The sequence below is a fragment of the Cetorhinus maximus genome, chromosome 15 (assembly GCF_964194155.1).
Source record: "Cetorhinus maximus chromosome 15, sCetMax3.hap1.1, whole genome shotgun sequence".
In the NCBI taxonomy this organism is placed as follows: Eukaryota; Metazoa; Chordata; class Chondrichthyes; order Lamniformes; family Cetorhinidae; genus Cetorhinus; species Cetorhinus maximus.
Window position 1 is genome coordinate 69,571,378 of NC_135893.1, and position 72,089 is coordinate 69,643,466.

The 72,089-nt window shown below is 44.1% G+C and overlaps 1 protein-coding gene across 2 annotated transcripts; it reads right to left on the reverse strand.

Moving 5' to 3' along the window:
• Positions 1 to 1,236: 1,236 nt before the first annotated feature.
• On the reverse strand, positions 1,237 to 58,348 carry LOC144690779 (cytochrome P450 3A30-like). 2 transcript variants are annotated; one of them, XM_078558593.1, is made up of 13 exons: positions 58,156 to 58,348; positions 49,809 to 49,902; positions 43,716 to 43,768; positions 41,621 to 41,720; positions 27,279 to 27,392; positions 19,074 to 19,162; positions 9,669 to 9,817; positions 8,641 to 8,747; positions 6,310 to 6,403; positions 5,400 to 5,560; positions 3,554 to 3,780; positions 2,298 to 2,460; positions 1,237 to 2,165 (listed from the first exon to the last, which is right to left on the reverse strand). In XM_078558593.1, the coding sequence occupies exons 1-13, from the start codon at positions 58,251 to 58,253 to the stop codon at positions 2,070 to 2,072; spliced, it is 1,545 nt and encodes a 514-aa protein (XP_078414719.1). In that variant the 5' UTR covers positions 58,254 to 58,348; the 3' UTR covers positions 1,237 to 2,069. The 2 variants fall into 2 exon arrangements, with proteins under 2 accessions (XP_078414719.1, XP_078414718.1); XM_078558592.1 differs by having other exon boundaries at positions 8,641 to 8,771.
• Between the last annotated feature and the right edge of the window lie 13,741 nt (positions 58,349 to 72,089).

Below are 72,089 nucleotides of genomic sequence, written 5' to 3' on the forward strand. Positions count from 1 at the left end.
TGGTCACCCAGTCTGCATTTGGTCTCTCCAATGTAGAGGAAACCGCATTGGGAGCAACGAATGCAGTAGACTAAGTTGAGGGAAGTGCAAGTGAAATGCTGCTTCACTTGAAATGAGTGTTTGGGCCCTTGGACGGTGAGGAGAGGGGAAGTAAAGGGGCAGGTGTTGCATCTTCTGCGGTTGCATGGGAAGGTGCCATGGGAGGGTGTTGAGGTGTAGGGGGTGATGGAGGAGTGGACCAGGGTGTCACGGAGGGAACGATCCCTACGGAATGCCGCCAGGGGGGGTGAAGGGAAGATGTGTTTGGTGGTGGCATCATGCTGGAGTTGGCGGAAATGGCGGAGGATGATCCTTTGAATGCGGAGGTTGGTGGGGTGATAAGTGAGGACAAGGGGGACCCTATCATGTTTCTGGGAGGGAGGTGTGAGAGCGGATGCGCGGGAGATGGGCCTGACACGGTTGAGGGCCCTGTCAAGCACCATGGGTGGAAAACCTCGGTTAAGGAAGATGTATTTCCATCCATTGTTTTATCTCTACCTTTTAGCCTTTTTCGATTCCTTCACCCCACCCCATCTGTACCTTGCTCATCCTGCTTTCTACCCTTAATTAGCACATTCCTTTAGATAATATCACCACCTTCAACACCTCTTTGTCCTTTTGTCTGTGACATCTTTTGGTTATCTCCACCTATCACTAGCCCTCTATCCAGCTCTACTTGTCTCCCCCCACCATCCCCCCCCACCTTAAACCAGCTTATATTTCACCTCTTTTCTATTTTTACTTAGTTCTGTTGAAGAGTCATTTGGACTCGAAATGTTAACTGCGCTCCTCTCCACAGATGCTGCCAGACCTGCTGAGTTTTTCCAGGTATTTTTGTTTAGGTTCAGCAACTTGCCAGTTGAACACCTTTCCCCTCCGATTAGTTTGATTTTTCATCCCTTTTGTTTCAGTATTGAAGAAGGACAAAAGCCTGACTGTCCATTCTCTCCAATGAGGCTGGTTGACCTACTGCGCGTTTCAGACTCTCATCTGCTTCAAGTTTCCAACATTGGTGGAATTTTGTTTTGTTTTTGGTCATCTCATTCTATTTGGATTCCAGAAAGTTGACACAAATTCAACAACAGTCTCTTTATTTTAAGTGTGTTTTCCCGGTGAGCCGCAGGACCATTTCATAATGATATTCCAAGAAAAGCTCTGCAATGTCTTTTCAGTGCAATGTAGTCGAAACATGATATTGAGCTCAATGATTTTAAATTTATTTGAAGTTTGTTAGATATGTAATGTTGCTTAATAAGTTGTAAAAATACATGTCATTGGTTTACAAAATCTTTTACAGATACATTTTCTATGGAAAGCATTTGGTATATTGGAATGATAGGTCATGAATAGTCAAATAGTTATATAATCACAAATGATTAATTTAAATACCTACGGTTAAAAAATACATTTTTGCAACATTCTATTGATCAGATGGTAATATTCAGTTGGCAGATGTTTTCCTATTGAATAATCACTATTATAGCATCTCTGGACACACTCAACATTCAGAGGTTCAAAAGCTGGAGGCAGATCATGGATTCTTATTAGTGCATCCTTACTGATTTCTCTGATCCTATATATTTTTCTTGAATTGTGTTGGGGCAGAATCTTGTGCCTCCCCCATGGAGAGTTTGGTAGCGGAGACCTTTAATCAGGTGGAAAGGTAACAGGACCTGCCACCACTTCCTGGTGACGCTGCTGTGTACAAAAGAGCTCCTGGGCTCTGAATGGCAAGCAGCTCTAGGTGGACAGGAGTTCTGTCCGCAGGGTCTTTGTTCCCAGGGGAAGGCCAGCCACAGGCCTGTTAAGTGCCTATGTGGCACAAGATGCAGTGGGCCTTCCAGAAGAGAGGCAATGTGGGAGCCTCACAGGTTCTCTAACTGGCGGCTGGGATCCCAGTTGTATCCACAAGATTCTGCCCTACGTTTCCATGTATTTTCATTTGATGAGTAGTGTAAGATCCTAATTATGTTTAGTTTGACACATACACACTCCTACATATTTTCATAGCTCCACATGGACCAAGTGCTTTATTCCTCTAAATCAGCATTGACTCGTGGCACAAATTTCAGGATTATGGGTTTCTTAGGCTGCATGAATTCAGTCACATCCAAATCCAATGGAATCTGAAACAGGAAGAGCAATGCTAATACGAAGCCAACAGGAAGGTTTGATTGCAACAATAAATGGTTCTACTCCATCCCATTATTCCCTCCCCTCTATATTCACTTCAACAAACAAAACAATTAAATTCTTACTGGTGTCTCCTTGCATGGCACGAAAGTCAAGTGTTGCAAGAATGAAGCGAGTGCCACTTTCATCACAAGTTGGGCAAATCGCATCCCGATGCAGTTCCGAGGGCCCACACCAAATGGCAGGAAGATATAAGGATCCCGAGACTCCCTATTCTCTTTACTGAACCTAGTTATATTTACAAAAGACAAAAGAAGTGAAATAGATCATTGTCAAATTTGCTTGGATATAGTTTAAATTTATCAGAGTGGATGGAGAATGCAACAGTTTAAAACTGTAACTCTGGTTTTGTCCCAGCAATTCCATCACTTACTGATATTTCTTGAGCTGTTGTTACACAGGCACTGGGCGCAAGACTTGATATGTGAGCCCCGACTGTGGAGTGTTACCAGAGTAATCAACTGTGAAGAACAGCAGCACAGTCAAGGTTGATCCTGTCCTCACCCGACATCCAGCTGTGTACAGATCTATTCAAGATGGTATTTGGGTTGTTATGCACATCAGTGAACTCCAAATTTAAAATGAGCCTAAACAGCGTTGGGTCCCTCCGAAAATGATAACAACTTGATTTTTGTCACAAACAGGGCACAAAGGAGTTGGAATAATGGCTGACTGATTTGTGACCATTTTATGGTTCTATGAAATAAAAGTGACTTAATTTGAATTGCTAATGCATTTAGTTGAACCACAGCCTCTTGTGTGGAACTTTGTCAGATTCCTATCTGAGCTTCAAGACATTGAGGAGGTTGGTCTGTTTTAGCAATTGTTTGTATTAATACTGTCATTACAAAATAGTGGCTTCTCAGGCTATCCAAAGCTGTCACAAATGGCTCTTCCTTGGTGGTAACTCAGTTCTGTGCTGTTAGGCAGCCCTTCCAAAACTGGAGAAATAGACATTTTCCAACATCCCCAAAGTACTTTTGAGCTTTTGTAAATAAGAAAGAAAAGAGAAGACAGATGCTCAGTTCAAAAAAACCCAGAAGGTTCTCAGTGCTTTAGCTGGTTAATGCACTGGACAGCAAAGGCCAGAATTTGTTGTCTCTTCAGTGCTGAGTGGTTGGCCTCAGAGTGGTGATAGCACTGTTATGTTGAGCCTCAGCAACTCTAAGTCAGCGGAATACAATTACAAAAAACATTGTTAGTGTCTGCTCCTGACTACCAGGCTTGCTGCGAAGTAGGCGGGTATGTTGGTATCCAGAGAGGACATTGTTTTGTCCAGTGATGATGAGCCTTTGACACAAGCACAATCACTCCTACGTACCGTTCAGGTCTGAACTCCTCGGGCTCTGGCCAGTATGCTGGATCACGGTGCAGGACGTAGGCAGGAACCATGACTACAGTCCCCTTCGGAACAGTTACCCCATTGAGCTGGACATCTTTCTTGCACACTCTGTCAATACGGGGTGCAGGAGGGAACAGTCGCAGGGTTTCCGATATCACCATTTCCATATACTCCAACTGCATCACCCCATCATATGTGGGAGGAGCCTTCACACAGGAAAAAACACTTTCAGTAACTGAATAGGACAATAGTGAAAAGTGGGGTGGGGTAGGGAATGGGGAGGTGCAATCCAGAAAATTAAAATATTTTGTCACGGGCAAGAGAAATATTTTCTATTGTTTTGTAATGGATAGAAGATGTTTCTATTTGTGAGGTAGACCAGAACTATGAGGTCATAAATATAGATAGTCATTAATAAATCTAATAGGGAATTCAGGAGAAACTTCTTTACCCAAAGAATGGCTTGAATGTGGAACTCTATATTACAAGGAGTGGCTGAGTAACTTAGATAAATATGATGGAGTTAGATAAAGTAGGGGGGAGGAGCTCAGGTGGAACATAAACACCAGCATGGACCAGTTAGGCTCAATGGCCTGTTTCTGTGCTGCAAAAACTTTGTAATATGCCATGAGCAACAAGAGAACAAAGCAAATGCCATTAAGTGCATCAGGCAGTGCTTGTCATTGTGAGTACTGTCCAGATTGAAAACCTCAGAACATCAACAAATGGACTCCAGCTGCACCTATTTGGATTAGAAATGTTGATGGCAGTGAATTGCTCAAGCACATTCAATTTATTTTAGCCAAAACACCAAGAATAGAGACAAGCTGATTAATATTCAATTTGCATGCTAATACAATTCAGCCTTCTCCAAATTTGCTTCCATCAGTGAAGTAATGTTACCCAAAGAGGTGGATACTAAAGAATCATGGATCAGGAACCTGATTAAGATTGAAACAGGATTAGGACAAAAATTGGAAAGGGTGATAGAAGTTTACAGTCTGGGGCATAGGGAGTGAAATATGTGGAAGAAACTATTAGCCTTCCAATAGGAAGGAAGGAATAGGCCATTCTCTCATTGCTCCTAACAGCCTATTTCAGAGCAATGCAGAACGCCAGAGAACAGATTATCCCTAACAGACAACACTTAGACAAAGAATGATGAAAGAAGATCTAAATAGGCGTGGGAAGATGTGGAGAAAATGACAAGATCACTCAATAAAATGTGGTGAAGGGGAATGTGATGGAATTATCACATGGGAGATAAAGCAGAATGAACTGAAGAAGATCCAATGATATTGGGCCCCTTGATCCAGCATGGAATGCAATGTCAATAAGGTCATTCAATTCATGTTAGCTCATCATCATCATTGTTAGGAGAGGAAAAGCTCTCCTCACTGTTCTCTGGAACTCCACAAACATTTGGCTGAACAGTTGTTCATTGAAAACCTGTAAAAGGACTTGACTTAAAAGTCAACTAAACTCAGCACATTGTGGATATTTGAAGACGACTGAAAAGTACAGGAGTGGCTGGTGACTGATCACTATTCACTGCCTGAACACTAAGGCCCTCGGGGGTAATTCTCTGAAACATTAAATGGAGGATCCTCTCAGTTGGATGTAAAACATCATATGGGAGGATTTTGAACAGTAAGGCAGTTCTCAGGGCAATATTTATCTGCTCATTGTCACTTTGCTGCCATGTTTTACATGACAGCAGTGACTACAATTCAGAAACTAGCTGAAAAGAGCTTTAGGATGTTCTGAGATCATGAAAGGCGCTATAGAAATGCAAGTTCCTTCTTGTCCTTTCTCAAGGACTCACTTTGTTTGGAAAAGCCTCATCTATTTCCTGCTGCAGCTTCTTCTGTACGTCCGGGTGCATCGCCAGATTGTGTGCGGCAAATGACAATGTATTGCTGGTGGTCCGGTACCCGGCAACGATAAAGGTCAAGGACTGCGCCAGAATCTCCATGTCAGTCAGAGCTGCAGAGAATCAGAAGAATCAGAATATGGATCACAATCCTCACCTTACAATGCAGAAGGTAAAAATGTTGGGTTTTCAGTGCAAATATTGCCAAAAACTTTTATTATTACCAACTACTTAAAAGCGCAATGCCGCAGATAATTCAATATTTCTGTGATAACTGTGCTAGGAGCATAAATTAAGCCCTTGTACTAAAATCATTAAATAGATTCCCAGCACTGTGGTTGGATCAGGTTACAAGCTAGACTTTAGTAAGAGGACACTACAAATAAAATCAGTTCAAATCTACTTTCTAAAGCTTGGGTAAATAGACACTTTTATCCTTCTGTAAGATAGTCTGGATTGACAGGGTTAAAACTGACTGGGACTCCAGTGCCCAGACACACAGGGTGTAAGGATGATTAATGTGTGTCTCGATTTCCCTGCATTACCCAGTTCCCAACGTCAGGCCCATGATTGTTTGGAATCACCGGCCAAACGCCAGGCAATTCCCAATGGGGTAAGACAGACAACAAATCCCAGCAGGAGTTAGACCTCCCCAGAATGTTCTCACACACCCCTCACTGGGGTTTAAGGGGCTGGGAGTAGATCCCATGTCTGAACTGTCAGCCAGGTGGGGTAGAGGGAAAACTGGAAGACAAGAGAGTATAAAACAAAAGAAGTAAAAATAAACTGAACAGCAAGCAATAATTTAAGGAACAGAAAGAAATAAGGATGAAGGGAGTGAGAAGCTTTCCATTGATGGCACCTTTGTCTGTCGACTTGCTGACATCATTCTGCTTCTGGGAGTTGGTATTAGTTATTTGAGAATCAACCATCAGCTGCAGAAAATCCACCCGAACCTGAGAATTAAACAAGAATTGTGTGAGGACTCAGCTATGACGGCACAGGAACAGGCTCCTTAGGAGTAAAGTCCTAGACACTGAAATTCCAGAGGGCTGTAAAGGAGGAAGTAGAACGTATTTCCTCCAGAGAGGCCGGAATCAGAACCCACCCAGGACTCCAGCCAGGGAAGAGCTGTCAAGACTTTCACCCGTCCATATGTGCTCAAAAACTGCTCCAGGGGATGTTGGGGGGAGTTCCTGATCTACACTGGGTAGTCTGCCCATTACATTTTCCCTAAACCCAATGGAACTAACATTATTGGCCTAGTGAAGATCCCCGAGACTCCCTCTGAGAAATGTAATCAATCCCAGAGGGATCATCATTCGATTCCTGTAGGGGGAAGGCACAAATCTGCAATTTAAAAACTTTGGCCTTCAAAGTTTGCCTGTTCCCCTGACAGGAGCAGCAGAGGTCAGTTCCAGTTTTACACTCACAGTGTCTCTGTAAATTACTCCATTCTGTACAATTGGAACAGGATCAATACTGAGGGCGAAAGGGGCTCAGTGGGAGTCCCACTACTCCACTCTGCTGGTGACAGAACAGGAGTGCTGCAACTCCAGATTTCTAGCCTTTCATGAAACAGAGGAACACTCAGCTCATCACAGCCACGTTGGCTCTCAGTTGTTCACTTAGTTCCATCCTCAATTTCCTTTAAAAATTCTCTTTATCCACTTCCCATTCCTATTTAGAAGCAGTTATAGATTCTGTTTCTGGTTGGGCATTCTGTATCCCAACAATCCTCTGAATAAAAATAATTTTTGCCTGGTCTCTCCCTTTGACAGATTTAAATTTATGATCTCTCACTACATCCTCATCAAACAATGTGAAGATTTTTTTTTGCTTACCTTAACCAAATTTTGAACCTGATTTCCTTTGAATTGTCTCTATTCCAGTGAGAAGCCCCCACTTTCTTTTGTCCTTCCTCATGGCTAAAACCACTCATTCTGATTTATGTCAGTGAAGCTCTCCAAACCCTTGTCAGTGACTGTTAAACAAATCAAGGAGACATTTGCCTGTATTTGGCAGGTTGGGATCAATTTAACTCTTGACCTTCAATTTAACCAACTTTTCTTCAAATACAAAATGCACCACTTGAGAAAGAAACTCCTGCTTCTCTCCTGCATAATCACTAACAGACACTGAACTAAACCTTTAATTAGCTATAATTCTGTTCTAAACGCGGCCTGAGTGTTGGACAACATCCCCTCATCCAATTTACCTGCTAAGACATCTTTGCCCCATAACAGTCAATACTGTCAATTAACTAAATAAATTCCATTTTCTTCTGGACATTTAAATGGAGCAAAGTCCTAACAGGTAGTGAACCAGGGCACCAAGTGTCAAAGAGATTACACACTACAGCATACATCTTAAAACAAACTTGGAAAGGAGATGGAATAGTGGAGATCTTCACTTAAGTACAATATAACAAGAAAATTTCTAATCAAAACAGATCTACAGAAAATATCAGATTGCTTTCACTCACACCAATGTTACTGATATAGTCATCCCTCGTCTTCCCTCTCCAACCCCCTCTTTAATGGAATCTATTCACAGGCCATCCAAAAATATTTTTACTACCGGATTCCAAGTTGTGAAGAAAATGCACAGCCTAAAACACAATGGGGTAGAATTTCTTCTCTCTGGCTATAGCCTTGGCAGAAGCCTGAGAGAAATGGCAAAAAGCAGCCATTGTCCCCCACCATTTCCACTTGCTGAAAAAAGAGACTCTGACTCTGAGTCCAGTTGCTAACCAATCAGCAATATCTTCACATACAGCATAAATTGGTGTTGTTTCCCCTTTATATTAGTATTCTTGAGAAGTGTCTTGATGAGTGCAAGACAAAAAGCTTCGACGTGTCTCTTTTTTTCAGCAATACTCAACTTCTGTTCTACCAAAAATCTATTTCCACTTTATAGCTGGAGAGGAGAACCCCAGCAGCAATCCCTGGTCTGTGACGGTAGAGCTGTCTGCAACCAGATTAAACACAAACTACACACCTGGCTACTAAACTTCCACAACTGAAAAAGAACAGAATATTCCCAAGCTACCCATCTCTTCTAATTTTGCAATATTGTAATAGTCACTTCCTTTCTAGTTATGAGAATAAGGCAGAGACAGATGGTCAGTGTGGAGGGAGGGAGAGAGGCAGAACTAGTGTAGGAACCATTTCACAGTTAGTTTAACACTCACAGTGTGCACTCCTTTTTGTCGCTTTGCCTTCAAATTTGTCAAAATGTTCATGAAGAATTCCTTCATATCTCTAGAGAAGAAGAGGCTGAAATCAAGTTTTTCCAGGGCTGGAATAAGGGCAGGAAAAATAACTGGAATAAAAGAATAAAAATCATACAGATGACCAATAGCCGTACCCCTACAATCATAGGTTTACAAAAGGAGGATAAGAATGAGAGAGAGGAAAAGACAGGGAAAGATAAAGAGAGCGGGAGAGAAAGAGAGATTTGTAAAGTCAACTTTCACAACCCTAGGATGCCCCAAATAGCTTGACAGATAAATGAAATGTTTTTGAGATGTCAAGTAATCATTGTTGTAATGTCCAAAACACAAATCAATGTACACACAAGGCCCCATAAAAAAATGTGATAATCAATATCAGGTGATGCTGTTTGAGGAATAAATATTGGCAAGAAACTCGGAGAACACCACTGTTCTTTATAATAGTCACATGGGACCTTTTACAACCACCTGACAGGGAAGATGCTTTAACATTTCATCTGAAAGGCAGTACCTTGAGAGTGCAGTGCTCTCTGAGCCTACCCTGAATTATCAGCCTGAATTATGTACTCATGTCTCTGCTGTGCGGCTTGAACCCACAATCCTCTGACTCAGAGACGAACGCGCTACACACTAAGATGGACTCTGAACGTCTATGGGCCCAAAACATTCCCAGTAATCAGTCTGAACAAACTGTAGAGAAAAGCCTCCTGGCAGCTAAATTGTGGAATTATAGAGTGATGGGTTCACATAGGCAAAAAACTCATTAGGCCAAGTTTAGATGTAGCTGGGAACCTAATGGTTGCTGCTAGACTTGCCTCTCCACTGTTACCTCAAAAGGATTTTCCCACAAATTTCCTGAAGCGTTGCAGCAAGGGAAATGGGACCAGAGTGAATGGAACAACAAACATGATATCTCCTTAGCCAATGAGAAAAAAAATTATTACCTTGTCTCAACTAAAACTAAACAAATATTTTGAATCACTTACAAGAAAGGATAAGTGTAGGATTGAAGATGCTGAAATTTAATAGTTTCTTGAGGTTTCTGACAAGCGAGTCATCGGGGTTGTTGATGGAGTCGAAGTCCACACTGAATGCAGTGCTGGAGATCACATCCAAGCTGTACGCTGCAAAGATACTGACAGAAGGGAAGAGAAATGTATTTGTTGCAACTGCTTATAACTGAAATAAAGAAAGGCTTTTTTATTTTGCTAGTTGCCTGCTGAGGCAGAATAAACCATTCCATCGAAAGTAGAGCTCAGAAACAGGCCATTCGGCCAAACTGGTCTACACCGGCATTTTTGCTCCACATGAACCTCCTCCCATCCATCTTCATCTAAACCTATCAACATATTCTTCAATCCTTTCTCCTTCATGTGTTTATCAAGCTTTCCCTTAAATGTATCTATACCAGTCGTCTCTAATATTCTTTGTGATAACAAAATCCATATTTTTAACACTCTGACAATCTCTCAAGTTTCCCGTTGGAGTTATTGGTGACTATTCTGCCTATACTCTTGTTCTCCCCTGCAAGTTTAAACATCTCCAAGTTAAAGACCCTGTTAGGTTACTTTCTGATTTCTGGAGTAAAAAAAGCCCCAGCCTTTTCCGGATGAATAGAAATCTCACTTCTACACCATATCATTTCTGTGATTCTGTGATCCTTGTAAAGCTGTTATTTTTGGACCTTCTCCTGTTGGCTAAAACTTTGTTCACACCCATTTTGGGCACAGTGGTCGTGATTCCTGATCTGCTAAGCCAGTCCCCATTGAGGCAGGGAGCATTGCAACTTTGTGCTGCCTCATTTGAATGATTTCAGCTTGCAGCCCAGCACAACCCATGCTACTGGTTGGTTGGATCCTCTGCAGGGGCCCTATCAGTGTGAGGCAAGTATATGTTCCCACTAGCATCCAGCTCTTACAGGTAGTCTTCCCATCTTAAAGGGAAACTGCACTGACTAAAAGAAGCCAGGCTGGTGCCTCTGCTGCAATTGGAGAGAAGGGAAATTGAGAACTAGAGCAGAGAGAGGGTTCCACAGTTCAGGATATTGCACTGGAGACCATAGAGATGGAGATCAACAGGAAGGAGACGCCATGGGGGAAGGAGCACCTTCCAAACTGAATGGGGACAGGTGGCCTGGGAGGGGCACTCCTGGAGTCTGGCAGTAGTGCTACGAGATGTCTAATGATCTCAAAGTGAATGATCAAGGTAAAAGAATGCATCCACCCATAATACCTCCAGCCACTCTTGCTGTTCACTGCACCACACCCCCAACACTCTCCCATCAGCAGTCCCTGGACTCAGTACACACACCTATTAGCCAGGTGCTCCATCTCACCTTCACATACCTTCCTAAATTGTCAGTCTCACGACCTACTCTCATATTCTTCCACAAACCTCTAGCTACTCAACTGTGGCAGGCATGCCATTCAAACCTAGTGCACCACAATCACTGACGTTCTGCCCTCTCTTTCAGGATAAGGTTGCCTACAACAGAAGTTAGCAAAGCTGAACCTTGGTGGGACATGCATGGCTTCATCCCTTGAACATCCCCTGGAGATGGTCCTGTACATCCTGGGGCCAGATGTGATAAACCCGTAGCATCCAGCATCACTATGAACATTCAGGGTGACAGTATGTTCCTGCCTTATGCCCCTTCTCAACTCCCACCTCACCCTCATCCTGCTTTATGACATGATGCGTGAGTGTAGATAGTGTGACCGTGGAGTTCTTGCTTTACACTCCGCTGAGGTCGCCCCAAACTCCCCTTCTGATTTTCTGCTTTCAGATCCCCATGGAATGGCATCTGCCCAACCCCAACAGTCCCAGGAGGAGAGAGAAACACATCACAAATGAAGCACTGTCATTGGATCTGACAATCGCAGCCACCAGCTCAGATTGACAGTGCTCAAACTTTAGACACTAGTTTAGAGTGGTGAGTCATCAGGTCTAAGTGAACTGCAGTCAGGCCTGAGGGTAAAAGACAACTCATATGCCAGCTCACTCTAGGGCAGTGATTCCCACTGTGGGTCATGACCCCTCCACCCCCGCATAGGGCCACAGAAATAGCATTTGGAGTCACGAGCTCCCACTCCCCCGAGGCAGAAATGGCAACTGAGAGAAGGTTCTGGCAGCACAGCAGGGGACCCACTGGATCGATGCCACCAAATAGCAAAGGGAAGGACAGTGGATCCAAAGCACCTTAAGGAGCACCTCTGGTGGTGAGTCTGGGATGTCTGTGCACTGACTTGGAGCAGGCACAGGTCAACAAGCACTGAGTCACTGAGTGTGGGAAAAACCAGGAGGTCAGGCGGCTTCAACCTTTACTGTGTTTCTGCTCCTGTTGTACAGGTTCCTTATCCTGGACTGGCAAATCTGCTTCGGAGGCACTGGCAACTAGGGTGTCGGGATTGGGAAAGAGACTGGTTACTGTGTGTGCGGATGGTGCTGATTACCGTGTGCGGGGTGGGGGAAGGGGAGAGGAGTTTCACCGAGTCTTTTGTCATCGGGGAATATAGGGAGCTTGGGTGAAATCTGCGAGTACATACAATAACATTTTTACCAAGTATTTATTCATGTATTAACTATATCACTGTTCCTTCACTGTTGCTGGATCAAAATCCTGGAACTCCGTTCCTAGCAGCACTGTGAGTGTACCTAGACCACATGGACTCCTGCAGTTCAAGAAGGCAGCTCACCACCACTTCAATGATTATATACTGAATGTTACTTTGCCACTTTATTGCTGTTCTGCTTTTGTTGGCATCTTTGGTCATATTAATTTTCAAAGGTTAAAATGGAGTTGCGTTGGAAAACAGTTTGGGAAACACTCCTATAGGGTGAAGTCACAGGCAAGTTCTGCTACAGGGCATTTAGATGAGTACCCTGATGTGGGGCATAAAGGAGAACATTGATGAACATGTACAGTGAAATGCTCGGTACATTGATGGTCACTGTCAAGGAGTATTGAGGTGTCTGCTTCCAAAGTGGCAGGTGGTTTTGGAACAGCTTGGAGCCCTTCCTTTGCAAGGGTTACTGTTGGTGGCTTTTATTGTTGAATCTTGACCCAAGAAGATGCTGTGATGCAGCCTCTCAGATGGATGCCGAGGTTGGGGTTGGTGGTGCAATGCTGGTAAAGGGAAGTAGAGTCTAAATGGGTGCTCTTGGACAGCCTTTCTAAAGAAAACGTGTCCCAGATGCCCCCTTCCTAATCCTTCTTCTACTCTTCCTGCTCCTACTGAGGTGGCCTCTGGATTCCTGCTGACATTGGCTGCACAATGGGGATATTGCAGGACATCATAGACTTGGAGACACGCTCCTGTGTGCACTGGAGAGTTTTCCTGAGCAGTCCAGGCGTCGAAAGCATTGTTTCAGCACACCGATGTTTACAGCTCCACTATGTTCTTGGTGGCCCCACGGCTCTCGTTACATGCCCACTGTTCTCGTATGATCAGGTAGCAGTGGTTGTTTATGAGCCACATGTACAGGGGGCCCTTTGTTCCCCAAGCAGCCATCCTCTGGTTTTTCTTGGAGGCACAAGACAATGGGAATGGCAGACTGCCTCAGAATGAAGGCATCATGGCTGCTGCCAGGATAGTGGGTATTCACCAAATTGATTCTCATAGACATTTACAGCACAGGAGGCCATTCGGCCCATCGTGTCTGCGCTGGTCAACAAAGATCTGACTACACTAATCCCATTTTCCAGTGCTTGGCCCATAGTCTTGGAGGCTATGGCAACGCAAGTGAATATCTAAATACTTCTTAAATGTTACGAGAGTTTCTGACTCAACCACCCTTTCAGGCAGTGAGTTCCAGACTCCCACCATGCTCCGGGTGAAAAAATTTCTCCTCAACTCCACTCTTAGCCTTCTACCTCTTACCTTAAATCTATGCCCCCTGGTTATTGACCCCTCGACTAATGGAAAAAGTGCCTTCTTAACCACCCTATCTATGCCCCTCATAATCTTATACACCTCTATCAGGCCCCCTTGCATTCATCGCTGCTCCAAGGAAAACAATCCCAGCCTATCCAGTCTTTCCTCATAGCTCAGACCCTCCAGCCCAGGCAGTATCACGGTAAATCACTTCTGCCTGGGGAAGCGATGGCATAGTGGTATTGTTGGTGGACTAGTAATCCAGGTCTCAGGGTAATGCTTTGAGGACCTGCGTTTGAATCCCACCACGGCAGATGGTGGAATTTGAATCCAATAAATATCTGGAATTAAAAGTCTAATGACGACCATGAAACCATTGTTGATTGTTATACTTTAGGGAAGGAAATCTGCTGTTCTTACCTGGTCTGGCCTAGATGTGACTCTAGACCCACAGCAATGTGGTTGACTCTTAAATGCCCCCTGAATAAGGGTAATTAGGGATAGGCAATAAATGCTGGCCCAACCAGCGATGCCCACATCCCATGAATATTTTTTTAAAAACCCTCTCCGGTGCAATAACATCCTTCCTATAATGTGGTGACCAGAACTGCACACAGCACTCCAGTTGTGGCCTAACCAGCAACTTATACAGTTCCAGCATAACCTCCCTGCTCAGCTAATAAAGATAAGTATCCCATATGCCTTCTTAACCACCTTATCTACCTGCCCTGCTACTTTCAGGGATCTGTGGATATGCACACCAAGGACCCTCTGATCTTCAGTACTTTCCAGGGTCCTACCATTCATAGTGTAATCCCTTGCCTTGTTAGCCCACCCCAAGTGCATTGCCTCACACTTTTCTGGGTTGAATTCCATTTGCCACTGCTCTGCCCACTTGACCAGCCCATTGATATTCTCCTGTAGTTTACGGCTATCCTCCTCACTATTTATCACCTTACCAATTTTTGAGTCATCCACAAACTTCTTGATCAAAACCCCAACCATTTATTTACACCACAAACAGGAACGGCCCCAGCACCAAGCCCTGCGGAACCCCACTGGAAACAAACTTCCAGTCACAGAAACATCCCTCTACCATCACCCTCTGCTTCCTAGCTCTCAGTCAATTTTGGATCCAATGTGCCACTTTGCCTTGGATCCCATGGGCTCTTACTTTCTTGACCAATCTGCCATGAGGGACCTTATCAAAAGCCTTGCTAAAGTGCATGTACACCACATCAAATGCATTACCCTCATCAACGCTCCTGGTTACCTCCTCAAAAAATTCGATCAAATTTGTCAAACATGACCTTTCCTTAACAAATCCATGCTGATTATCCCTGATTAATCTGTGTCTGTCCAAGTGCAGATATATTCTGTCCCTCAGAATTCTTTCTAGTAACTTCCCCACCACCAAGGTTAGACTGACTTGCCTGTAATTTCCTGGTCTATCCCTTCCTCCCTTTTTAATAATGGGACAACTTTAGCAGTCCTCCAGTTCTCTGGCAGCTCACCTGTGGCTAGGGAGGATTTGAAAATTACTGCCAGGGCCCCTGATATCTCTTCCCCTGCCTCCCTCAACAGCCTGGCATACATCTCATCCAGACCTGCAGATTTATCCACTTTAAGGCTGCTAAACCCGCTAGTATCCTCTCTCTCTCTCTATGTTAATTTCCTCTAATATTTCACAGTCCTCCACTCTGATGTCTATATCTGTGCCGTCCTTTTCCATTGTGAAGACTGACACAAAGTATTAATTGAGAATTGTACCCACACCTTCCAGATCCACGCACACAGGTTACCTCTATGGTCCCTAATTGGCCCTACTCTTTCCCTAGTTACTCTCTTGCTCTTTATATATTTTAAAAAACCCTTTGGGTTTTCCTTTATTCTACCCACCAATGCTTTCTCATGCACTCTCTTAGCTTTCCTAATTCCCTTTTTAAGTTCCCCTCTGCACTTTTTATACTCCTCTAGGGACTCTGCCATATTGAGCTCTCAGTGTCCGCAATGAGCTTCTCTTCTTTACTTAATCCTAACCTTTATGTCCCTTGATACCCAGGATTCTCTGGACTTGGTCTCCCCCTCTATCTTTATGGGAACATATTTGCCCTGTACTCTTGCTATTTCCTCCTTGAATGCCTCCCACTGCTCTGACAGTTTTATCTGCAAGTAGCTGCTCCCAGTCCAGCAGTATAGCATGCATGACAACACATGAACTGCACAGTGATGGAATGGTATCCCTTGTGGTTCCCATATCTCTCCCTGTTGACAGGGAGGGCCAGCAGAGCCACATGATTGCTGTCAATGACTCTCTACCATCAGGAATCCCGGTATCCTGGCAAATCCATGTGCCTGCCCATCCTGTTTCTCCCTCCTTAGAGGGAGAATCGCCTTTCTCGACATATAGGGTCTCTGTCACCACCCAGATGAATCAATGGATGGGGTAATAGGAGGTATTGGGTATGTCTCCAGGCAGGAACAAGCCAGATCCAGTCAGATAGAAGTTTAATGCCACTAATGTTGCCATTGTCACCCTGGTGTGGGTTCCAGATAATGCTGAAGGAGGTAGCGCAGTTCTGTAACCATCTCCTTGGTGAAGCTGAGTCGCCTCAGGCGTCGGTACATCCTTCTGTAGAGAGCCCTCTCAGCCTTCGCAGAGCTTCCCCTCTCTGAATCTGCAACACAATCCCCAAACGGAGCAGAGGCTGCTCAACATCAGCCCCCCTATCTCTTACAGATGACAAGATGCTCTCCCTGAATGGACATCCAAGCATAAGGCCCAGCACTTCCACAAACTCAAGCTAAGGAGAAGATGTCAAAAACACCTCGCCTGCAAGTTAGAGGGCTTGCCCTCTAAATAGCACTAGTGAGCATTCCTTACCTAGGTGTAGCACAGGCATTCAATGGACCTGCATGGTCCAAGTTTCAGCCACAATAGCTAATTGATGCCACTATTAGAGCTCTCCTCACAATACCGGTGCACGTACGGCATGTCCAGCATTGGGCAGCGCACTGGAAGTGACCAGCAAGATACCCCACATTTTTTTATGCCTTTGGGCGCTATGGAACGCAGTTGCACAGTTTATGTACTTTTTAATATGTTGATGTTATTCAGATTCGAAATCGGTATATACAGAGTGAGATAGTCACCCACTGCAAAGGGGTTTCTGCATAAAAGGCCCAAAAAGTGGAACTCAACAAATGAATCTTGAAGGAGGGGAGCTAATCTAACACCCTGTCCTCTGGCTCGTGTGTTTAAACAGGTGAAAGTGGAACCAGAAAAAAGTCAGCTCCTCTTTTAGTCCAAATTACTTTTCAAAATAGATGCTGGCACAACGTGTTCGAACATGGAGTAGAATTGGAAAAAATGAATCAGAGGAGCTGTCACAACAATTCATTCTCACAGAACAGCTTGAGGTGACATTGGGAAAATGTAGAGAGCAATTCATCCACCAGATAGGTAGATGAAGAGAAACTGTTCCCATTGGTGGAAGTGTCAAGAACCAGAAGACACTGATTTAAGATGAATAGCAAAAGAACAAACAGCGACATGTGGAAAACCTTTTGTTATGCAGTGAGTGGATAGAATCTGGAATGCACTGGCTGAGAATGTGGTGGAGGCAGATTCAATCCTGGCTTTCAAATAAGGGAATTGGATGAGCACCTGAGAAAAAAAGTTGCAGGGCAACAGGGCAAGGGCAGGGAACTGGGGCTAGCTGAGTTGCTGTTGCAGAGAACCAGCATAGACACGGTGGGCCAAATGACCTCCTTCTGTTCTGTAACTATTCTATGATTTTTAATAATTCTTGGCCATCACTGTTACCCAAGGGGGGCAAAATAAATAAGTTTAAATTCCTCTTAAGGATAAACACAAATGTATATGTGGCTGTTCAATATGGAAGCTGTATGGCTATGAACTCTAAAGAGTAGTTAGTATGTTATAGGATAACCTGTCCCCTCCAGACTTAACTAATCCAAAGGTCTATTGGCCAGTTTCCCACTTTCAATTCTCCATAAATTGAAGTTTATCCAAAACTCTACCCATGTCCTAACTTGCATCAGGTCCCATTCATTCATCGCCACTGCGCTCATGACCTACATAGGCTGACAATCCAATGTCTCAAATTTAAAATTCTCATCCTGCTTTTCAAATCCCTCCATGACCTCATCTCTCCCTATCTCCATATCCTCCTACAGTCCCGCAATCGTCCAAGAGCTCTACACTCCTGTAATTTTGATCTCTTGTTCATCCTCTGTTCCCTTTGCTCCATCATTGGTGACCACACCTAGCCCCAAGCTCTGGAATTCCTTTCCTAAACCTCTCCACCTCTTTCTTTCATCCTTTAATGTGTTCCTTAAAACCTATTGTGGCCAAACTTTTGGTCGCCTACCCTAATATCAACTCCTGAGGGTCAGTGTCAAATTTAATTTAACAACATTTCTTTGATATTAGGGTATCTTTCTGTGTTAACAATGCTATGTAAATGCAAGTTGTTGTTGTCAACTTGCAGCCCTTATCAAAAGGAAAATTAATACTTTTAAAAACCAGGAAAGGAAAATAGAAACCATATCCTGTGTCAACTCAATCTGGCATCAATTATGTCAAAATCAGTTACATTAGAACTTCACTGCCTTAGTTTTTAAAACACGGGCTGAGACCATCTCTGGGTCCTGACGCTGATGCTTTGAGATTTGCCTGCACCATCCTCCCGGAGGCTTTTGAATGTATAACAATAAAGTGGTGTCACAGCGACCAGGCCTTTGCATAGAGGTATGGCCCTCTAATCTACACCATCTACCAGGTTTTGGTCTCAGTTGGTGGCTCATCCACTGCTAGAAAGATTTTGGTGCTGTCACCAACCTGCCCCCCAAGTGGCCACTTAATTGTCACTAATTCACTACCCATCGTTGCTGAGTGGGTATCTGGTGCCAGTGCGACCCTGTCTCTGACAAGATTACATTGAGTAGATGACCCAACACCCACCTTTCTGAAACTCTCCCCACTTTCTCCGCAGAGTTGAAAAGATCCCACCCAATGTATTGGAACATGGAGCAGAATCGGATGGGGGTGGGGAAAAATTAAATCAGGAGGAATTGTCACAACAATTCATCCCCACAGAAAAAATTGAATTGACATTGGGAAAATCTAGAGAGAGGAATTCATCGACATTCTTGGCCATTACTGTTACCCAAGCAGAGGTAAAGCAAAAGAAGCATCTAAATTCCTCCTAAGAATATAATACAAGTGTAAACTTGGTTGTCCAGTATGGAAGCTCTATGCTTACGAGCTCTAAATGAGAAGTTAGTACGTCCCATCGCAACCAGCTGATAAACAGTTATAACTGGCTAACACAGAATAATCAGCAAGTTAAATGGAAAAGTCAGTGAATATTGCACTAATTTCAGTCCAAGACCAGTGTGAAACAGGAGGTCCTTGGAGGAAAGTGAAAATGATTTAATGAGCGAGGAAGAGTTTGCAGCGAACACAGATCTGCAATTAGACAAATTACTCACTCATTCATGTCGGCAGATTCATTCAGCTTTGCTTTCTTTACTGCATTTTTCACAAGATTTCCTGCATTGTGATTGATTAATGGATACATCTGAGAGAAGGAAAAGAAAATGGCAAACAATGCAAGGTATGTACATAAAGTTGGTCTGGACTCAAATATGGTTGTACATTTTCCTGGATATTTCATCACATGACCGCCCATCTCCAAACCCCCTGCCCACCAGATACTGCCACACTCTGGCCATTGAGCACTTGTCATCTCCACCTCATGATGCACTACTTTCCAACCCATTTGCAAAGTGAATAGACCTTTCAATCCCAGATTGGATGATTCTTGACTGTCGATGAAACAGTATATTACCCCACCTTCAATATGTTTATAATGAGTTCACCAAGAGTTCAAGGAATTCTTGATTTTTCTCCTGGGTTGTTCACTGCTCCCAGAAGATTATCTCATATTCCTGGAAAGTCCAGGACAATCCTGGAGAGTTGGCAACCCAAATCATCTGGAATCACACTGAAATTTAGTGAATTCCTTGCTTGTACTGAAGTATGTTCAAACATGGACGAAAGAGCTGAACTGCAGAGTTGTCACCAATTAGTGACAAACCCAACGAGAGGAGATGCAATCCTCGACCTAGTCTTGGGGAAACGAAGAAGAGCAAATGGGTGAAGTAACAGTTGGCGGCCATATCGGGGACAGTGATCACAATTCAGTTAGATTTAGCATTACCATGGAAAAGGACAGAGATAAGGCAGGAAAAAAAGTCTTGAACTGGGTGAAGGCAAATTTTGCAGAAATGAGAAGGGACTTGGCTGAGGTGGATTGGACAGCACTGCTGGAGGATAAAACAGTGGAAAACCAGTGGGAAGCACTAAAAAGTGAGATCCTAATTGTACAAAGTAGACATGTCCCCTACAAAAATAAGAGTGGTACTGCCAAATCTAGACCTCCCTGGTTGTCTAGAGGAATACAGGGGAAGATCAAACAGAAAAAGAAAGCGTACGATAGGCACAAAGAACTAAGCACTGCAGATAGCCTAGACGAATATAGGAAGTGCAGGGACGAAGTTAAAAAGGAAATAAGGAAATCAAAGAGAGGGCATGAAAAAAGATTAGCAAGTAAAGTTAAAGATAACCCAAAGATGTTTTACCAATACATTAATGCTAAAAGGTTAGTTAAGGAAAAAGTGGGACCTATCAGAGATGAAGATGCAAACTTGTATGTAGATGCAGAGGCTGTGGGAAGGGTTTTGAATGAATATTTTGTCTCCGTGTTTACAAAGGAAAGGGAGGATGTAGATATAGTAGTCCAGGAGGAACACTGCGAGATATTGGATGGGATAGTCATAAAGAGGGAGAAAGTGCTCGAAGGGTTGAAATCCTTGAAAGTTGATAAGTCACCAGGGCCAGATGGATTGTTTCCGAGGCTGCTGAAGGAAGTCAGGGAGGAGATAGCAGATGCTCTGAGGATGATTTTCCAATCTTCACTAGATACAGGGGAGGTACCGGACGACTGGAGAAATGCAAACGTAGTTCCATTGTTTAAAAAGGGATCAAAGGAAATGCCAAATAATTATAGGCCAGTTAGTCTTACATCGGTGGTGAGCAAATTAGTAGAATCAATCCTGAGAGATAGGATTAACTGTCATGTGGAAAGGCATGGACTAGTCAGGGATGGTCAGCATGGATTTGTTAAAGGAAGGTCTTGCCTCACAAATTTGATTGAATTCTTTGAGGAAGTGACAAGAAGGGTTGATGAAGGTAGTGCAGTGGATGTTGTGTACATGGATTTTAGCAAGGCATTTGACAAGGTCAAGTAGACAAGGTTGTAAAGAAGGCATATGGAATGCTCTCCTTCATTGGCAGAGGTATAGAATATAGAAGTAAGAATATAATGTTGGGATTGTACAAAACACTGGTGAAGCCACAACTGGAGTATTGTGTGCAGTTCTGGTCACCACATTACAGGAAGGACGTAATAGCGTAATAGCTCTAGAGAGAGTGCAGAGGAGGTTTACAAGAATGTTGCCAGGGTTAGAAAAGTGTAGCTATGAAGAGAGATTGGATAGGTTGGGGTTATTTTCCTTAGAACAAAGAAGGCTGAGAGGTGACTTGATTGAGGTGTACAAAATTATGAGGGGAATAGATAGAGTGGACAGGATAAAATTGTTTCCCTTGCTGGAGAATTCTAGAACCAGGGGACATAGATTCAAGATAAGTGGCAGAAGGTGTAGGGGGGACATGAGGAAGAACTTTTTTACGCAGAGGGTAGTGGGTGTCTGGAATTCGCTGCCCAAGTTGGTGGTAGAGGCAGAAACTCTAAACACCTTAAAAAAGTACCTGGATCTGCACCTAAAGTGCTATAAGCTGCAGGGCTATAGGCCGCATGCAGGAAGGTGAGATTGGAAAGGGCACCAGGGTGTCCTCGGGCTGGCATGGACAAGATGGGCCGAATGGCTTCCTTCTGTGCTGTAACTTTTCTATGGTTCTATGGAGAGTGACTGCTCTTGATTTCAAGGCAGCATTTGACCGAGTGTGACATTTAGGAGCCCTAGCAAAACTGGAGTCAATGGAAATCAGGAGGAAAACTCTCCACTGGTTGGAGTCACACCTAGCAGAAAGAAAGATGGTTGTGGTTGTTGGAGGTCAATCATCTTGGTCCCAGGACATCACTGCAGGAGTTCCTCAGGGTAGTGTCCTTGGCCCAACCATCTTTAGCTACTTCATCAATGACCTTCCTTCCCTCATAAGATCAGAAGTGGGGATGCTCGTTGATGATTGCATAATATTCAGCATCATTCGTGACTCCTCAGATTCTGAAGCAGCCAATGTCCAAATGCAACAAGACCTGGACAATATCCAAGTTTGGACTGGCAAGTGGCAAGTAACATTCGTGCCACACAAGTGTCAGGCAATGACCATCTCCAACAAGAGAGAGTCTAACGATCGTCCTGTGACATTCAATGGCATTACCATCGCTGAATCCTCACTATCAACATCGTGGGGTGGGGTTACCATTGACCATAAACTGAATTGGACTACCCATTTAAATACTGTGACTACAAGAGCGGGTCAGAGACTAGGAATCCTGCAGTGAGTAACTCACCGCCTGACTCCCCAAAGCCTGTCCACCATCTACAAGGCACAAGTCTGGAGTGTGATGGAATACTCCCCATTTGCCTGGATGAGGGCAGCTCCCATAACGCTTGAGAAGCTCAAGATGCCATCCAGGATAAAGCAGCCCGCTTGATTGACACCACATCCACAAACATTCACTCCCTCCACCACCGACGCACAGTGGTGGCAATGTGCATTATCCACAAGGTGCACTGCAGGAATTCACCATGTCTCCTTAGACAGCACCTTCCAAACCCATGACTACTACCATCTAGAAGGACAAGGACAGCAGATATGTGGGAACACCACCACCTGGAAGTTCCCCTCCAAATCACTCACCATCCTGATTTGGAAATATATCGCCCTTCCTTCAATGTTGCTGGGTCAAAATCCTGGAACACCCTCTCTAACAGCACTGTGGGTGTACTTATACCACATGGACTGCAGCGATTCAAGGCGGCAGCTCACCATCACCTTCTAAAGGGCAATTAGGGATGGGCAAGAAATGCTGGCCTAGCCAGCGATGCCTAAATCCCATGGACGAATAAGAAAAGAATCCTCAACGAACTATAATGGATTTGTCAAACAGGATTTTCCTTTCACAAACCATGTTGACTCTGCCTGATTGTATTATGATTTTCTAAATGTTCTGCTTCTACTTCCTTAATAATGGTTTCTAGCACTTGCAAATGACAAATGTTAGTCCAACTAGCCTATAGTTTCCTGCTTTCTATCTCCCTTTCTTGAATATAGATGTTACATTTGTAGTTTTCCAACCTGTTAGGACCTTTCCAGAACCGAGGGAATTTTTGAAGATTACAACCAACGCATCCACTATCTCTACAGCTACTTTTTAAAAAAACACCCTAAGATACAGGCCACCAAGTCCAGGGGACGTGTCACTACTTTATTCCCATTAGTTTTTTCTAGTGATCAGGATTATTTTAAAGTTCCCCCTTCCCTTTGCCAATTGATTTTCTACTTTTCTTGGGATGCTTTGTGCCTTCTACTGTGAAGACAGTTAAGTCTCTGCTATTTCCATGTTTCTTATTATTAATTCTGCAGTCTCATCCTCTCGGCGGCCAACACTTACTTAAGCTATTCTTTTCCTTCTTATATACTTGTAGAAGCTTTTCCTGTCTGTCTTTGTATTTCTTGCTAGTTTCTGTCTCATACTAATTTCTCCCTCTTTATTATTTGTTAGTTGTCCTTTGCTAGTTTCTAAAAAAAAATCCCAATCTTCTAGCTACCATTAATCTTGACATGATTGTACACCTTTTCTTTCAGTTTGATACCATCCTTAACTTCCTTAGTTAGCCATTGATAGCATATCATTCTCCTAGCTTCTTTCTCAATAGAATATATCCTTGTTGACAGTTATGAAACACCTCCTTAAATATCTGCCACTGCTTCTCTACCATCTTACGCTTTAACCTATTTTCCCAATCCACTTTAGACAACTCTGCCTTTATTTAAGTGACTCGTTTTAGATCCACATTTCTCACCTCAAACTAAATGTGAAATTCCATGTTACAATCACCCTTGCCTTGAGGATCCTTTACCATGAGGTCATTAATTAATCCTGTCTCTTTTCACATTGCCAGGTCTAATATAGCCTGTTCCTTGGTTGGTTCCAGAATGTATTCTTCTAAGAAACTGACCTGAAAACACACTACAAATTCATCCTCCAAGTGACCATTGCCAATTTGATTCATCCAATCTACAAGAAGATTAAAATCACCTATGATTATTGGAGTGCCTTTCTTACAAGCCCCCATTATTCCTTGATTTACACTCTGTCCTACAAAGTAGCTACTATTAGGGGGCCTATGAACTACTACCACCAGTGATTTCCTTCCTTTGCTGTTTCTTATCTCCCCCCACACTGACTCTACATCTTGGTATTTTGAACCTAGATCATTTCTCACTATTGTACTGATCTCATCCATTACAAACAGTGCTACTGCACCTCCTATTCCTGTCCATCCAAAATGGCAAATATCCATGTATATTCAGATACCAGTCTTGGTCACGCCTCTGTAATGGCTATCATATTATACCATTTATTTTTACTTGTGCTATCATTTCATCCATCTTGTTATCTGAACGCTTGCATCATTTGTAAAGAGACTTTAATTCTGTCTTTTTACATTTTATTGCTACTTTGATCTTATTTGCGGGTGCATTCTTATGTTTGTACACCCTGTCCCTTCCTGTCACATTCTGGTTATCATTGCCCATTTTGCTATCCTGCACTATTGTCTTGTCCTTTTTCTTAAACTTTCTAAATCTCCCCTCATGTGAAACGCAACCCCGACTATTTAGTTTAAAGCCCCTGTCTACAGCTCTAGTTATAAAATTCGCTAGGACTCTGGTCCAGCATAGTTCAAGTGAAGACTGTCCCAATGGTACAGCTCCCTCTTTCATACCACTGCCCAATAAATCAAAACTAATTTCTCCTACACCAATCTTTGAGCCATGCATCCAACTTTCTGATCCTATTTACTCTATACCAATTTTATTGCAGCTCTTGTAGGAATCAAGAGATTATTACCTTTGTGGTTCTGACTTTTAATTTAGCTCCTAACTGCTCACACTCCCTGGGCAGAACCTAGTTCTTAGTCCTACTTATGTCTTTGGTAGCCAGTGTGATATCAAAAATAAATGGATGCAAGGCCAAAGGTGGAAATATTAGGAGAGGTAGCCAAAGGCTTAGTCAAGCAGCTGGGATTTAAAAGGAGAAAGGGGGTGTGGAACTAAGGCAATGAATTCCAGTGTGGAATCTAAGCGGTTGAAAATATGGTTGCCAATGGTGAGGTGAGAGGGATGCAGTGAGGAAGCTGCATAAAAGGCCAGAGTCAGAAAAACAGAGTTGGCATGCCATTGTAGGAGGCTTCAGAGATAGGGAGGAATATGCCTTGAAGAGATTTAAGTACAAGGTAAAAATTTATATTGAAGGCATTGTGTAGATAGGAAGCGATGTGGGACTTGATGCAGGTTACGGACAATGGAATTCTCAATGAGCTGAAGTTTGTGGAGTGTGGCAGGGGCTGAAGATGATGGTCCATCTTCAGAGGTAATGGTGCATCTGATGAGCAGACAAGCTATTGTGTAAGATGCTCTGGTTATGACTGCATTGTAAAAGTGAAGCTGCATGAGCATAGTCCAAATCATTTGCACAATACAGGGGAGGAGGGGCCAACATCTGATTGAGGAGATGCAAACATCAAGTAACGATGAAAAGTGTAATACAGATTGGGAGAAAACTACATGGAGGACTTGGGATGTTGGCATGGAGTAATAGTTTGCAAGGATGGAAGGGGCTTCAGCATTTTTTTTTGAGAAGGCATGTTGACAGCAGTTTTGCAGAAAGGGGAGGATGGATAGAAACACTGCTCGAAAAGAATGGAATTACAATCTCAACTAGCATGGGGGGTAGGAAAGGAGGTTGGGTGGTCAGCAATTGGTGAGAATTGGATCAAGGGAGCAGGAGGTGGACCTCATGGTTGAAGGGAGCCTGGATAGGACAGGAGGGGAAATAGGGGAGAAGCAAGAATCAGACTCTGCTCAGGGTTAATATATGGAGAGGATCAAGGAGGTGTAACAGAGGCAACTGAACGGATGGCCTCAGTGCCAAAGAGTGCCATGACCTCCTCAGACTTAGAGATGAAGATGGAAAGGCAAGGGAAGGGGTTTAAAAAGGCTGGTATTGCAGATAGATTCCAGGAGTTATTATTGTTCACCAGATCCTTCTGCAGTAGAGACATTTTACACTCTTCTGTGTTTCACTGTCCTCAGTTAAAATCTCCCCATCACATCAGGATTACCTCAAACTGGCATAGGCATTTCATGGCTCCGTCATCTCCCAACAGAAACTCCTTTTCAAGCCCTGTAAACCACACCAGCTAAGAAGAACTCATGGTACTTCATCTGCAAACTCCCTCAAAATTCAACCTGCATACCCCATCTTGTGCCAAATCCCATACCCATCACCTGGTCTTGTTGATCTACATTGACTGCATCGCTCAACACATTAAACTTAAAATCTTATCCTCACCTTCAAATCACTCCTTAGCCTCACACTACACTACTTTACTGCCTTAGCTTGCCTTACATCTCCTCCAATGGGTCATCTTTGGCCTTCTGTCTGTCCCTCACTCCCATTCTCCCTTCATCCACACATTGAGTTAAGAGCCTTTAGTCACCTCAGTCCCACATTCTGGAACTTTCTGCCTTGAAATGTTTTCTTGCAGACCATCTTTTTGGACAATCTTTCAGGCACATCTCCAACAATCTGATCCTTTTTTTCAGTTTTCCTCTGTCAAGTATCTTAAACCCACTATACGAAGGCAAGAATCAGTAACAGTAGTCAGACTGATAGATAATGTAATCACAGATTAGCAACACCTACCTGCCACATCTGAACCTCTCGACCACTTTACACTACATGTAAGAGAAGTACTTTTGAAAGCTTCCATTTTATAATAAAGGCTTTCCACATAAACATGGAATCCTTAACAATTGGGATGCTGACAATTGAAACTGCATCTAGTCAAACCTGCCCTTGCCACACTTTCATTTGGAGGCATTCATGCTAGATTATGTTTTATAGGATGCTTTTATAGGAGCCAGGGCAGTCGGGTATTGTGTTGTGTTATCTGGGCTGAGGTAGTAGAACAATGAGTGTTAGGCTAAGACAAAGACCATGATTGATGGGATGCCTTCCAAGGAAACAATCTTAATTAGGAATGAGGATGCTTTTTTAAGTAAACTAGGAAAATATTAAGCCTAGATTCTCAGAGTATTCTTGAATGTGCTCTGGACACAATGAAGTGAAGGGAAGATGGAGTCTAATCACCTCAGAACCCTGTAGATGTTAACAGATTACACATAAACGCGTCACTTTGTGTTTTAATACCTAATGTTCTAGTGCTTCTGAACATATCAGCATCCATTCTCTCACCTTCATAAGAAGTCAATTATTATTGGATGATTTTGGATCCAACTCACTTGTCTATATACCTTACATATCACAAGTATAAGCACAAAGGAGTCGATCTATTGGGGAGTGGGATGGGGGTTGTTACCTCTTTCAGTCTCCCGCTGGTGAAGGCTGGCGAAAGCACACTTCGGATTCTCTTCCATTTGTCATCATCGACAACCAGGATGGACTCAGTCAGTGGCCCATTCAGACCAAAGTTCTACAGAAAAGGGAGGAAGTCTTAACATCTATTTTTTGTTCATCACATATCAGGGTCAATGACATATTATTTCCGAAAGTGATTTAAGCTGAAACTGCACAGTGTGTGTTCAGGCTGTATGAGGAGGAGGTAGTTTGGGGAAGGGAGTAACACAATAGGATCAAACTGAGTCTTTTTTGGGTAGTGCCACATGATGGAGGGTATCCTCAAATGTGAAGGCAAGTCTTTGTCTCCACAATGACTGTGCGGTGGTCACTCCTTCGGATACAGTCATGGATAGATACATCTGTGGCAAGCAAGTTGGTGAGGATTAGGTCAAGTATGTTTTTCCCTCTTGTTGGTTCCCTCAACACCTGCCACAGACAACTGGCAAGTAAAGGTACTTTTCTATGTGGCAACCTACATTAGTGATGAACAAAGAGAAGGAGTGCACTTTTAATTCCACATCAGACCTGCCAGCCAACCTTCCCCCTGTTCAGCCACTTACCATTCGCCAAATCCTCAAGAGTCACTGCTGGAGCTACAGGCGACCCATATTGGTATGTGGTAAACTGGCATTGGCAACTCACCAGGTTTATTCATATGAAGCCTGAGGTCTAATTTGGGACAAGTCTCTGACATCTGGGTATAATGAGCCTAGTGGAGGGGGGTTGTTTATTGCTCGACCCCACACCCCCCTCCCCTCACATTACTAAAGTCAGTTTCAAACCCACCAACTTTTTAAAAAAGGCTGTCCCGCAGCAATAACACACTGGGGGCAGTCAAACTGAATAGAATGTGGGGCTTCCACCCCTCAGTGGGAGGAAGGCCTGCCCTGCCCTCAAGAGCAGCCAGCTAAACAGATTGTCGGCAGCTCTAGCTGTCCCAGCAGCGCCAGAGCTCAGTAGTTGGTGCTGCCAGATCTGCAAGCAGGCCTTGGGAAGATGACCAATGGATCCCAGACTAAGGTAAGTGTTGGATCCTGGTCACTAGTTTAGTTGGACTAATGGATCCGGTTGCACTCTTGTTTCAGGATGACCGAGTTGGTATGATAGATAAAGCAGATCAGCAGACAGTTCTTACGTAGAACACATTCTATTTATTTACAAAAGGAACTCAGCAGCTACACTTGTGTGCTTACAACTAAAACCATCTGTAATGTAGGGGTTCTTACTCTAGGCTACTGACTACTGACTACTAAAGGTAGCCTGCGCTACTCTGTCATTGGATAATAAGATCATGTGAACTTCTATTATAACATTCTTCTTAAAGGTATATTACACATCAGATAACCACAGTAAGTCCCGGGCTTTTAGAGCGGACAGGCATTGGGCACCTTAGGGAGGGGGAGGGGGAGGGGGAGGGGGGCTGGGTGGGATGGGTTTTGGAGGCCACGCAGGGAGGCATAATGGGGTGTTGCTCCCGATGCACACAGGACACCCTGCCAAAGGACAAACCCCACTCCCTTCCCACCTTTTAACCATTTGGGTTCAAATAAAATGGCCTGCTCACTCCCGCCTGACCACACCAACTGTATTATGACATGGGCAGTGTAATATTTGGGTCAATTGGCTTGTTAACAAGCTCAATTTCCTGTTAATTATTTTAAACAAAAAATGGCAGTCCCTGCCCACCTGTTAGAGAAATTCAAAAACCTGGTTGTGAAGACACAGTCTTGGATGCTTTTGGGAGAGGCTGTTTATTACAGAGCTTACTTCTCTATTCTAACACCGTCACACCCAGTGCTGGCTGACTCTTCTTTATATACACATCTAAGTATAATTAACTAGTCAATAACCAACACCTGTTAGCCTTATTAACTTAAACCACTGGGTATTTAACATCCATCAACAGAACCTATCTGATTCCCCTTTTTCAAATTAAATTGATATGCAAACAAAAACTATTCGTAAGAAAAAGTACAAAATGATAGTACATGTTATCTTATTATACAATCAAATAATATATTCCATATTCCACCTAATCTTGGAAATATAAAAATTAATAAGGTTACAATATAAACATTTCTGTGTTCTCATAATCCACTATAACACAAGGTGTCCCTCTTTGAGAATATCCAACAATTTCTTTGGACAAGCAGTTCTTTCTGTCAAACAATCCGACAACTGGTGACTTGCGTCGACCCATGTTATTTTGGAAATCGCCTTCCTTTCCAACATCTCTTTAATACTCGCGAGATCAATCCTCAACCCTCTTTTCCATGACACTCTTTGTCAAATGAACATTGTCCCAGAGCCAACAGTTATCTATACAGCAATTTATAGGCACATTTTTCCCCAGTTGCCCCTTATATAGGAGTTCCTTTAAAATACTCGATAATTATGTAGCCATATCTATCACTTCTGCCAGTGCAAGTGTCTCTGCAGCTAAGGTGCTTTTCACTACTCTATTTCTTTTGATTCCCAGGCTAGTGGACAACATTTATTGTTTCTTCCCACTAAAAATATAATGAATCCTGCTGTGCTTGAATAATCAGGGAGGTTAGTGCATGAGGCATCACTAAAAATGACTAATTTCATCCCTTTTGGGTCTGGAAATCTGTGCATACATTCTTCTAAACTTAAGACATTGAAGAAATTATTTGCTTTCAGTACTTCCCCAACATATTTCAGCATGGTGCCCAATTCTAATACATCATAGCACTCATCTGTCTAGTTTGTGTGCATAACCAGTTTAATTGCCCAATTAAGCTTCTTAATTTATTTGCTTCTTCCTTGGTTCCAGAGTCTTCCTTTTGTGAGGATCTGGCCCAATTTATCAGGACCTTATTACCATTCTCTAGGTAAGACTGTTGAGTCAGGGTAATTCTCAACTTAGTCTGTCTAATGTCCAACCCTATATACTTAAAAGCTCCAGAAGCCCAGGTTCCAATTTTGAAATTTTTAATAATTTTATCCATCACAAATTTCTCAAATGCCGCAGATTCACACCCGCACCCCCCCCACCCCCCCCAACCCCCAACAGGAAATCACCTACATGCATTAATAAAATGCCTGCTAGTTTTCCTTAATAGCATCAATAAAACATTGCTGGATCTGCCTTTAGCTGAATGCAACCAGCTTTTAGTAGGATGGACCTAACTGAAAAATACCATAGCCTGGATGCATCACTTAACTGTAAACACACTTGTTTAACCTCCATAATTTCCCCTCTATATCTCCAGTTTCTTTTGGAGGCTTTAACAATATTTCTCTTTGAAATTGTTCCCCTTATAAAAATGCAGCTTTGAAATCAATGGATTTACATTCCCAAGAGTATATTGGTAAAAGTGCTAGAAAATCCACAAACTTACCTTTCCTGCTGTTGGGGAATCTATTCTAACTTCCTCGTCACCCAGTTGTTCCTCAAATTCCTGAGCTACAAGTCTGGCTTTAGCTTTGCATGTACCATCTGGGAAGTACTTCCTCCATACAAATCCATCCCTAGATTATCATTTTTCCATCAGTGCCTATAACTTTTCCTGGGCCTTTCCATTCTTTCTGCCCTTCTCTTATAATACACTACGTCCCTGGACTTAAAATTCATTTCTGACATCCTGATTCGATACCTCAAAGCTCTCCTGATTTTTTTCCCCCGGAACCTCTGCCTTAAGAAATGCTCTCCTCCCTGCATGCATGGCAGTTAAATGTTCTGCAAAAATGGTCATCCCCTCCAAAGCCGGAAGATGGTCCCACATTATTGAAGGTATCTTTGGATCCCTGCCATGAACTAATTGATAGGGGCTGTAGCCCCAACCATCTGGAGTGTGCTTTCTGCATGTACTGCCCACGCTAGAGCAGTTGCCAATTTACAACTCAGTTGGTCAGCTATGATTTTTCGGAGCATTTTGTCAATCGCAGCATGATTTTTCTCATATCCCATTGCTAAAAAGGACTTTCTGCTGTGCATTGCGACAATTTTCAAATTTTCACACACAATCCTGAATTCATCACTGGCAAATTCTCCTTCATTGTCCATTAAGAATTGAACTGGTGATCCCGGTCCTGTTCCTAACCATCTTTCTATTATTTTATCGATAATTACTTTTTTTTTTCCCCCTTTACTAAAATTCACCATCAACAGACTGAATCTAGTAACTCCAACCACAAAATGTAAAAGAATTTTTGTCTTTATCTCATAATTTGAAGTTCATCGCTACAGTTTCAATAAAGTCTCTCACCAATGGAAGACTTACTACTGGTCGCAATAGCGTTCTCCTGTACATTTTATAAATAATCACATTTTTCACCAATATCTTCAACAAGTCTAGTGTATTCCCCATCCAGTACCCCTGCATCCTTTAACAGAATCTTCAACCTATGGCCTGAGGGATGTGCAAATTGTCGATGTAGTTTGGTAATAATTTGCTTCTTCTCCTTTAAATCCCTATTCCCAGCTGCCATTAATACCTCTTTAACATTCTGTCTAGAGATAATAAGCCTTAAAGAAATACAATGATGTCCCGACTGTGTAAATTGCAAATCTACAGATCCCCCAAAAATAAAATCGCTTTATCATGCTCCATGTCCAACTTCATTTGGGCCTTTATCATTGAAGGCTTACTTAACAGCAAAGGTATTTCACTCGATACCACATCAGTACTGATAAAGTGATTTACCCCTATTTTACACAGAATTACTATTCTTCAGTGTTTTCAACACATTACCATCACCGAACCTGAAACAAGTAAAGCCGTCATCCTCTTTGACCTTACTTCAGTCTTCCTTACCTAAAGAATCCATGTAATATTTTAGTATATCTGCTCCACATACTGTGAACGTACACCCACTATCTAGAACTGCAATTGAATGATCCGCAACTAGGATACTCACTACCGGAACGAAGCTTCTGGTGACCAATACGACTCCTTCCAATTGACCAGTATCGTCTTTCTTGCCTTCCATACCATGTGTTGTCTCAAAAACCCCATTTTTCTTTTTGGGGCAAGTCAACGCATGATGATACTTAGAGTTGCATCTGAAGCACCTGTTGACCACCCCTTGGTTATTCCTGGGGTTCATCCTCTTTCCATAATTGCCCAACTCCTGCTGCCTGTTATAGCTCTCCAAGAGGTCTCTGTCCTCATACTTTGTAATTTTTCTTTCATACAGATGTTTGGGAAGTGCTTCGAATGGTCTCAAAATGCTGCTAGCATTGCAACCTCCATCTTTGGTTTTACAGCTGAAGATCCTATTTGTACCTCAAAAGCAGCCCGAAATGAATGCTTTCTCAGAATTTTTAAGGTTTTGGACATTTGATCCATAAGCATTTCCTTCTCTTTGAACCTAACTCCGGTTAAAACCAAGAGCCTATCCATGTTTGATAGCCTAGCACAGTCCAATAATTTAAAGGCAAGTACTGATTTAGGAATTTCCAAGTGGAATTGCTGCATTCTAGTGGGTTAAACTCCATGTTGTATCCTTCAACGGGAGGGTCACCCATTTAAAAAAAAAATTTATCAAAGTCCGACCAAGCCTCATAGGCATTTAATAAGTCATCTTTCATATAAATTTTATCCATGAATGTCAACAGAATGTCCAAACCTTCATCATTGTTCAGTTCTTGAGTATCTAGTTGTTTGAACACTGTGGAGGATCTCGCCCCTGGCAGGAAGTGAAAGTGCCAGAGCTATCCCTTGCTTTTTTCTGGTAGAGACGTAACCCATGTCCATGCCTCGACTTCATTTTTCCCTTGATCGTAAGGCTCCGTTTCACAAAACAGTGGTGGAAAATCATATCCTGCAACCTTATTCCTGGTTCCAGTCATTTTTCTTCAAAGAGTTTCCAATTACAGTCTTCTCTCAATAACAACACTCCAATTCTAATGTTCTTTCTGCAAGTAAATCTCAGGCTGCGATTTTCTGTGCCTGCTGGTGTCAGGCGTGTTCAGTGGCGTTAGTGGACAATATGGCGAGAAGGCCAAAAATCAGTTTCACCATGTCGTGAAACCAGTTTGTGATTGCTCCATCCGCCGATTGCGGGCCGCGTTCCCCGCCAACGGACGTCAGGGACCTCATTGTAATACATCAGCATATCATTATAAGACCAACCTGCTGGACTCATCCCCCCCAACCTGCTGGATCGTTCACCCACGTCAGCGGGAAACACACCAACGTGTTTCACAACAGCATATAGAAGTGCACTTGGTGGGCCGCACTTCGCTTGGAACTTCAAGATTTGTTTGCCTACCTTGCTTCGGGCAGCACTCAGTCATCATGACCAGGCTTCACAGACAGCACCACATCACTTTTAGGGGGGCTCATGGGTAGATTTCTACCTACCAGATCAGCCATATGTAGATGGCTTTTCAACGGCTGCAGGGCAAGGTCTTGCTTGGGGGAGGGTGTGAAGTGGCCTCAGGCAAGGGAAGAGGCTGCAGGGTGAGGGCTGTACCAGGTAAGGGGGGTATCCCAGGGTGTGTGTGGGGGCACATGTTCATCTGTGCAAGTGGCCTCAAGATGGTGAGGGCTGAGGAGGCAGACTCCAGAGAGATGAGGTCAGGTGGACATGTGAGGGTGTGTGTGTGAGAATGGGTGGTGATGTCTTGTGAGCTGGCAGTGAGTGAGATGCCAGTGAATGTGTGATGGGCTTGAGCGTGTGAGTTTAGAGTGCTGAGATGGTTGCCATACCCTGACTGCACGGATGAGATCATTCATCCTCTCTCTGCATTGGATGGCCAACCTCTTCTGTGCAGCATTAGCACTGATCACCACTGCCACTGATAATCACTGGCATCACGTACCAAGCCAGAGTGGTAATGTTGCTGCCCCTTCTGCAGCCAGAGCGGGGGTGGAGGACATCACAGCGGGCCTCCATGGAATCCAAAAAGACGCTCGAGGGCTTCAGCCTTCTTGTCTTTCAGGGCCATGTCTTCTTTGCTACAATCCTGGGCTGGAAGCATTGGGTGCGGCTGTACTTTAAATGTAGTGCCTGGCATGAAGAAGCAGCAAGGTGATGGCGTGGTGCGCGAAATGAGAACCCGCCCACCATGGAAACTGCATATTTCCCGGGAATGCTTAAGTAATGTGGCAGGGCGATATAGTGTGAAAACCCACCATTGCAGCTGGGAGGTAAAATGTCATTTTACCCGCCTGTTACCGCACTTAGTGCACATCTGGGGTGATTCCACCCTGTCTCCAATCTTAACTTTCAGGTAACCATTCTCTGCTGCCAATGTTAGCGAAATTCCCAAGCCTGGTTGTGAAGAAGACACCGAGACTAGGATGCTTTCGGTAGATATTGTTTATTTCTGATCTTAGTTCTGAGCTTATTTCTCCACTCTATAACCATCACACCCAGTGCTTTTCTTTTGATGCACCAAGTGCTGGCTGACTCTTCTTTATATACACATCAGAGTATAGTTAACTAATCGATACCCAACACCTGTTCACCTTACTACCTTAAACCACTGGGTATTTAACATCCATCAACAGAACCTATTAGATACTAATGCCACCTACCATTTCATGGGGACTGGGCTGGGGGTTAGCGAGAATGCAAATGGCATGTCATATGTTACATGCCTTCTGCCAGAAACACGCCCAGCAGGGGTCCATAAAATCCAGCCTCAGTGTTCATTAGTCCTCTTTGGCACCAAGAATTCTGGGACACAATTTCACTTCAAATAACCCTACCACCAGCGCACCCCCCCCCCCAACCCCCAAATCTTGTTTTTGTTTTAATGTTTTTTTAAATTCTTTCCCAGGATGTGGTAGTGGCTAGGCCAACATTTTCATTGCCCATCCATAATTGCCCTTGAGAAGGTCATGGTGAGCTGCCTTCTTGAACCGCTACAGTCCATGTGCTGTAGGTACACCCACAATGCTGTTAGGAAGAGAGTTGCAGGATTTTGACCCAATGACATTTTTTTAAAATAGTTGTTTATGGGATGTGGGTGTCACTGGCTGGACCAGCATTTATTGCCCTTCCTAATTGCCCTTGTTCAGAGGGTATTTGAGAGTCAACCACCTTGCTGTGGATCTGGAGTCACATGTAGGCCAGACCATGTAAGGATGGCAGATTCCCTTCCCTAAAAGGACATTAGTGAACCAGATGGGTTTTCACAACAATTGGCAATGGCTTCATGGTCATCATTAGACTTATTAATTAGATTTTTTTTTTAACTGAATTCAAATTCTACCATCTGCCGTGATGGGATTCAATCCAGGTCCCCAGAACATTACCCTGGGTCTCTAGATTACCAGTCCAGTGACAATACCACTATGCCACCACCTCCCTAATGAAGGAACGGTGATATTGTTCCAAGTCAGGATGGTGTGTGGATTGGAGGGGAACTTCCAGGTGGTGGTGTTCCCATGCATCTGCTGCCCTTGTCCTTCTAGGTATTAAAGGTCACAAGTTTGGAAGGTGCTGTCAAAGGAGCCTTGATGAGTTCCTGCAGTGCATCTTGTAGGTGGTACACACTGTTGCCGCTGTGCGTCGGTAGTGGAGGGAGTGAATGTTTGTGGATCGGGTGCCAATCAAGCGGGCTGCTTTGTCCTGAATGGTGTCAAGCTTCTTGAGTGCTGTGGGAGCTACACTCATCCAGGCAAGTGGAGTGTATTCCGTCACATTCTTGACTTGTGCCTTGTAGATGCTGGATAGGCTTTGGGGAGTCAGGAGATGAGTGACTTGCCACAGACTTCCCACCCTTCGAACTGGGCCAAACATATAAATATGCATGTCAGTTTCTGGTCAATGGTAACACTCAGGATGTTGACAGTAGGGGATTCAGCGATGGTAATGCCATTGAATCTCACGGGGATATGGTTGGATTTTCTCTTGTTGGAGATGGTCATTGGATATGGTCACCATGCACTTGTGTGGCATGAATGTCACTTGCCACATTTCGGCCCAAGCCTGAATGTTGTCCAGGTCTTGCTGCATATGGGCACAACTGCTTCAGTATCTGAGGAGTCGCAAGCAAGGGGTGCTGACCATTATGCGAACCATCAGCGAACATACCCACTTCTGACCTTATGATGAAAGGAAGGACATTGATGAAGCAGCCGAAGATGATTGGGCCTAGGACACTAGCCTGAAGAACTCCTGCATGATGTCCTGGTACTCAGATGATTGACCTCCAAGAGCCACAAACATCTTCCTTTGTGTTAGGTATGACTCCAAATATTGGAGAGTTTTCCCTGATTTCCATTGACTCCACTTATGCTCGGGCTCCTTGATGCCACACCTCGGTCAAATGCTGCTCTGATGTCAGGGGCAGTCACCCTCACCTCACCTCTGGAGTTCAGCTCTTTTGTCCATGTTTGGACCAAGACTTTAATGAAGTTAGGAGCTGAGAGGCCCTGGCAGAATCCAAACTGAGCAGGTTATTGCTGAATTAGTATCGCTTGACAGTACTGTCGACAACTGCTTCCAACATTTTGCTGATGTTCGTGAGTAGACTGATGCGGCTGTAATTGGCCAGGTTGGATTTGTCCTGCTTTTTGTGGACAGGGCATACCTGGGCAATTTTCCACATTGCTGGGTAGATGTCAGTGTTGTAGTTGTACTGGAACAACTAGTTCTGGAGCACAAGTCTTCAGTACGATTGATGGAATGTTGTCCAGGCCCATAGCCTTTAGCTATTTCTTGATATCACATGGAGTAAATCGAATTGGCTGAAGGCTGGCATCTGTGGCACTGAGGGCTTCAGGAGGAGACTGAGACTGACTATCCCCTTGGCACTTCTGGCTGAAGATTGTTGCAAATGCTTCAGCCTATCTCTTGCACTGATACGTGTTGGACTCTCCCATCATTTGATGGTGATATTTGTGGAGCTCCTTCTCCAGTTGGTTGTTTAATTTTCCAGCTTTCTCAACTGGACGTGGCAAGTAAGCAGAGCTTTAGATCTGATCCGTTTGTTGTGGGTTTGCTTAGCTCTGTCTATTGCATATTCCTTCTGCTGTTTGGAACACAAGTCGTCTGGTGTTGTAGCTTCACCAGGTTGACACCTCATTTTTAGGTATGCCTGTTGTTGCTCCTGGCATGCCCTCCTGCACTCTTCATTGAACCAGGGTTGATGCCCCGGCTTGATGGTAATGGTAAGAGTGGGGGATATGTTGGACCATGAAGTTACAGATGTGGTTGTATACAATTCTACTGCTGCTGATAGCCCACAATGCCTTATGTATGCCCAATTTTGAGTTGCTATATCTGTTCAAAATCTATCTCCTTTAGCATAGTGGTAGTGCCACACAACACGTTGGAGGGTATCCCCAATGTGAAGACAGGACTTCGTCTCCACAAAGACTCCTACCAATATTGTCATGGACAGATGCATCTGCCTGGTAGATTGGTGAGGGTGAGGTCAAGTAGGTTTTTCCCCTCTTGTTGGTTCCCTCACCACCTGCTGCTGACAGAGTTTAACATCTGTATCCTTTGGGACTCGGCCAGCTTGGTCTGTAGTGGTGCTACCGAGCCACTCTAGGAGATGGACATTGAAGTCCCCCACCCAGAGTACATTCTGTGCCTTAGCCACTCTCAGTGCTTCCTCCAAGTGGTATTCAACATGGAAGAGCACTGATTCATCAGCTGAGGGGAGTATTAAGTGGTAACCAGCAGGAGAATTCCTTGCCTATGTTTGACCTGATGCTACGAGGTATAAGATAAGTTAAACTTCATGCTATAATTGGGATACAACATCTGCTCAGAATAACTTTGTTTACAGTTTTGCAGATAATGTATAAAATACATATGTTTAATTATTAATTTACTCAGCTCTAATCAACTCTGCCAAAGTGAGTGTTGTTATTTCTCTTAGCAGTCAGCTTAATAAGTACCAGAAATGTGACCACTCTACAAACACTTCCCATTATTCTGCATTGGCACCAGGGATCCTAGGGCACAACTTCACATTAAAGAATCTTACCGTGCAAATCTTGTTCTTCCTTGTAATAAGATTAATTGGGATACCACACAGAAACCATAGAATATTTTGCCTAGCAGAAATTATTGAGACCAAACTGCTTGCCCCAAATAGTCAAATGAAGCAGGAGTAAAGGAGGAGGAGGAGAGAAAAAACAGGGAAAAGAGGAGAGCTAATGCAATAATGAGGAGGAGGCAGTTGTCCAACACACATAGCTATTCAACTGTTGCCAGGACTTGTTCATTGGGTTACCTTTGCTGGCAAAGCGTGGATGCAATGTGATATATTCACAAACAAAACTATTCCATTTCAATAGCTTGTCATTATAATACATTATGCAGGGTATGAATATAAATTATGCACTGAGTTGCACACATCCCCCTAATCTCCACAATAAAAGTAAATCATCGACGGTGTTCCTATAGGCATCAACTTGTTTCACATCAGAGAATTTCTCATTTGATATTTTTTCTCAGGTGATATTTTTTCATTACTGTTAATGAAATTAGACATTTCAAACCCAGACATGCCCACAACTTCCAGTGGGTTGAAAATAATAAACGGATATTTCACTCTGTTTCCCCTCTTGAAAAAGGAACTGTCTAGCCCAGAACTCCATAAAAATATCAGGGATCAGAGTTCTTTGCAGATCATAAAGGATATTGTACCTTTTTTGTTTACTGCTGATAAATCCCTCTCCTGTGCATCACAAATTAGGATGTGGAAATCCTGTCAGAATTCAAGACAATTACACATTTCACTCTCCAAGGTGAGGGGTGCAAATTCCAGGCAACAAGCCAGATAGAGCTTGGGTGAGATACACCTTCTATTCTACCTCAACAACATGGCTCAGTCCAAATCTCCAAAGATCAAAATGGGAGAGGTAACCAATGAAGAATTTAGTTGAACCCAGTGAGATAGAGCTAGAGATAGGAGACTAACTAGAGTGTCTGTCCATTCGATCTCCCCTATCAAACAAACATACTCTTCTCCCTCAACACCATGGTAAGCCTGACGATAAAAACAAAAAACTGCGGATGCTGGAAATCCAAAACAAAAACAGAATTACCTGGAAAAACTCAGCAGGTCTGGCAGCATAGGCGGAGAAGAAAAAAGTTGACGTTTCGAGTCCTCATGACCCTTCAACAGAACTGAGTAATATTAGGAGAGGGGTGAAATGTAAGCTGGTTTAAGGTGGGGGGTGGGGGAGAAGTGGGGGGGGGGTGGTTGTAGGGACAAGCAAGCAGTGACAGGAGCAGATAATCAAAAGATCAAAAGATGTCACAGACAAAAGAACAAACAGGTGTTGAAGGTGGTGATATTATCTAAACGAATGTGCTAATTAAGAATGGATGGCAGGACACACAAGGTACAGCTCTAGTGGGGGTGGGGTGGAAAGACTAACAGGGCATAAAAGGTATAGATTTAAAAATATTGGAAATAGGTGGGAAAAGAAAGATCTATATAAATTATTGGAAAAAACAAAAGGAAGGGGGAAGAAATGGAAAGGGGGTGGGGATGGAGGAGGGAGTTCAAGATCTAAAGTTGTTGAATTCAATATTCAGTCCGGAAGGCTGTAAAGTGCCTAGTCGGAAGATGAGGTGCTGTTCCTCCAGTTTGCGTTGGGCTTCACTGGAACAATGCAGCAAGCCAAGGACAGACATATGGGCATGAGAGCAGGGTGGAGTGTTAAAATGGCAAGCGACAGGGAGGTTTGGGTCTTTCTTGCGGACAGACCACAGGCGGCCCCCTCCCACAACTCTTTCTCCGGTACATCGATGATTACTTCGGTGCTGCTTCATGCTCTCGTTGGGACCTGGAAAAAGTTATTGATTTTGCTTCCAATCTCCACCCCGCCATCATTTTCACATGGTCCATCTCTGACACTTCCCTTCCCTTCCTTGACCTCTCTGTCTCAATTTCTGGTGATAGACTGTCCACCAATATCCATTACAAGCCTACCGACTCCCACAGCTACCTCGACTACAGCTCCTCACACCCCGCTTCCTGTAAGGACTCCATCCCATTCTCTCAGTTCCTTCTTCTCCATCGCATCTGTTCTGATGATGCCACTTTCAAAAACAGTTCCTCTGACATGTCCTCCTTCTTCCTTAACCAAAGTTTTCCACCCATGGTGCTTGACAGGGCCCTCAACCGTGTCCGGCCCATCTCCCACGCATCCGCCCTCATGCCTTCTCCTCCCTCCCAGAAACATGATAGGGTCCCCCTTGTCCTCACTTATCACCTCACCAGCCTCCGCATTCAAAGGATCATCCTCCGCCATTTCCGCCAACTCCAGCATGATGCCACCACCAAACACACCTTCCCTTCACCCCCCCTGGCCGCATTCCGTAGGGATCGTTCCTCCGGGACACCCTGGTCTACTCCTCCATCATCCCCTACTCCTCAACCCCCACCTATGGCACCTCCCCATGCAAACGCAAAAGATGCAACACCTGCCCCTTCACTTCCTCTCTCCTCACCGTCCAAGGGCCCAAACACTCCTTTCAAGTGAAGCAGCCTTTCACTTGCATTTCCCCCAACTTAGTCTACTGCATTGGTTGCTCCCAATGCGGTCTCCTCTACATTGGAGAGACCAAACGCAAACTGGGCGACCGCTTTGCAGAACACCTGCGGTCTGTCCGCAAGAAAGACCTAAACCTCCCTGTCGCTTGCCATTTTAACACTCCACCCTGCTCTCTTGCCCACATGTCTGTCCTTGGCTTGCTGCATTGTTCCAGTGAAGCCCAACGCAAACTGGAGGAACAGCACCTCATCTTCCGACTAGGCACTTTACAGCCTTCCGGGCTGAATATTGAATTCAACAACTTTAGATCTTGAACTCCCTCCTCCATCCCCACCCCCTTTCCGTTTCTTCCCCCTTCCTTTTGTTTTTTCCAATAATTTATATAGATAATATCACCACCTTCAACACCTCTTTGTTCTTTTGTCTGTGACACCTGCTGATTATCTGCTCCTATCACTGTTTGCTTGTCCCTACAACCACCCCCCCCCCTCACTTCTCTCCCCCCACCCCCCCAAACCTTAACCCAACTTATATTTCACCCCTCTCCTAATATTACTCAGTTCTGTTGAAGGGGCATGAGGACTCAAAACGTCAACTTTTTTCTCCTTCGCCAATGCTGCCAGACCTGCTGAGTTTTTCCAGGTAATTCTGTATTTGTTATGGTAAGCCTGACCTTTGCCCTGCATATTATGAGATAAGAACATCAGGTGGAGAAAACACAGAAATCAAATTACATTCCAGCTGAACCACCAAAGCAAGTTTAAACAAACATTCAGATAAAGAAAACAAGGGCTTATTGCAGTAGCAAGAAGAACTAATAAAAAGCAAATAACCCTCAGTGTAGGTCAATGCTCACCCGCCTATTGGTGAACAAAGTGTAAAACTCTTTTATGAAGATGACTTTAATCAGTTCAGGGTCCATGATGGAGAGAATGGGCAGATGCCCATCATAAATCCTAAAGGAAAAGACAGAAGTGTTAGAAAGTGAATCTGGGTCATAGATAAAGTATGAAATCTGACTGCTGTAAGAGAGTGACTTATTGCCACAACTTTGGGTGCTCTGGATAGCCAGGTCTCCATCATTATAATGATCTCACCGACACGTAGACATTTCCCTTCTACATGTAATGGCCAATCTCTAAATTGCAGTATATAATCCAAGCTGCAGTTACACTACAACTACATCAATGGTAAATAGTTATGCCTCACAATGGCATTTTAGCTGCAGCACTAGTGCAGCCCTAATCAGGAGTGTGAGTCCAACTGACAGCAGAATGAAGATGAATGAGTTCACTCTGCTCTAACTCAGATTCTCACAATAAATTCACAATCCACAAGTTTTGTGTATGTGCAAAGCCAAAATTTCTCTGGTTTAATTTCGAGTGGAGAAAATTCAATTTTTGCTCTGTTCTGCTGGTTTGATGGGCCAGATTGCAAGAGATCTGATTGCCAGATCGCCAGAGCCAAGGTTCCCCCTCTGAATTTGCAATGTTATAGTCAGGTGAGGAGGGGGTCGAATGGCTTCACTCTTTCCTCTTTTCTTATTTAACCACAACAGGTTGTTTTGTTTGAAGAAGACATGCTTACCAATTCAGTGGGTGCTTAGTTGTTTACGTCCTGTGATCGTAAAAGAACCAATAAGGCACGTTTTAAGTTTAACAAAGAAAGAGGTTTGCTTTATTATACTTAAACCGATCTAAGTAAAACAATAAAATATGCACTGAATTTTGCATACACACACACGAAGTTCACGAACACACAAATAAAGATTACAGAGTGGGGAAGGATATTTTGGCTAAATTAGAGTCCAGAAAAAAAGTGAAACAGCATACAATCTATCATTTGGTGACTCAGCTGGCTTCAGGCTCAATTTAAAATAGTCTTTATGCTTCTGATTTAAGATATAGGTGACTCAGTTGGTTGTTCTTTGGGAGACTATAGTGCTGACCTTCCTTCTCCAACCGCAATGGTCTCATTGTCCAAACAATTAGTCTCAAATCATCCATCCCCAACAGTTGAATACCACAGGTGATCACCATAGATGTTTTGCTAATGAGACTGGAGATATGAGTCCTTCACACTCCCCTGAAGTCATTATCTTTGATGGGTTTTGCACACAAGCTGACCCCATTCCACTGAAATGGAATGTGGAACATATAATGCAACAAAAAAAATGCTGGAAAAACTCAGCATCCGTGGAGAGAAAGACAGAGTTGACGTTTCAAGTCAGTCTGACTCTTCTTCAGGGACTTAAAAGTTCTCAGCCTGACAGAAATCACCTCCAGATCAATTATCTTTGTGAAACTACTGGGACGTTTCCTGGGGCCTCCTCCAAACTCTTTCTTGTTTTCAATGGATGAAATTCCTGGGGTAGACCAGGAAGTTCTCCCAGACACATTCCCTCGGTCTAGGGAGCATGGACAGATGATTCAGCCAAACCTCCGAGCCACTGCAAGAATTCCTTGCAACAGTGAAAATGCATCGATTCCCAGAGGATTGAGGCTTCATCCCATTATTCCAGTTAATTGAATGGAGAAGCACTCCACCTGTGTCTAAGCCCAAACAGGGTGAATTTCAAGCTCAGTGTGATTGCACCATTGGAGACAATTTCTCAGTTTGAATGTCTGCAAAAGAATCAAATGTATTAAGGTTAAATACCCCTCACCGAAAACTGCAGAACTCAATAGAAATATGGCATCCTTTTGAGTGCAATGATAAAAAGTGAAGGTAATCAAGCCAACAGTGTTCCTCAATGTAAAGATAGCATCCTTAGAAATGTAATAATTGCATCAGTGTCAACACTGCTGGGAATGATCTGTGTCTTTAAACTATGTTTATCATCTGTACAGCACATCTTGAACCACAATTTAATTACAGGAATAAAATACATTTTTGAAGTGATTAAAAATGAACACCTTCATATCCATTCCTGGCTGATTAAATGCACTCACCCCCACATCTTTCCATACTTCTTGTAGCATTCTGCATCGAACCCAAACATACCCTGGCCAGGAAAAAAACATCATCAGCAAAAGCGTTCACATAATACAGAAAGGTAGAACAATAATTACTTTGTGTGTGTGGATACAAGGGGCTGAATTTTTAGGCCCCACTGGGAGTAACCATGGAGGCGGGCGGATGCAGAGTTTCATGACCTCTGGCCAGTGGACTGGTGATTCGCAGGCCATTTTGCAAAAATGTATGGTGTTAGGGGTGGGTTGGTGGCAGGTGTGGGGGGTTGGTGGGGGTTGGGCTGGCGGCAGGGGTAGGCGGTGGTGCAGTGGGTATTGTCACTGGACTAGTAATCCAGGGACCCAGGGTAATGCTCTGGGGACCTGGGTTTGAATCCCACCACGGCAGATGGTGGAATTTGAATTCAATAAAAATCTGGAATTAAAAGTCTAATGATGACCATGAAACCATTGTTGATTGTTGTAAAAGCCCATCTGGTTCACTGATGTCCCTGAGGGAAGGGAATCTTTCATCAGTACCTGGTCTGGCCTGCATGTGACTCCAGATCCACAGCAACGTGGGTGACTCTTAAATGCCCTCTGAAATCGCTTTCTCAAGGGCAATAGGGATGGGCAATAAATGCTGGCATATCCAGCGACACCCACATCCTGCAAATGAATAAAAAAAAGTGGAGGATCTAACTGCATGGAAGCAGCATGCAGCTAATTAAGCTTGTTTAAGGCCTGCTAAGGCCTATTGTCTGAGGCTGACTAGTGTTGTCAGGGAATACAGTGTATTTGCCCAGAGGCATTGTCCCAGCAGCACCCTGGGGACCAGTACTCTAGGCAGTCTTTGAGGCAAAAGCAAAAAACTGTGGATGCTGGAAATCCAAAACAAAAACACCTGGAAAAACTCAGCAGGTCTGGCAGCATCTGTGGAGAGGAGCACAGTTAACGTTTCCAGTCCGAATGACCCTTCAACAGAACTAAGTAAAAATAGAAGAGGTGAAATATAAGTTGGTTTAAGGGGGGAGGTGGGGGGGGACACAAGAGGAGCTGGATAAAGGGCCAGTGATAGGTGGAGATAACCAAAAGATGTCCCAGATAAAAGGACAAAGAGGTGTTGAAGGTGGTGATATTATCTAAAGGAATGTGCTAATTAAGGGTAGAAAGAAGAGGCCTTTGTTGACTGCCTGGCTTCAGCTACATCTACAGGCTGCCGCTTCAATAACTGTGGGCTGGCTGCTGATTCTATCTTTTAGTTTAAACTATAAAAAGTTGGAGAGAGGGCATCCTCTCTCTTCCTTACCTGAAAGGCAGCCTGCTGCATCTTTGATGCTGGAGAGTCTCCTATTGACCCTGAGCTTCCAGAACCAACCCCCTGCTCTCAATTGGCTGGTGAGTCCGCACTCTGGCCACTAATTGGCCAATTCCAAGGAAATCACTGCTGGGCGGCTGCTCCCCATACAGTGTGGGCTTCCTACCCTCATTTGACCCAGACTTCGCAGTCCAGAAACTCACAGGGAAAATCCTGCCCCAGGAGGGAAAATATATCAGCTTGTGTTGTTCTGAAGGCAAGGAACATAAACACTAATATAAAAGCAAAATAGTGTGGATGCTAGAAATCTGAAATAAAAACAAATTGCTGCTCACACTCAGCGGGTAAATCAGCATTTATGGCAAGATGAACAGAGTTACCGGGCATCATTTTATGCTTCCCCTTGTGCGGGTGGGCAGGCAGGTGGGGGCGTAAAATTGGTAGTAATGCCAGGGGGAACCCAACCTCCCCACCACCTTCCCGCCACCTGACCCCACCAAAATTTCACATATGGCAGGGAAGGTGTCAGGTGGCCCACCTGCCCTTTGGCCACTTCAGGGCCTCTTCCCATCCCACTGCAGTTTTTGTGCTGAGGGCAGAGGCTTGAGTTAAGTTTAAAGACCACTCGACCTCTCTTTGAGCAATTGGCAGGAAAGCGGGGTTCCTCCTTTCTGGCCCACTTGGGCCCATTGGGTTTCCCCATCTTGCCTGGTCTATGCACTCCAGCCCCCAGCCCCTTCACCCTCCTCAACATGTCTCCTAGCTTGGCCGCATTGAAAGCCCCCACCCAATCCGGCTCCATGGTTCCTCACCATTGGTGACTTTGTGCAGTCCCAGCAGTGGCCACCGCTCATGGTGGAGTTGTTGGGATCAAAGAGTTTCAGACCATTTGATTAGCCGGCCGCTCTTGGAAGCAGGGGTTCCTCCTCCCAATCAGGGTGGAAGTCTCACCCTGAGTTATTAGTGCCCCTCCAAGTGTTAAATGGCTGCGGGGTAACTTGCCAGAACCCACAACCAACATTGTCGTCAATGAATGTGGAAACCTTGGGGAAATGTAAAATTCTGTCCAACGTTTCTGGTCAATGACCCATGTCGGAGTTCTTACATATGTTCTAATCACAAGAAACATCTGGAACCACCGATGCATCTTTTTAACTCCATTCTACTTTGACGTTTTGACAGCGGACCTGTCCCATTGACTGTTTCAGGTGATTGGATGGAGGTGACACCTGACTGAATAAATAGTATCTTTCAGATGAAAGATTAACCCGGGGCCATGTCTGCTCTATCAGGCAGGTGTAAAGGATCCCACGACACTATTTCAAAGAGGAGCAGGGGAGCTCTCTGCTGTTCTGGCCAATATTTACCTCTCAACCAACATCACCAAATTAGATTATCTGGTCGTTATCACATTGCTGTTTGCTATGTTGCTCTTCCTATATATTACAACAGTGATTCCACTTTAGAAATACTTCTTTTCAAAATGTTTCACGTCCAATGTGCCGAGGTTGGGAAAGGCACAATATAAATGCAAGACATTTCTTTAGGATCTCTCCATTATTATTGTTCATCATCACCATAAATCAGACAGAAAAATGGACGCAGACAAAGATGAGCACATTAGGATGAAAGGCTTGGTTCAGAAGTAGGTAGTAAGGAGGATCTTAAAGTTAGAGAGACAGAGGCCCAGATCTTCCGGTCTCTGAATCGAAGGAGACCACATATATGACCCAAGATGCATGTCAAAGCCTCACGCAAGTCCTCACTCCAAGGGAATTTCTCAGGAAGTTCCAACTTCCCCCGCTCCCTGGGGCAAGTTAGAGTCGGAGACTTTGAACAGTTCCCTGTACTTAGGGTATGTTAGACAGATTAAAACTTGATCTAACTCCTGGACAACTCCAGATCAGAACCACCTGCTCCTCCACCTCCCCGACCACCCGACTATCCCCCCTGACTACCCGACTTTCCCCATAGACCACCCGACTATCCCCCAGACTCCTCGACTACTCCCCCCGACATGAACCAACCTGACTAGCCTGCACAACCGCCCCCGACTTCACCCATCTATCCCTCCAGACCACACTATGTTCCCGACCACCCTACTAGTCCCCTGACCAGGCCTGACTACCCCTGCACCACCTGACCTGGGGATTCCTCCCAACCAGACTAACCCAACTCAACCTATCGACCTGCCACCCAACTTGCACACCCCCCTCCGCTATCTGTTCACTCATTCACCAATTCACTAACATTCACATTGAATATTTAGGCTTATTGTATGACAATACTGTAAAAAAAAGAGGCATGTCCTGTCTTCCCCCAACTCTATTGCAATCCGATGGAGTTCTCCAAGGGATGCTCCACTCTGAATTTCTAGTAAAGCCAGACTTGGAAGACCCGACAAGAAATGCGGAGAAGCGTCGAGGTGGGGCAAAGTTCAAGCAGAGTGGCAATCCAACGATGACTGCCGCTCCTCAGAAGATCTTGGCCAATGAGATTTAAGGAGTGAATTCCAGAGCTCAGGGCCATGACAGTTGTAGGCACTGCTGCCGGCAGTGGGGTGAAGTAAATGGGGAATAGACAAGAGGCCAAGGGTCAAGGAATGCAGAGCTCTGAGGTTTGTGAGAAGTTACAAAGATAGGAAAGAGTGAGGCCACAGCGGGATTTAAGCACAAGGATGTTAGTTTCAAAAAGCAAAGGATTTAAGGACTGGCAGCCACTGGAAGTTGAGGAGCACAGAGGGTGATGGAAATCACGGACTTGGCATGAATTGGGACACAAGTTTTGGACAAACCTCAATTTATGGACAGTGGAAAGTCAAGGCCGGCCAGGAGATCATTGGAATAGATGAGTCTGGAGGTGCCAAAGGCATGGAGGAATGTTTCAGCAACAGATGGGATGAAGCAGTGGCAGACACAAGCTAAACTTTCTATCCCGCCCGCTCACCCTGGTCTTATTGGATGATTAACCAAATGTGGCTAAAAAGGTACTGGGTGATTGGATCTCAGCTGTCTGCTAGAAGTACCGTAGAACCATTTCTCCCCCCACCCCGCCCCACGTTCCTTCCTGCACAGAAGCCATCTAGCCTGCAGGGTGGCTGAAATGGGGAACCCTCCCAAAATAACAAAAAAAAACCAAGTATGAAAGCCTTTCAATGCTCAATAACCGTAAAAGTTAAAATTAACTGAGATATCTGTCCAACTCCACCCCTTTTGTGATGCCACAAAAACCACACAATGACCACATATGCCTCTTTCTGAAGGTTTTAAACATCATACTTACCAAAGTGCTTACCAATATTTTGCTAATTTATCAGAATCATGGCAGGGGGAGGGTTAGGATAAAGCATGGGGACAAGGGGGAGTGGGGGTAGAAAGCAAGAGGTCCAAAGTCACACCATCAGCAGCTTTGACTGGCAGATAGCTGGATGAGGATGAGCTAGAAGTTAAGACAGAAACACAAGGTCATCCTCAAATACTGTCAGCCCACTGGATGCCACGGGCTCTGTTGTTCTCGGCCCCATGATGTGGACAATCAGAGATACAGGTGTCCTTGTCCCCCACAGGTTCTGCTCTGATTCCTACTATTGTGTGCTACCTGGTCCTGAAAGTAGAGAGGGCAGAATGTCAGTGATTGTGTTGCACTGTGTTTGGATAATGTTCTTGCCATAGCCGAATTGATGGAGGTGTATGAAGGCACCGAGAGGTGGGTGTGAGGCTGACAACACTGATAGGTGTGTGAAGGTGAGGTGGAGTATCTGGATTTTAGACATAATCCCAGAGTTCAAGAGAGTGCTGCTAAGTGAGTGATAGGGGGTGTGGTGCATTGAGCAGTGTGAGAGGCTGTTACGGTTATAGGAAATGTCATGTGATGGTGCACTCACTGGTATTGACCACCCCTGTGAGGCTATTAGGCTTTTTGTGGCACTGCTGCCAGGTTCTCGGGTCAAGACTTGAAGTAGACCTCCCTGCCCACCCCTTGCCATTCCATTCTGAGAGTGGCCCTTCAGGGCCTCCTGGCCCCCTGTGGAATCATGGTGCTGCTCCTTCCACACCCCCTCCACGTGTGCCACCCTGGAACCTGTGCTCTGCCCTGGCGTTCACTTTGGCAACATTTAAATTGCAGCAATATTCTTCAGTGAAACCTTCCTTTTACAGTGACAGTCTGCCTTTAAGAGTAGACTGACTACATCATGTTCTTTTTGAAAAACGGTGCTCGGACCCCTACTGAGCATAGAGGCTGCTGACAGCATTAAAAAAATCAGCAGCATGGGATCCACTCAGCCAGATGCTGCAATCAAACAGCTGAGAGGGGTACCATTAACTTGGGCACTACGCATCTCAACCTAAATGGGCACGAGCAGGTCATGATCAAAAAATGGAACACATGAATTCCTAGCCCTTTGTGCGTTCATTAGCCAAGCTGTTGAACTGATTCTTTTATATTACTAAGTCAATTCAGTGAAGCAATAGGACTGCCCATTACAGGGCTATGAGTTTAAACTAGACTCTACAACAGTCAGTGAGATTGTCCTTTGGGAGGGTTTCTCTGGCTTTTGGCTAATTAAAGCACTTGGAGTGTGAAGAGAGACAGTCAGTATCACCCCTGCTCTGCCCAGAGTCTCCCGTCACCCAAATATACACAGGAGCTTTGGAGACGTCACTCTCAGCTCTCGATTAAAGGGAGAAACAGGGCTGTAGCAGAACAATTTAATAACAGGCGATGTTCTAATTGGATTGATTGACATGGTCAAAAGAGGGAAAAAACAAACAAACCTTTCTGTAATGGTGTACTGTTCCAATGAATGGCAGTGGCCTTGGACCTGGAACTCCCATCTGTTTAAAAAACCCATATGGTAAAACACTGTACCTGCAAATGGAATTGAAGTGGTTACAATCTCATAAAGAACACAACAAAAAAATTGGTTAGTATGAACATAGTCAAATATACCTTCCCGTCTATAAATACATTAAAATATTCTCTTATTGAAACACCAATCCTGTGTCAAATAGATATTATCACTTAAAAGTGTAAACAATATTGAACACCTTCAAACAAGGTTCAGGTATCAGAGATTCGTGACAGGATTGTGGATTGTTTTAATCACTGTTTCAGTGGAAACCCAGCAACATTCACGACTAGAAGAGAATCATATAACAACCCATGGATATTATAAATTTGGTGGCAGCAGCTTTACAATAAACTCCAACCCCTTTGTGCAGTGGGACCATAGACAGTAAACATTACTAAAGCTGATGGTTCCTGGCCTTTTCAAGGGCAGCTTTAATTACAATGCAAGTTCAAAAGAATATATTGTGCTGGTCTGAAACCCAATCCAACTATGGGAAGTACATCCAGGTGCTGCCTTTCAGCTCTCCCCCTCCCAGCCAATACAAAATGGTGGCATCAGAGCTAGGCTATTAGTCGTCCATTCAGCTGATGAGAAGCTGGATTCTTTGGCACATGATGATACTAAGTTAGACAGCAGACTAATTAGGATCCATTTGTATAGTGTAGCTAATATCTTCAATGGATCTCGGAGGAGACGGTGGCATAGCAGTATTCCAGAGACCCAGGGTAATTCTTGGGGTCCTGGGTTCAAATCCCACCACAGCAGATGGTGAAATTTAAATCCAATAAAAATCTGGAATTAAAAGTCTGATGATAACTACGAAACCATTGCGGATTGTTGTAAAAACCCATCTGGTTCCTTCACCCTTTAGGGAAGGAAATCTGCTGTCCTTACCCGGTCTGACCTGCATATGACTTCAGACCCACAGCAATGTGGTTGACTCTTGAAATGCCCTCTGAACAAGAGCAATTAGGGATGGGAAATAAATGCTGGCTGAGCCAGCGACGCCCGTATCTCATAAAAAAATGAACTGCTAGAATTGTTGAAAAGAGGACAGGTGCTAGCCAGAGAGACAGATGCAGAGCCCTCTCCACATTAAAAAGATCAACAAGTTGCAGATCCACATGGATATTCCCGCATTGTTCACAAGACCAAGTGCCTGGATGTATCGTCTCCTCTATCCTGTCACTGACTCACTGAGCTACTCAATTCTCCAAAGAGTGAGTGTTTTCTTTCACTTCCTCTTCTCTTCACCGACTACTTGGTGAGATGGAGCTCCATGAATATCACTCAGTGACCAGTATTCATTTGTGGACTTGGATGTTGAGCATTGGCGGTTTACTCCATGTGGACAGCACCCCTCACCATCATGACAGAGTCTGATCTTGTCCATAGCAAAAGCAGCCAGAGAGCGATTAGGAGCAGGAACCCTGTCTGGTCTCCTCACAGGTGTTAGGTTCAATTGTGGCATTTTCAATCGAAGCTTCAGCTCAGCAATGACCAAGATCTGGGTGGCTCAGCAACTCTGACATGCTCAGTGAATTCACTCAAACACTCAACTGCACTTGATATGAGGCCTGAAGGTGATGAAAGCTTTTGCCTCAGAGGCTCTTTACTCCTAAAGTAAATCACCCTCAAAAAGCTGTTATAGATTTTCTATATCAGGTTACTATTATAGAGTTGATCTTCAGACAGCTTTTCTTAGTGAAAACATTGAACTTTAGTTACAAAACAGCAGCAGTAACTAAACGTGTGCATCAAACTCCAGAACTGAAAAAGAACTCTCCTCTGTAAAGGCTCCCCATGCTGCTAATGCATTCGTTTATACAGATCATGTGATCTTACAACACAGGATTATTCATAAAGCTACAGACCTACATTTCCCAAAACTATAATTACTACATTCTTCCCCCTTTAACCTTTCTGTACATTTTGTATTTACAAGAACATTTATCTCATGACATTACAATATTTACACAGGTCATGAAATTACAAAATAAAAACAGAATTACCTGGAAAAGCTCAGCAGGTCTGGCAGCGTCGGTGGAGAAGAAAAGAGTCGACGTTTCGAGTCCACATGACCCTTCAACAGTTTGTTTTTATCTCTGCTTTTTTTGTTTTTATCATGAAATTACAAGTTCAGTCTTTCAGGTGGTTTCCTGATCTGTAGGAAACGCCGCAGCTCCACGACTTCAGGTTATTTTGTAGGAACCACATTAACATCAGGTACCTCATTAGGCACAGGCAGTTCAGTGTCTTCTACTCTGACAGAGACAATCGGGCATGTCTGTCCTTGGTTTAGCAACTTCAACAGGAACCACTGGTTCAGTAATGGTTTTAGGTGGGACATCATTTTGTTGGGGTATCTCTCTTTTTCTTAAATGATCCACATGTTTACAGCCGTCCGCTTCCATGTGGTACAAAAACGGTCCAGGTCACTGAACTTACTTTTACCAGGTAACCACTTCAGTCCTCCACCAAAACTCTTTATATATTCTGCTTCTCCAACAGTAAATTGTCGCTCACAACTGTGCAAATTATGACTGGTTTTTTTGGCTCCCTTGACTTTTCTCCACCTTCCCTTCCAAATTAGGCTTAGCCCTGTACAAATATGCACCTCAGTGATTCTGCATCCTCTTTCTACTTCTTTTTAACCACAGATTTTAGTCTCGGCCTTCTTTTTAACTTCACTGTCAGCTAGACTTCTCTCAGATGCAATCTCAACTTGTCTTAGTTCAGTAGTTGAGCTACCCATGATTTCATTATCTACTCGCATCTTGGAAAGTTCTACGACTTTTGGGCCAGGATTTCCCGGTCAGTGAGCGGGGGGCGGGGCCCACTCGCTGATGGATAAAATGACGCAGGATGACATCGGGCGGAACTCCCAACGTCACCCCACCTCATTTCAATTTTCAGGTCGGTGGAGGCTCAGCCGAATTAGCTGTGCGCCCGCCGCCCTATCAATGGCCAATTGAGGCCATTGACAAAGTAGTTAATGTAATTAATGGACCTGCCCGTCCAACCTTAAGGATGGCGGGCAGGCCGGGAGCCCTGGTGGGCTTAAGAAAAAGCATGAAACCTCTTCCACAGGTGGGATGAGGTTTCATGTAGGTTTTTAAATTTTTTTAATAAAAGTGTAACTAAAAGTGATTGATATGTCCCAACTCATGTGATAGTGTCACATGAAGGGACATGTCAGGAAAATTTTATTTTTCTATTTTTAACATTTTTTTAATGTGTTGCTGATCTCCCTTAGGCAAAACCTAGCCTCAGGGAGATGAATCACACAGTGCAGAAGAGGCCCTTCGACCCAGCGAGATGGCACCGACATGTGAGAAACACCTGACCTACCTACCTACCTAACCCCATTTACCAGCACTTGGCCCATAGCCTTGAATGTTATGACATGCCAAGTGCTCATCCAGGTACTTTTTAAAGGATGTGAGGCAACCCGCCTCCACCACCCTCCCAGGCAGTGCATTCCAGACCGTCACCACTCTCTGGGTAAAAAAGTTTCTTCTCGCATCCCCCCTAAACCTCCTGCCCCTCACCTTGAACTTATGCCCCCTTGTGACTGACCCTTCAATTAAGGGGAACAGCTGCTCCCTATCCACCCTGTCCATGCCCCTCATAATCTTGTACACCTCGATCAGGTCGCCCCTCAGTCTTCTCTGCTCCAACGAAAACACATGCGCGAAAGAGCGCATTCAGCTCAGGGAATCCCCCACCCCGCACAGGGAGTGCATAGCGCTTCCTGGCGGATGTCACGTTGGGTGGGCCTTAATTGGCCCGCCCATGTAAAATAGCGGCTCACCCCCAATCGGGGGCACCGATTGGAGGCTTGCCTTCACGCGCCCGCTCCTGAACCTCCCCCCCAAGGGGGGGGAAAATTTTGCCCTTGCTTTCGAAGCCTCTTTAGCTGAAGAATCAGCTAAATGAAGCTCTCTGTCTCCTCCTTGTATCTGATGGATTCCTCCTGGAACCTTGAACATTGCTGCATCTTCTCTGCCAACTGGTTCTTCATTAAATTCTTCCTGTTTCTCTTCGTAATTTTCCAGAGGCACAAACTTTGAGCTGAGGGATCCTTGTAGTGCGTGAAGGTCTTTCAACAGGTTTTCCTTTGCTTTGCAAAGCTCACTCGCTTCATCTTGAATTCTGTAAGTCAGCAGAGTCTCCTTGAGTTTCTTCTGCTGTTCTTCCATGTCGCTGTTTAAGACAGTCTTCATTTCTTCAGGTTGCTGAATGGCTACACACTCCTTTTTCATCTTGTTGCTGACCTTGGACTCTCCAGGCTCTTTCTGAAGTACCTTGTCTTGTTCCTTTTTCAACTCAGGAATTCTTGCTGCTTCCTTTTGAAATCTCACTGGCAAATTAAGGTTAATTTCCCTCAGCCAATTTCAACCTGGAAGGTCCTCTACCTTCTAATACCATCACTGGTAGCTGTGCTGTTTGGTGTCTATCGTGAATAGTTACACTGGTGATACCGTTTACTTTACTTTCTTTGCTTGTGTACATTTTCAACTTGCCAGATGTTTGTTTCAAATTTAATTGTTGAGCACTTTTATTCAAATATCTGAAAGTGTTTCTTCTATTATGGTGGTAGAAGCACCTGTGTCGACTTCCATTTTTAATGGTTTACCATTCACTTGCAAAGTAACAAATATTGGCTCGGTCTTCCCAACTTTCATGTTAAATAATGAATAAACGTCAGAACTGGTTGTTTATGGCTCTTCTACACTATAGACTGCATTTGTTGTTTGGAGGCCTGTTGAAATCTCGCTTTGCACTGACTCATTATGTGTCCACTTCTGTGACAAAAATAACATTCTAATTTATTTAATTGCCAATCGCAAGTAGACTGATTATTTCCACGTTGATGAAAATTATTTTTTGATTTAGTTGCTAAACTGTTTCCTCTCATTTTTCTGTTAGCGGGGGCTGTTTCCTGCTTTGCAGTTGAGTCCCGGATTTTTGCGCCACTTTCGGCTGACTGTTCCCGCTCAACTCGGAGAACGGCATCTTGAATTGCTTGTGAATCCCTTCCAATACTTTCTATCGCCAGTGCTATTTCTAACGCTTTCTTAAAATCAAGATTCAATTCAGCCAGCAATCTTCGCTGAATAGTGTCTTCCTGCACAACACATACTAAACAATCTCTGAGCATGTCATTCAGGGTTTCACCGAAATCACAATATTCTGTTAGTTGTTTTAATTTCGCTATGTAGGTAGCAATTGTCTCCCCCAGGGCTCTATTCCGTGAATTGAACCTGAACCTCTGCATTGTGACTGTGGGCTTGGATTGAAAATATCCCTTAAGAAGGTCTACTTATTCACTGAAAGTCTTCGAATCTGGTGCACTGGGGGCCGTCGAGCTTCAAATTAAACTGTAGGTCTTGCTTCCACAAATACCCAGTAGAATCGCTCTCCTCTTTTCCTCCCCAGTGATTTTGTTTGCTTGAAAGAATGCAAGACGTTCTATATATTGAGACCAATCGTCTGTTGCTGCATTGATGTCAAGGGCAGTCACTCTCACCTCACTTCAGGAGTTCAGCTCTTTGGTCCATGTTTGAACCAAGGCTATAATGAGGTCAGGAGTTGGGTGGCCCTGGCAGAACCCAAACTGGGCATCAGTGAGCAGGTTATTGCTAAGCAAGTGCCGCTTGACAGCACTGTTGATGACCCCTTTCATTATTTTACTGAGGATCGAGAGTAGACTGATGGGGCGGTAATTGGCAGGGCTGGATTTGTCCCACTTTTTGGGAACAGGACATATCTGGGCAATTTTCCACATAGCCAGGTAGATGCCAGTGTTGTAGCTGTAATGAAACAGCGTGGCTAGGAGTACAGCAAGTTCTGGAGCATAAGTCTTCAGTACTATTGCTGGAATATTGTCAGGACCCTTTGCATTATCCAGTGCCTTTAACCAATTCTTGATATCACGTGGAGTGAATCGAATTGGTTGAAGACTGGCATCTGTGATGCTGGGGAACTCTGGAGGAGGCCGAGATGGATCATCCACTCGGTACTTCTGGCTGAAGGTTGTTGCGAATGCTTCAGCCTTGTCTTTTGCACTGATGTGCTGGGCTCCTCCATCATTGAGGATGGGGATATTTGTGGAGCCGCCTCCTGCAGTGATTTGTTTGATAGTCCACCACCATTCACGACTGGATGTGGCAAAACTGCAGAACTTAGACCTGATCTGTTGGTTGTGGGATCACTTAGCGCTGTCTATCACTTGCTGCTTATGCTGTTTGGCACACAAGTAGTCCTGTGTTACGGCTTCACCAGGTTGACACCTCATTTTTAGGTATGCCTGGTGCTGCTCCTGGCATGCCCACCTGCGTTCTTCATTGAAAAAGGATCAAAAATGGGATTAAAAGAGGGGTAAAAAGGGGATAAAAATGAATAAAAATAAAAATGAATAAAAATACAAGTAAATGGATTAAAAAAGATGAATTTTGAAAAAAGGGATAAAAAAAGTGAAGATAGAGGACAGAGTTCATGATCTGAAGTTGTTGAACTCAATGTTAAATCCGGAAGGCTGTAAAGTGCCTAATCTGAAGATGAGGTGCTGTTCCTCCAGTTTGCGTTGAGCTTCACTAGAACAATGCAGCAGGCCAAGGCCAAACATGTGAACATGAGAGCAAGATGGTGTGTGGAAACGGCAAGCGACAGGGAGGTCTGGGTCATGCTTGTGGACAGACCAGAGGTGTTCCACAAAGTGGTCACACAGTCTGCGTTTGGTTTCTCCAATGTAGAGGAGCCCACATCGGGAGTAGCAAATGCAGTAGTCCAAATTGAAGGAGGTGTAAGCGTAGTGCTGCTTCACCAGAAAGGAGTATTTGGGCCCTTAGACGGTGAGGAGGGAGGAGGTAAAGGGGCAAGTGTTGCACCTTCTGCGATTGCATGGGAAGGTGATGAGGATTTGGGGGTGATGGGGGAGTGGACCAAGGTGTCACAGAGGGAACAGTCCCTATGGAATTCTGATTGGGGGGGGATGAGGGGAAGATGTTTTTGGTGGTGGCATCATGCTGGAGTTGGCGGAAATGGCAGAGGATGATCCTTTGAATGCGGAGGCTGGTGGAGTGAAAAGTGAGGACAATGGGGACCCTATCATGGTTCTGAGAGGGAGAGGAAGGTGTGAGGGCAGAGGCGCGAAAGATGGGTCAGACATGGCTGAGAGCCCTGCCAACCACAGTGGGTGGGAACAAGCTCTCATGCCCACATGTCCGTCTTTGGCCTGCTGCAATGTTCCAGTGAAGCCCAACACAAACTGGAGGAACAGCACCTCATCCTCCGATTGGGCACTTTACAGCCTTCCCGAATGAACAACTTCAGGCCATCTTTATAAAAACAAAAAGCTAAAAGCTACTGCGGATGCTGGAAATCCAAAACAAAAACAGAATTACCTGGAAAAACTCAGCAGGTCTGGCAGCATCGGTGGAGAAGAAATCAGTTGACGTTTCGAGTCCTCACGACCCTTCTGCAGAACTGTCGAAGTTCAGTTCTGCCGAAGGGTCGTGAGGACTCGAAACGTCAACTGATTTCTTCTCCACCGATGCTGTCAGACCTGCTGAGTTTTTCCAGGTAATTCTGTTTTTGTTCAGGCCATCTTTCTCTATCTTCACCCATTTTTTCAGACTTCATCTTTATTTTTTATCTACTTATTTGTTATTCGTTTATCCCCCCCTTTTATCCCATTTTCAATCTTTTTTCCCCACCACCCCAACCCAAGGGCCATCTATTACTTGTTCATGTTGTTCTTTTCAGAGTGCTTATCCTTGTTCTGCTATTATCACATTCTGCTTTCTTATATTTGCCACTATCAGCACCTTTTTCAGCCCTTATCACTACCATTAACACTTTTGTCACTCTTTCCTTTGCCTCTACTTATCACTGACCTGCTTCACCAACCTTCAACAGTATAAATTTCACCACATTTCGGCTTGTTTATAGCTCTGAAGAAGGGTCATACAGTCTAGAAACGTCCACTGTTTCACCCCCCACAGATGTCTTCAGCTCTGTGTTTGTTTTCAGATTTTTATTGCACTTAAATTCCACCGTTTGTCGTGGTGGGATTCGAATCCCGGTCCCCAGACCATTACCCTGGGTCACTAGCCAGCGACAATACCCCTTAAAAACAAGCAGAAACTGGTGGCAAATGCTGTAAACTTTCCTCATCTAAACAGTGAGTCCAGTTCAACTTTGTGAGCATTTTCTCCCATTGTTAGAAGCAGGACACCGATAAAGAAATCAAATCAGATCCTTACCAACCCAGCAGGAGCAGGAAAGTGAGGAGGAGGATCCAGGTCTGGTCGGACAGGGCGCCCCGGATCACCCCCAGGCTCTCCGGGAAAAGGACAGCCATTCCCAGAGAAAGCAGGGATCGTCCACTGGGAACCTGACCTGGGAACTTGGGGTATTTATAGGGAGCGACAGTCGCAATAAGGCAAAGGCAAGAGGCGGGGTGTTTACTTCATTACATTAACCCATGAAAGGTAATGAGTGACGCCATCTGGGATTTGCTAACTGAGATGTTGAAACATTGAATGTGGACATGGTGTCTCTTTGAATCTAGGTGTTTGTACCCTGGTATCATCAAATTTAAAAAAGTTTCCTTTTTAGAAATACATAACTAATAGAAACCACATTGTTACTTAAAACAATTATGTTTCCTTTCTTTGGTCTGATGGGGGTGATCCTGGATCCTCCTCCTCACTTTCCTGCTCCTGCTGGGTTGGTAAGGATCTGATTTGATTTCTTTATCGGTGTCCTGCTTCTAACAATGGGAGAAAATGCTCACAAAGTTTAACTGAACTCACTGTTTAGATGAGGAAAGTTTACAGCATTTGCCACCAGTTTCTGTTTGTTTTTAAGTGTTGGGGCTCCTCAGTCTCGGTCCCCTGCAAATCCCACAGAGCGGAGCTGGGAGCTGAGCAGCGGACGGTGCTGGAGAATCGGTGCTGATTCCTGGCCATTTCCCTCTCCTCCTGCCGCCTGCCTGCGGCTCACAACACATCAGCCTTTTGGGGCCGGTTTCTCCCTCTTCATTTATTTTTTTGGATGGAAACTGATCCGAATGAGACATTATTTTGGGGGGGGGGGGGGGGGAGGAAAATATTGATGTTCATAGAATTTTAATCCTAGCAGGAATTGGAGGCTCTTAGATAAAAGCCAAATACAGCGGATGCTGGAAATCTGAAATGGGAACATGGCGAAGTTGTTGGAAAAACTCAGCAGGTCTGGCAGCGTCTGTGGAGAGAGAAAAACAGGATTCCCGTGGGGGGGGGGGGGGGGCGGGGCGTGTGGTGGGCGCGAACCCGATTGGCTGCGCACCGCCAATTAGGGCCCACCCAGCGTGACGGGAATCAGGAGGCGAATTATTCGGTGCAGAGCCCCCTGCCGCTGACCTGCTGCTATAGCCAGAGTATTGATGTGATTGGTCCAGTGAAGTTTCTGGTCCAGTGAAGTTTCTGGTCAATGGTGACCGACCAGAAACCCCCCCACCCACCCCCAACCCCAACCCCAGGAAGTTGACAGTGAGTGGATGCAGTGGAATGTCAAAGGGAGTTGGCACCCGGTGCGGAGGGGGGCCGGGAAGGAGGAGGACCTCCTCGTGAACCTGCTCCTGGGCCTGGCCAAGTTGGCCATTAACAGGTCCAGGCAGCGGGCGATCGAGGGGGTCGTCCCATCCAACTGTTTTCCCCTCTTCCGCTGCTACGTTTGCAGCCGGGTGTCCCTGGAGAGGGAGTACGTGGTGTCTGCCAGCACCGTTGAGGACTTCCATGCCCAGTGGGCACCGCGGGGTCTGGGGTGCTTTATCGACCCCCTTAATCACATTTTGATTTGATGTTTGTAAGTTTTCTTTAAACTTTGCCTTTGATTTTACAGCTAAACTAACTTAGGGGCTGTGTTTATTTTATCCCTCATTTTGTTAATTTATTTTATTAGGTTGGCTTTAAAAGAGCTCAAAGGGAGTTGGATAGATTCTCTTGATGATGTTCAGTACCTGAGAGTTGTGGTTTGAATGTTACTTACTGATTCATTAATTGCTACTTGTCAGCCCAAGCCTGAATGTTGTCCAGATCTTCCTGTATACAGTGAGTCAGAAGTAGAGCAGCCAAGGACTGGTTTATAAATCCAAAATTCTGTATATAAATGGAAATTTAGAGAAACTTTGATAAAATACCAGACGTAAGATTTGTTAGTAAAATTGATGTCCATGTGGTTAAAGGTGCAGTAGTTGCATGTATACAAAATTGTCTAAAGGACAGAAAGCAGAGAATAGTGTTGAACACTTCCATTTCAGGCAGGAGGGACAGTGATGTTTCTCCAATATCAATATGAGGCCCACTGCTCTTGCTATATTTACCTTATTCTAACATTCAGAATTAACATGAGATATTTGTGAAATAACAGAATAATTGTGGTGTGTTTGACCACACTGCAAAATGAATAGCAAATGGAACCATGATAGATCCCACAGATTTGTCTGAACCCCATCCAGACACCAGTGTCCACTGTGAGTTACACAACCTCATTAAAACTGTCTCCCTCATGAGGGATTTCCAGTCCTCGCTTTTGAAGATCTAGCCTCTGAAATCTCTCCAACAATGGCTCTGACCCAGACAGCCTCAGCAGCTGCTCACCTTCTGATGGTTTAATCTTTTCTTCTGATGGTTTAATCTTTATCCTGAGACTACGTTCGACTGGTCTCCCAAGGCGGCACTCCAGCACTGACTCAGGCACAACTCTAAATCTTTGCTGAGTAGAACACCACTGCTCCAAAGGAATACCTTTGCCTCTGTGGCTTGTAGCATGGGGTCGCCGACCTTCCGCTGCTTTATCAGCTCCCCAGGGCTTCTCCCGTGCTCTCACTACCTGGAGCCTGCCTTCAGCAGCACTTTGCTGCCTAGAGTCTCTTCCTTTGCTCCTCCACCAAGTGGTTCCCACTGGTGGTCTCCTCCTGGTGGCTCCTTCCTCAGCAATTTCCCTCTCTGGCTTCTCTGGGTTCTCCCTCTCTCTCTCTCTGTCTTGGGACTCTTCTTGTTATGGCACTAAACTGTTTTTTTATTCATTTACAGGACGTGGGCTTCGTTGTCTGGGCCAGCATTTATTGCCCATCCGTAGTTGCCATACAGATAACCATTTCCCACAATTACACATATCTTATTTACAAAGTTATAAAGGCTTAACCCAAACAAAGGCAAGTACATGTGATAAATAGGATTAGCAGGAGTAAACACCATAGGCTCCGAGTTATAACAATTCTATTATTCCTCCCTGCACCTATTCTTTAACTCTACAAAGAATGTCTCAGCCAAGTGCACAGTCAAATGATCACCCTCTTTATTAGCTGTGGTCGTAATTCCATTATTAAACTCATTTTCTAAACTCAAATGTGGTAAGTTCCAACTTGAGACAATAAGGTGAAAATAGCTTCTTTGTGTGTCAACAACTCATCCCTTCTCTGATCAAAATCTCTTGACTATTTCCAGGATGTTATTGAGATGCTTTTTATGTTCACTCAGAAGGGTTTGGTATTCCTGTTTGGTTTGATCTTTGAACAATTTAAGATCTTTCAGTTACCCCTGATCCCGTTCCTAATGTCTTATTTAATTCTTTGAGTGAGGTCAACCACTTCCCCATTCTGCACTTTTATTTTTCTTTCCAATACCTCAAGTTTTCTGTACAAGTCACAAAGTTTCAATCATTTTGGGGTTTTAAAAGGCCTTTTGTTAACTGTCTACTTGCCTGGATTCTCTATGTTGTATCCTGTGTCTCACCGCTGGCAGGACTTTTGGTTTGGTATAAAAACAGAAAATGCTGGAATAACTCAGCAGGTCTGACAGCATCTGTGGAGAGAGCAGCAGAGTTAACGTTTCAAGTCCCTATGACTCTTCTTCAGACTCTTCTTTGGTGTCAGGTCTCATTAACCCTTTTGGGGCCACATTGAGACCTCAGTCTTTCCCATTGGAAACGCTTCACTTGGCAATTCTGCCGGCCTTTGTACGGCTTTGGTACTGTCCATTGTTGAGATGGATACATTAGTATTTTTACTTCAGTCAGTTCTTGGCTCAACTGGATCACAAATAGTCTCCTTGTTTTCTCTCACAGGAACAAGTTCAGAACTGTGACACCCTGTCCCAGGTTGTAGGAAACCTAACTGCCTGCTACATCATTGCCCAATATAGAGTCTACATTTTTAATGGGTAATTCAGAAACAATTCCAACTGCACACATCCCTTCATCAGAGCGCCAATTAAACTTACTCCGTAAAATGGGAAAAACACACACTTCCTATCAATACCCTGTATAAATACATCCTTATTCAGCGAATCTTTTGAAGAAAGGTCTAAACCCTTTGCTAACAGTAAGCTCTAAGCCGAAGTAGTATTTCTCAGGATTAAAAATCTTTCTAGGCTCTTTGGACAAAAATTGAGTGACTTCCTCATCCAATATAAACCCCTTATAAAGTTTTGCAGTTCCCACTGTAAAAATATTGGAAGCAATGGGTTTCTCACCAGTTTCACTTCATGGTGCAGCTTTCTCTGTGGAAATTCCCGTCACTTGCACCAGTGCCACTATTTTAACACCCATTTCCTTCTCTGAAGACTTCATAAGCGTCTCTATTACTGCCACTGGTTTACTGTTCTACTTTCAACAATTTGCTTTTATATGCCCCGTATAATGGCAATAAAAGGATACTGGTTTCTTTGCATAACTTATCCTCTATTCCATCATTTTCGTTAACTGGAACAGTTTCTGTCGTTTCCCCCCAAGCTCAATTCTCACCTATCCCTTCAGCTTCCCTGTGGGTCAACAAACGGAGATCTACAAATGCCCACGTGCAGCTTATGTGATGTATCATACCCATCTACCAGAACCACTGCTTCCTTTGCATGAGGAACCTTGTGATGTTCCAGGTGTGACCTGATAGCTATTGGGATGCTGTTTCAAAATTCATCCAGTATGATTGGCTCTCTCGCATTCTCAAGTTTGTTCTAACCTCATCAATCAAAACCACCTGTCAACATTTGTTTTTCCCTAGCAAATTCTACATGTTTCATTCAGTCTTTTCCTCAAAGTCTGAAATTTTGACTGATATGTTTGCGGGACCAACTCATAAGCTTTAAGTACTGCAGTTTTAACTGTCTCATCACCTGAGGATCGTTCTGCCAAAAGATTAGAATACACATCCATAGCTTTCCCAACCAAAACACTGCAAAACGAGCCCCATGTGTCCTTTGGCCACTTTAGCTTTTTAGCCAACTTTTCAAATGAGATAAAATATCTCAACTCCGTCCTCAGTGAATTTAGGCACTAGGTGAAGATTCTTCATTTTGTCAAAGCTCAAAGTGGGACTCGACTCGTCATCCGAACTACTGTCTCTCTTACACTCCATAGCCTAAGCTTTTCATTAGCCATACCTTAGTTCATAACAAAAACATTAACTGATTTCTTCTCCGCCGATGCTGCCAGACCTGCTGAGTTTTTCCAGGTAATTCTGTTTTTGTTTTGGATTTCCAGCATCCGCAGTAGCTTTTAGCTTTTTGTTTATACCTTAGTTCATACTGTCTGATTTCTCTCTCTCCATGAATATCTCTGTCTCTTTCCTTATCTCTTTTCTCCCTTGCTGACTTCTCTCCTTGGCGCTCAAGCCTTTGCATTTCTTTCTTTTTCCACTTTTGCATTTATTCTTTTTCAAGTTCAAGCTGCTTCACCTGTAACTGAATTCTACCAACTCGACTGAATTGCTATCTGGATTAACTTTTCCTTCCTCTTAATTTCAAATGCAGTTCTATCACCTCAACTATGTCTGCTTCCTTAGCCCCTGCTTTTAACTCTAATTTCAACTCTTCTGCTAATGTGATCAACCTAACCTGGCTTAATTGTTGCAAATCACTCAGGGATAAATCTTCCCTCTCCGGACAAGTCATAGCAACTGGCAAAACTGCTTTTCAATAAGTATTGTAAAATTCACCATGAACATGTCATCAACCTTAACCTCCAAGCCCCAGCACTCGTATTTGTATATGGATTCGAAATCATGGATGAGTCTGCAATTTATCTTAACCCTGGACCAAATCCTCAAATTTTGGTACGGTACGATCTGGTTAGGCACCAGTAACTTTCTGTTTAAAGTAGACAAAATGTTAAAGCTCCAGGTACTTACTAAGAGAATAATGACATTCCATGGTTTTAAACAAACCAAAATAAACTTTACTAGAAAATGTCAGGAAAGTAATACAATTTACAATATCTATCTCATATTCTAATATTCGGAATTAACATGTGGTAATGATGAAATAACAAGTGAGCTGTTGTGCAACACACCACACTTCAAAATGAAAGGCAAATACAACCAAGACAGATCCCATGGATTTCTCAGCAACCCTCTAAAAGTTGCTCTGACTTGGATCTCCCCCTGGGTTCCCTTTCTCAGTCCCGGGACTCCCCTTGTTATAGCACCAAAACCGGTTCCCGTGATCGTTGTTTTCGTGCCATACATCATGACGTCTTAGTCCTATAACTAAAACAAAACAAAACTAGAATGGAGCATGCACAGCCTGTCACCCTGCTGTGCCCCACGCACGCACTGAACTCTTGGGCCTGCCGAGAAATGGCGTCCTCGGCCTCCGCCCTGCCCAAGGTAAATTCCCATTTCTTAACAAAGGTAAAAGGCAAAGAAGTGGAGGCAACATGAGGATGTTTTTTTGTAAGCAGTGAGTTGCTATGACCTGGGATGCATTGCCTGAAATGATGGTGGAAGCAGTAAGAATGGTTTAGTCACTGCTTCAGCAAACAATCTGCAACCATGTCCTGAAGTCATTAAATCCTAAACCTTGCTTTAAAATGTTCAATATTATTTGCATTTTTGAGTGATGATATCTGTTATAGAGAAAATTGGTGTTTGAATGAAAGATTATTTTGAGGAACTAACATATAGGTGTGTATATTTGATTTAATTCATAGGAACTAATTCATGTTTTGTTGTTTATAAGGATTGTAACCACTTCAATTCCATTTGCAGGTACAGTGTTTTACCATACAGGTTGCTTAAACGTCTGGGAGTTCCAGGCCCAAGGCCACTGCCATTCATTGGAACATTTCCACATTACAGCAAGGTTTGTTTGTTTTCTCTTTCTCCACCATGTCAATAACTCCAGTTAGAACTTTGCCTGTTAGTAAACCATTCTGCTATAACTCTGTACCTTCCTTTAACTGAGAGCTGACAGAGATATCTCTGAAGTTCCTACTTATATTTGGGTAAGAGGAGACCAGGGTTCAAAATACGCAGGGGGAGCAGGTGAATTAGCTCTCGAAACCACAACTGCAAAACATTTTTGCCTGCAAAAAATTCAAGAGAGGTCGTCCCCAACAACATTACCTTGAGTTATGCCCCTTCATGGTGAACAATTGCAGGCATCTTTGTGAAAGCTGGAAAACAATGCAGGGAGGATTGGAAGAACAGTGAGCATGGGAGAGATGGGGTCTGTGAGGAGCACTACCTCTGGTCACAGACTCTCTCTCTTCCATGCAGGCTGCTCCAGCTCCTGTCGTCACAGTTCCCTCTCTCAATCCTGATACTCCTCCAGGGACAAAAGCTGTGATTGGAGGAACAGCAAGGATAGGAGGGAGGGAACTTGTGACTGGAGGAGCTGAAGCAGCAGCATGGGAAGGACAGGAGAGAGAGAGAGGCCAGTCTGATGGCAAATCCACTGCATGTAAAGCGGCTCTGGCCATGTCTGTGAGAGAGCAGGAAAACGTTAGAAAGAGGGGAGTGGGAATTGGGGGGAGAAGGAGATCTCTTGGGGCAAGGGAGAGAGGAGTTGGCAACAAAACTTGGCTCACTATCAGAGTTACCGCTTCTTTTTAAATTTATGTATAAGTTTTCGCAGCTTTAAAAAATATATTTATTTTTCCTTCTAAAGCCCTCATCCTGGGCCTGGCTTTCAAATTTACAAACTTCTGCTAGAACAACAATAACCAAACAAAGAAGACAAAAACCACAAGGAACCATAGTTAAATTAAAGATCACCTTTTGTCCTCTCTGAAGAGGAGACCCAGTCTGAAATCCACAATTCTATCCGGTAGCTTGCAGCCATTTTGGAAAATGTCTGAAAACTCAGTCCAAGGTTTTTTTAAAATGTAACCTTTAAAACAATTTTCTAAAAATTTGTAATATCATAACTGTTCACTGTACCATAGTTAAAAGGGGAAATACACAAATTAATGGCAATGGATGTATCAAGTAAGACCCTAATAGGTAAGAAATTTGTGGTCCCTGTGTTTTGTCATGATTTGTAACCTGCCATACCAGTTCAGATTGAGGTGGGCAGCATGCAAATTTGGTGTGCCTATCTCATCTGCATGATTGCAGAATCTGGTTGAGTGGAACCTGTGTTGCTATCTTCTTACCATTGCCGGTAGCCTCTGCGCTCAGCAGGAGACTGAGCAGTGTTGTTCAGAAAGCACGTGGCGCAGTCAGCTTGCTCTTCTTAAAGCCAGGCTGTTCCTCTTAAAATAAAGCTGTATTAAAGAGTATCACTGCAATTTAAATGATGACAAAGTAAACAGCAGGGTTCCAGAATGACAGTTATGGAGGTGGGCAGAATGACATGAATACGCAGAGGGCCTGGAGGATCTGAAGGGCCCCTCTCAGAAAGACGGCACCTCCAACAGTGCAACACTCTCTCAATACTGTACCAGGAGTGTCAACCTTGATTTTCCTGCTTAAGCCCTGGAAAGGGACTTGAACCTTGTAACTCAGAGATGAGAGTGCGACCAAGTGAAACCTATAAGAAGGCATGCAGATGGTTGTGGTTGATGTGTTTGGTGTACTGTGGTTTTTACTAAAGGGCAATCCTGTTTGACAAGTTTATTACAATCTTTTGAGGATGTAACTTGTAGGGAAGATAAAGGGGAACCAATCCATGTAGTATATCTGGATTTCCAAGAGGCATTCGATAAGGTGCTACACAAAAGGTTAACAGGCAAAATCAGGACTCATGGAGTTCAAGGAAATGTATTAGCATGGATAGAGGATTGGATAATTGATAGAAAACAGAGAGAGTGAGCATAAATAGGGCTTTTTCAAGTAGGCAAGCAGTGAATAGTGGAGTGCCGCAAGGATCAGTATGGGGGCCTCAGCTATTTACAATCTATGTTCATGACTTAGATGAAGAGACAGAGAGTAATGTATCTAAGTTTGTCGAAGATACCAAACTAGGTGGAAAGGTAAGCCGTGGAGAGGACACAGAGAGGCTGCAAAGAGATATAGACAGGTTAGGTGAGTGGGCAGCAAGATGGCAGATGAAGTAAAATGTAGGGAAATGTGAAGATACTCTCTTTTCTCACAAAGCCTTTCAAAGCCCTGGTGGCAAAAGCCTTGATCCTCAGAGCGAGGACAGAGCAGACCACCACAAGCTTGGAGACACTCTCCTGGAAGTACTGGAGGGCTACCCCTGAGTGATTGAGGCAGTGGAACTGTTGTTGCAAGATGCTGAACCTGAGGGCAAATTCAGAGCAGGGAACGGGAGATGGAGAATGAGTGAGTGACTCTGAAAGACAGAAGCAGCACAGATTAAAAAGTGTATGGCACAGGAATTTGGCAGTGTTAAAAGGTACATGTGTAAATGCAAGGAGCGTAGTAAAGAAAGCTGATGAGCTGAGGGCACATGTAGACACATGGCAGCATGATATCATCATTATAATGGAAATTTGGCTTAAGATGGGGAAAGATAGCAGCTCAACATCCCTGGATATAGAGTTTTCAGGCAAGATATGGAGGGGGATAAAAAAGGTGGGGGTGTAACATTATTGGTTAAATAATCAATTACAGCTGCAAGGAGGGATGATATGCTAAATTAATCTTCAAATGAGGCCATATGATTTGAGCTCAGAAATAAAAAAGGGGCAGCCAGATTGCTAGGAGTGTACAATAGACCCCGAAATAGTGGAAGGGAGTGAGAAGAACAAATATGTGGGCACATTTCTGGGATTGGGAATCGAACAGGGTGAAGACCACAGAGGTTGCAAATTCTTGAACTGCATTCAAGAGAGCTTTTCTTAGCCAACCCATAACAAGCCCAATGAAAGGCGGTGCAATTCTAGATTTAGTCTTAGGAAATGAAGCTGGGCGAGTGGATGAAGTAATCATGAGGGACCGTTTTGGAGGTAATGACCATGATATAATTAGATTTAGCATCATTATGTAAAAGGGCAAAGATAGAAAAGGAGTAGAAGTTCTAATTTGAGGGAAGACAAATTTTACAAAGTTGAAAGGTGAGCTGGTGAGAGTAGACTGGATACAGCTACTAGAAAGAAAAACTGCCAAATCAGTGGGAGACATTCAAAGGTGAGATTCTTCGGGCACAGCAGTGTAGACATGTCCTCACAAAGTAAAAGGGATGGTACTGCCAAATCCAGAGCTCCTTGGTTATCCAGAAACATACAGGTTAAGATAAGGCAGAAAAAGAAAGCTTATGACAGTCACAAAAGTCTTAATAGCGCAGAAAGCTTAGAAGAGTATAGAAAGTACAGGGGTGAAGTAAAATGGAAATTAGGAAACAAAGAGGGGATATGAACAAATATTGGCAAGTAAAATCAAAGAAAATCCAAAGATGTTTTACCAGTACATTAAGAGCAAGAGAATGACTAAGGAAAAGGTAAGGCCTATCAGAGATGTACATGGTAACATGTGGGCTGATGCAGAAGATATTGGCAGGGTTCTAAATGAGTACTTTGTCTCTGTCTTCACTAAGGAAAGTAATGACGCAGACATTCTAGTTAAAGAGGAGGAGTGTGAAATATTAGTTACAATAAGCATAGTGAGAGAGGAAGTACTGGAGAGACTGTCGTCCTTGAAGGTGGATATTTCACCAGGGCTAGATGGATCGTAACACTTGCTGTTGAAGGAAGCCAGGGAGGAAATAGCAGCTGCTCTGACGATAATTTTCCAATCCTCACTATTAACAGGTGAGGTCCCAGAGGACTGGAGGTCTGTGAACATTGTACCATTATTTAAAAAGGGTATGAGGGATAGGTCAGAAAATTATAGGCCAGTCAGTCTGACTTCAGTGGTGGGCAATTATTGGAATCAATTCTGAGAGACAAGAGAAACTGTCACTTTGAAAGGAACGGATTGATTAGGGGTAGTCAGCATGGTTTTGTTAGGAGAAGATCGTGTCTTGCTAACGTAATCACACTTTTTGAGGAAACAACAAGGAGGATTGATGAGGGTAGTGTAGTGGATGTTGCCTACATGGATTTCAGGAAGGCATTTGACAAGGCCCCACATGGCAGCCTGGTTAGGAAAATGAGATCTCATGGGATAGAGGGGAACGTGGCAGGTTGGATCCAAAATTGGCTCAGTGACAGAAAACAAAGGGGTATGATCAATGGATATTTTTTGCGAATGGAAAGTTGTTTCCAGTGGTGTTCCATAGGGCTCAGTATTGGGCCCTTGCTGTTTGTTGTACATATTAATGATTTAGATTTAAACGTGGGAGGTATGATAGGAAAATTTGCAGATGACACATAAATTGGCCTTGTAGTTGATAGTGAAGAGGATTTCTGTTGTCTTCCGAATGATATCAATGGTTTGGTTGAGTGGGGGGAGAAGTGGCAAATGGAATTCAAGCCGGAAAAGTGTGAGGTAATGCATTCGTGAGGGCAAACAAAGCATGGGAATAGTCAACAAACAGTAAGTTATTGTGAGGGGTTGAGGAAGTGCGAGACCTTGGAATGCATGTTCACAGGTTCTTGAAGGTGGGAGGACAGGTGAACAAGGTGGTCAAGAAAGCATATAGAATGCTTTCTTTTATTGGGTGAGGTATTGAATACAAAAGCAGGGATGTAATGCTGGAACTGTATAAAACGCTGGTTAGGCCACAGCTGGAATTTGGTGTACAGTCTGGTTACCACATCACAGGAGTGCAGAGTAGATTTACAAAATTGTTGCCAGGGCTTGAAAGTTTCAGCTATGAGGAGAAACTGGATAGACTAGGGTTGTTTTCCTTAGAATAGAGGACGCTAAGGGGTGACCAAATTGAGATGTACTAAATTATGAGGGGCCTAGATAGGGTAGACAGGAAAGACTTGTTTCCCCTAGCTGAGGGGGCAATTACCAGGGGACATAGATTTAACATGATTGGTAGAAGGATTAGAGGGGACATGAGGAAAAACTTTTTCACCCAGAAGGTGGTGGACATCTGGAATTCACTGCCTAAGTTGGTGGTTGAGGCTGAACTCTCAACTCAATTAAAAGGTACCTGGATCTGCATCTGAAATGCTGTAACCTGCAAGGCTATGGACCAAGTGCTGGAAAGTGCAATTAAAATGAGCGGCTAGTTTCTTTTTCCTCTTTTTTGGCCAGCACAGACACGCTGGGCTGACTGGCCTCTGTTTACACCTTAACTTTTCTATGGTTTTCTATGGTTCTAATGTTCCTGGTGGCAGTATGGCTCTCATTGTCAGCATGCTGTCCATGCATGGTCAAATGACGGAAGGGAGTCACGTGCCAGGTATAGAGCAGATAGCCCCTGTCACCCAGCAGCCAGCCTCTGGATCTTTGTGCTGAACCAGATTTGACAGGGATGCCTGATTGGTGCAGGATGAATGTGTTGTGGCTGCTGCTACATAGCAGGCATTCACCAACAGGATGCCCTGGGTATGACTGCACACTAATTGCGTATTAATGTGTTGGTGCCCTTTCGGCTTGTGGGCATCTTCCTGTTAACATGTGGGGCCCATTGAGCCATGTTTGTGCAGTCAATGCCTCCCTGCACCATCAGGAATCCCGCTAGCCTCATGCTTGCTGCTCCTGCTTCTCTGGTTAGAGAGAAGCCAATGACGTTCTCTCTCATGTCAGGGCCTCTAACACCTCTGTGACGCAGCAACGGATGATGAACTATGAACTGTTGCGAATGTCGCCTGCTCCCACCTGGAGGAATCTGCTGTTGTTGAAATGTAGAGCCACGGTGATCTTGTCAGTGACTGGCAATGCTGACCTCACCCTGCTCTGTGGCTGCAGGTTGAGTTTAGGCATTGGCACAGTTCAGTGACCATCTCCTTGGTGTTCCTGCTCCTTGCTAAGCTGGATGTTCTCTAGAGTGGTGGGTATGACCCTCTATTGTGAGCCCCCCTCCTCTCTCTGTGTACAGCGTCCTCTCTCTGCTGTGTGTCCTTCATTTCCACGTCATGTTGCAGCCCAAGGTGAAGTGAAACTAAGGGCAAGATTTTCCTTCCAGTGCGGGAAATGGAAGTCGGGACCATTTTTGGGTCCCAAACCCACTCTCAGAGGGAAACAGTCACCGGCTCCAATTTTGATGAGGACACCCCCTTAATTACCCTAGAGATGGGTTTAGAAGCCAATTATTGTCCAGAGGGGCAAGAACAAGGGTGGGACTGTTCTAGTGTGAGTCTGGTTTAAACAGACCATGACAGCCATTACTGTGACTGCTGTTTCACTGCTCTACCTGCTGTTTGGAGGATGTCTTGAGAGGCAGAGGCCTGGAATCTGGTGCAGGACAGCCCCTCACTTCACAAGAGCTGACCTGCAGGGTCTCCTTGAGGCTGAAGGGGAAAGGAGGGAAGTCCCCTTCCCAGATGGTGACAGGAGAATGCACCCAGGCTGGGCAAGCCTGGACATTAGGTGCAGTCAGCAGGAGCAGTGTGCTGCACAGAAACTGGATCCAGTGAGTAAGAGGTTTAATGACCTGATAATTTTGGGCAACGCAGTGAAATGCCCTAACCTTCAGAACAGGCCTCTGGGTATTCACCCTCCAGCAGACACACCAGCTGAGGAGCCAGAGGGTACATACCACTCCTGAACATGGGAAGAATGTGAGTCCAGGGCATTTACTTACCCCTCAGAATGGCTCAGAGCCATAGTGCTGCTGAGAAACCTCCCTGAACTGAAACATCAACTTCTAATAAATAGGAACAACTGGCATTTGCCACAGAGGCTAGCTGTGCCTTTTTAGGTTCTCTTTTGTCTTTGCAGGAGGAACAGGATCATAACGCCCGTGAGAGGGCCCAGGCAGGAGGTTTCCTACCACACGTTATCTCCCCCATGCAGGAGGGAGCCATGGACAATGCCAGGGTTGCTAACGAAGAGGTGGCGATTAGAGAGTGCAAAGCATTCGTTAAGGGGATGCATTGCACTCTAGCCTTTCCAACAGCTTCCTGTAGACTGAGT

Coding starts and splice junctions, on each gene's coding strand:
- LOC144690779 (XM_078558592.1), bottom strand. CDS start 58,253: ATGGCTGTCCTTTTCCCGGAGAGCCTGGGGGTGATCCGGGGCGCCCTG. Junction 19,163..27,278: donor CCAGCGGGAGACTGAAAGAG/GTAACAACCCCC, acceptor TCCTTCTCTCAG/ATGTATCCATTAATCAATCA. Junction 2,166..2,297: donor TGCCATGCAAGGAGACACCA/GTAAGAATTTAA, acceptor TTCCTGTTTCAG/ATTCCATTGGATTTGGATGT.